At 42.8% G+C, this 72,089-nt stretch overlaps 1 protein-coding gene across 3 annotated transcripts; it reads left to right on the top strand.

The window, feature by feature from the left end:
• Positions 1–24,990: 24,990 nt before the first annotated feature.
• Positions 24,991–69,983, top strand: CA8 (carbonic anhydrase 8). Of its 3 annotated transcripts, XR_004427042.1 has the most exons (10): positions 24,991–25,169; positions 27,789–27,980; positions 31,541–31,665; positions 55,403–55,498; positions 59,953–60,015; positions 60,297–60,345; positions 60,994–61,106; positions 64,750–64,917; positions 66,851–66,881; positions 66,928–68,110. XR_004427042.1 is itself a non-coding variant. In XM_033155289.1 (9 exons), exons 1-8 carry the CDS (start codon positions 25,094–25,096, stop codon positions 64,882–64,884), a joined length of 849 nt encoding a protein of 282 aa, XP_033011180.1. In that variant the 5' UTR covers positions 24,991–25,093; the 3' UTR covers positions 64,885–64,917; positions 68,424–69,983. The 3 variants fall into 3 exon arrangements, 2 of the variants coding, with proteins under 2 accessions (XP_033011180.1, XP_033011179.1); XM_033155289.1 differs by lacking the exons at positions 66,851–66,881; positions 66,928–68,110 and adding an exon at positions 68,424–69,983; XM_033155288.1 differs by having other exon boundaries at positions 66,851–68,110.
• The last annotated feature ends 2,106 nt before the right edge of the window (positions 69,984–72,089 follow it).

Below are 72,089 nucleotides of genomic sequence, written 5' to 3'. Positions count from 1 at the left end.
ACAAAAGAAGATTGGACAGTGAAATTGATGGAATATGCAGAACTGGACAAAACGACGGGAAGAATCTGGGAACAGCGGGACCAGAAATTCATCAAAGACTGGTTAAAGTTTACGAACTAATTGACAAACAATGTGCAGTTGAATACGCTAATAGGGCTTCAAGAAGCTTTGTAGTTAATGTGTAGAAATATTATTGTAATTATGGTAGTTAGAGTGAGTAAGAGATTTATGATAATGTAAGCAATGGTAGATTAAAGATGTATAATATTAAGATATAATTCTGAATGCCATGTGGAAGGTCTGAGGGAAGTCACAGCTATGTTAGCCAAAACTGAAAAATGTGTGTGAATGTATATTTTATTTTTTGTAGTAATTTAGTATAAAACAATAAAAAATTATTTTAAAAAAAGAAAATTCAAAATATTCATTTTTTTTTACAGCTGCCTCAATAATATAACATTGGTATACTTTAGGGTTGCCAGACACCCCCGGTTTCCAGGGCCAGTCCCCAGATTTGCAAATCTTTCCCCGGACAAATTCTGTCCCCGGAATGTCCCCAGATTTGCAAAACTGTCCCCGGGAAATGTGGTAGCGGCAGCTTCAGCAGCCCAGAGTTAGTCAGGTAGCGCAGTTGGCGCTGCACAACACATCATATGGGGACTTCTGCGCTACTAGGCTGGCTCTGGGCTGCTGAGGCCACCGCCACTGCCAAAGGGGAACCGGGGATGTCCGGCGGTACAGATCTCCTGCCCCCTTCCCCCTTTGTTTTGACTGATCAGGGGAGGCTTGGGAGTCATGGGCGGGCGGCCGTTGCCCAGTTTTTAAAAAACTCTGCACATTTATGTTTCACAGGGTGTGAAAGAAGGGCTTTGCACCTTTATAGAATATGCATGTGTGCTTGGGCCCAGGGTCTTTTGCCTCACCATCCCCACTACTGACTCCCTGTTGCTAATCAGCTTAAAAAAAAAAAAAAAAAAACGTGTCCCCGGATTCATTGAAAAAAATCTGGTAACCATAGTATACTTGCCACATGACTGGATGCTTGTTGACTGGGTACAGTATTTCAGATAATTCAATCTCTCTCTCTCTCTCTCTCTCTCACACACACACACCATTACCATTTTAACCAGTGCTTCTGCCTGACAATCTATCAGTGCAATTGGTTCCCTGTTCTAGCCACCCACCCCACTTCCCAGAAGCCAGGATGGCTGAGCTTCTGGTTTCAGGTTTTAACAGCTAGTCATTTGACTTGAGACTGCCTAGGCCAGGCATGGCCAAACTTGGCCCTCCAGCTGTTTTGGGACTACAATTCCCATCACCCCTGACCACCGGTCCTGTTAGTTAGGGATGATGGGAGTTGTAGTCCCAAAACAGCTGGAGGGCCAAGTTTGGCCATGCCTGGCCTAGATATTTGATCCATCATGTCATCATGTCAGAACCTTACTTAAAAGCAGAATGATACTGCCTTGCTTTTCTGTTATCTACGATTCTTCTGTTTTCTGTGCCTGCCTTTCCTTTAACTCTTTCTTTGGACTGGTTTGTTTGTTTTTGGCTGCCCTTGTTTCCTTTTCCCTATAACTGGAATTCTTCCTCTTGCAACACTCTATCACAGGCATTTTCCTTTAAAGTGCACGTTAAAAACCTAACTTTTTTTTGTTCTCCTTCTTAAATATGTCGGTTTTATTTTTGTAATTTGAAAAAAGAGTTGTCATTGATTGAATGCCATTCTCTACAAATCACCCTTTTAAACTTTTAATATTTTAATGATTTTGTTTAAAAAGTGCAAACGTAACAAAAAGAAAGAGAGCAAACACACACAAAATGTAAACCATAAAGCGTCACATCCTGGAAGGAGAAAAGTATAAAGATATAGCACAGCTCCAAAGGGATAGCTCATACAAAGATTCCCTTTACAAATAACAAAGATATGTAAAGACAAAAGTATTCCCCACCTGTTAGTTCTTTATGTGCATTATTGCACATAAAGGTTCTAAAACATCTTAGTTGAGCCAAACATTTGCATATACTGGTGACACTGAGTGACTGTGTGCATTACAATTTGTATAAGAAATAAAACCGTGCCATATAGCATAAACAAAAACAGTCATTTGAGCTCTGTTTATTTTATCTTTTTACATATTCTTACCTCCTCCTCCTGTCCTTTGTCTGAAGAACTTGCTGGATCTGATCAAAGGCCCCTCTAATCCAGCATCCTGTTCTCACAGTGGCCAACCAGATGTTTTAGAGATGCTTAGAAGGAGAACATGAACACAATAGCACTGTCCCACATGTGATCCCCAACAACTACTACTGTATTTGGAAAATACTGCCTCTGATTCTGGAGGTAGCATATAGTCATCATGGCAAGAAGCTTTTGATATACCGTATGCTGTGAGTTTGTCTCCCCTTTTGAAACCATCTGAATTGGTGGCCATTGCCACATCTTGTGGTAGCGAATCTCATAATTCAACTATGCAGTGTTTGAAGACATCCCTTTAGTCTATCCTGAATCTTCTACTGTTCCATTTCATGGATGACACTGGATCTTTCATGTCAATACCTAGACCAGGCACCCCCAACCTTCGGCTCCAGATGTTTTGGACTACAATTCTCATCATCCCTGACCACTGGTCCTGTTAGCTAGGGATCATGGGAGTTGTAGGCAAAAACATCTGGAGGGCCACAGGTTGGGGATGCCTGACCTAGACTGTCAGTCGTCAGGCAGGAGGTGTCTTTGAAATTTTTTGATCCCCTTATCGCCTCTTATTTGGCTATATTCATGTCTGTGAGTGATCCTGTTTGCATTCCTTGAAAATCTGGAGTCAATTCTGCATATTTTTCTGTGCATGAATGATGGCTATTTATGTGAGAAGCCTAGCCTAATTGTCTGTGAGCACATTTACTCCGTATGTCATTTCAGGTCTCCAAAAATCTCATATGATGTTCTAATTAGTTGCTTTCAGAATATGCAGCCATGATCTTAACAACATTCTACATTTCACATGATAACCTGAGTTCAAAGTTTGCTGTGGGCAACAATACCCAGCATCTTTTGGAACAAATGCCTGTCAAGAGCTTATCTGAAAAGATAATAACGTGACATTTATTATATTATTGGTCTATTTTTTTCCTTATATTGCTATACAATACAAGTTAAGAAACCATTATGTTTCATTTCTAGGATTAGAAATCAATCCACTAGGTGGAGAACTTGCATCAAGTATGTATCTAACACTGAAGTATAGCCATATTAATTCAATGAAATTATATTTTTAGTAAGTGAATGATCTTAGTATGTAAGTTCCTTGGAAATATTAATTGATTAATTGCTGAATTATATGCATATAATAGAAGGCTTAACTGCTGGTGCCTAGGAAAAATTACTGAGTTGCTATTTTTCATATATCAAGCATACTATTTGGTTTACTTACTGAAGACATCGGACACCATCCAGCCAACATAAAGCATGTTGGAATCCAACAATATCTAGTTCCCCATTCCTGTTCTCTGAGCATAAACAGGACTTTGAATCCATATGTTTGTGTTTACTGCTATGTGAATTTTCATATGTAGCTAGCATTATAGCATTGAAAATCACAGCGGAACATTTGCCAAGGAAAGAAATAGTCGCAAATTAGAATATATGTGTAATGAACTTCATTACTTCACAAAGATTTTGGCTGGCACCATCATTTTGCGCAAGGATAAATAAAGCCATTGCAAGAGTAAACTCTTAATAGTGTTGTCACTGAATTCATGTGGATACGAACAGCTAAACTGCAGTGAAAACCAGCTGGAAACGAGATAATGGAAGACAAGAAAGTGTTTCCCCTGAGGAATCTTGAATGAAAAAGTCAGTTATAGTGTGGGGTTTTTTGCGGGGAGGTGGGGAGGCTTCTGGCAATTCTTAGTGTTAAGATAAAGCTCAGGTTGCACTCTTTTGGGAAAGTTTGAGAGGATAGCTATAGATTAAGGGATGTTATGTAGTATTTGCACATTTTTAACAAGTACATTTTTACTAAAGATCATCTATAACTAGGGAGTATCATCCCTGAATATTTGTCATGCTGGCTGGGGCAGATGGGCATTGTAAGGGCAGCACATTGGCTACTCCTAATCTAGAGGCATTAGGGAAAGGAAACCATATTAAGAAGGAAGGAAGCAAGCAAGCAGGGGCACACATTCTTAAAATTACTTAACACTTAACTACACAATGCATTAATTATGTGGCTTGCTGCAGCAGTATCCGGTGATCTTTAAAAAATTAATCCCTAGCAATAATTAGCAATAATTAAAAGTTTGATTAAAAATGAAATACAAGCAAGGTCATGAGATGGCACGTGGCTTATAGTGAATATTGCCCAGTGATCTTTGGATGAAGGGTGGTATACAAATTTAAATAAACTGCAAATGGCTCCCAACACCAGCCATGTCACACCCACTTTTGTGGACAGAACACAGTGAGATGTATGTAGAAAAATGCAATATTCCCGATAGTGTGGAAAGTGCAGTTGTCCTTATAGTTTATAACAGAACAGCAATTATTGGGTATTGCCACATGGGCTCTGACTTCTATCCTTATCTGTCAAAAGTAAGCATGAAAGCCCCATTATCATTGGCTTTCGAGAGCAAGGAAGGTCCATTAATTACCCTGGCACTCCAGCAGATGACATCATCATTTCTGTTTTGGAGGAAAAGGTTCCAGAGGGAGCTGTTCTCGTCCGAGTTCCCCTTCTACTATACTACTGTATGTGTAATACTGCAAGTCAAGGATCTCTTCTACCCATGCTGAAAGTGGAGATTATTTTGTAGCGAGGAGCATTGCCAGAGACATCAGTTTAGCTGAGCATGTGATGCAAAGTCTCCAGGAGAAGCTCAGGATGCTTCCTCAACATGCTCAGGGTTGGATCCCAAAGGGTAATCATTCTTCATACAGCATGACCACCAGTCTTCATCCACAGAGCTACCTTACTACAGCAATAGGATCTGGCATTTTAATACAAATTGTTTGAAGGAACTAGTGAGGAAAAGCAAATCTGAATTACCCCCCCCCCCCCACTTCTCCATGCACTTTGAAAAGTTTAATTCAAAGGAAAAAAATAAGGAAGTGTGCATTCAGTTTTCAATTTTGCATTCTACAGTGTATCCCAGTGTTGATACAGGTCTGTATCAAGCCACATTGTATGTGGAGAATATATGTGAAAAATAGGCCATGAGAAGGGCTGGAGCAGGGAAAGTAAATGAAGGCTTTATTACATATAGCTAACCTAATGTGGAGTCCACATAGTATGATGAATGTTACGGAAATTACCGGGTCGAGAAGGCTCAGCTCCCGGTCCTACGGAGGAAGCCCGTGGTTCGCTGCGGAGGCAATGGAGACCAGCCGGAGATTGGAGCAAAAGCAAAGGAGTTTATTGCGCAACAAGGTTCAGGAGGATCCGAACCCCGAACAAAGGGTGTCCTGGACTTTTAAAAGTTCCCGCGATAGCCCAGAATACATAGCGAAATACATCACAGAAACGTCAGAGATGGGAGGGGAGAGAGGAGGTTACAGTAAAATTTACATAGGGGAAAAACAAGTTTTGCATATCAGGAAGGATGGCAGGAACCGGTGAATGGATCCAGGGTGGGTGCAATACACATTGAAGGTTTCTTCTGCGTCAGGACAATAGAAAGCTCCTAGGAGGATGTCTGCTGCCATGGTAGCTGATGGATGGGTGCTTGACTGGATTATCGGGAGGGGGCATCTCCTCCTGCGGACGTGACTCGCTGCTTAGGGGATTATGAAAGCCACTGAGTGGAGAGTCCAAAAATTATGCAGTATCGAAATAATATACTTCCGATGATCGGAGGATGGCGGGGACCGAGGGGTTAGAAAGGTTATTTTACAAGGAGCAAATAGACACCCGAACCAGGCAAATCGGACACTGCGTTCAGGAGTTGTGGATTTTTACAATAATAAATATTTCGAGCTGTCAAAATGGGGCCACCCAGCGTCTAAATTGTCCATTTGATACATTGTTGCAAGTTATAATTAATAGTTTCCTCAACTGGTTACATTTTAGTTTCGATTCCATTGTTCTCCCAGCAGGGAGCCTGTCAAAACCCACTTAGTGTTCAGTCAAGCGTGAAGGTGATGATTGAATCATAGTAGCTGACCTGAACGTTCCATTTTGCAGGCTGAGCTGAATGCATGCTCCTGATTGGCCGGCTTGCCGTTCATTGAGAAAATGGACGATACGAGGAGCGCTTGACAGGAGGCTTCTCGGAGGGTTTTCGGGGCGCAGATCGGAACATTTTGGGGATGCCCTTTATCGCGAGGGCTTGTGTGGTGCTTGTGCGACTTATGTGAAGGGGTACCCGCTCATCGTCGGGGGGGGGGGGAAAGGAAGAAAAGAGGCTTCCAGGTCCCGCATTTGGCAGCGCGGGAGTCCCGCGAGGAGGCTGCGCGGTGGGGGAAGGTGGTGGCTGGAATTTTTCCCTAACAGTCCCGCATTTGGAGATAAGATTTGTATCTGGTTCGCAGAACCACAAATCCTTTTCTCCACACCTACACCTTCGAGACTTGGTACTCACCTTCCCCACGCGCCTCGGCTGGTCGTATTCAGGGAGAGCGGGCCGGTCATGGTTAGATGCCAACATCGGGTGCAGGCACGGTGGGTTGTCAAAAGCCAGCTGATCGGAGAGTATGATGAGCTGTCACACGGCTGTCAAAGTAGCAGGTAGTCACACTGGTGAACTGTCAAAGGTGGCCAACGAGGAGACAGGATGTGCTGTCAAATAGCTGTCAAACAGCTGTCAAACGGTAAGCAGGTAGACCAAGGCAAGCTGTCAAAGTGGTGAGTCCGAAAATGTGGTGATCTGTCAAAAGGCTGTCAAACGGCAAGCAGTCAGAATAGGGCAAGCTGTCAAAGTGGTAAGTCCGAAAATGTGGTGAACTGTCAAAAGGCTGTCAAACGGCAAGCAGTCAGAATAGGGCAAGCTGTCAAAGCGGTAAGTCCGAAAATGTGGAGAACTGTCAAAAGGCTGTCAAAAGCTGTCAATAGCGGCAAGTCCAAAAACACGGAGAGCTGTCAAAAAGCTGTCAAAAGCTGTCAATAGCGGCAAGTCCAAAACACGGAGAGCTGTCAAACAACTGTCAAAAGCTGTCAATAGCGGCAAGTCCAAAAACACGGAGAGCTGTCAAACAGCTGTCAAAAGCTGTCAATAGCGGCAAGTCCAAAAACACAAGCAGGAACGATGCCTGAAGACTTGGGAACGGTGACACAGGGACTGGGGCGCGGTAGACAGGATCTGGGGTACAACGAACAGGAACTGGGGTGCGACGAGCAGGAACTGGGGTGCGACGAGCAGGAACTGGGGTGCGACGAGCAGGAACTGGGGTGCGACGAGCAGGAACTGGGGTGCGACGAACAGGAACTGGGGTGCGACGAACAGGAACTGGGGTGCGACGAGCAGGAACTGGGGTGCGACGAGCAGGAACTGGGGTGCGACGAGCAGGAACCGGGGTGCGACGAGCAGGAACTGGGGTGCGACGAGCAGGAACTGGGGTACGACGACCAGGAACTGGGGTGCGATGCTGGGGTGCGGTGAACAGGAACTGGGGTGCGATGCTGGGGTGCGTTGCTGGGGTGCGTTGCTGGGGTGCGTTGCTGGGGTACGAGGAACAGGAACTGGGGTACGATGCTGGGGTGCGGTGCTGGGGTACGGTGGGCTGTACCCCCGGGTATACGAGGGGTGGGAATTGAGCGCAGTCCAAAGGGGAAGGGCTTCAAGGTCCTGTTGGGGCTCTCCTTATGTTCTCAAGTCGGAAGGAGGGGCTTGAACGAATTGCGGGTCAGTTTGAGCTGGCAGAGGGGCACGGAAAGGATTTGGGAGGGTGTGACTCTGCGGTTGGTTGGGCCACCGAGACCTGGGTGCCTTGGGGTGGCCAATTCCCTTGGGGATGAGGTGGCACCATTTGCTGGTTCTCATAACCCTGGGCCCAAGGGGGGTGCGAAGGAAAGGTGGAGTATGGTGAGTTTCCTCCGGGGAATGGGTAGGAGTTGGTTCCAACCCATGGGCTCCCCGGGTATAAATATGGGCAGTTTCGTCTTAGGTGCCCTGGTTGAAAACACAGGTGACAAAGGCCAGTGGATGGGCCCCAGGGTCGTGGCATGGATGGGCTTGCATTCAATCCTTCCCCTCTTCCTCGCCCCCTGCCTCCTCCCCTGGCCGGGAACCCTGGAGCTGGGAAGTAAGGGGTTTCCATACTGAGGGCAAGCACTGCCTCCTCCCCTGCCCTGGTGTCCATCCTTTTCTTTTCGTCCCGGTTGTTAAAGACGGACTTGGCGATGGACAGTATTTCGCTAAAAGTTTTCCCATCGTAGCCAACTAGGAGATTTAAGGCTTTCCTTATATCTGGCGTTGCTTGGTCTTTAAAAAAGCCTTTTACTATTATATCATGGTGCGGATTCTCGGGGTCTATTCCGCCCCAGGTTTTAATAGCCGCCACCAACCTAGAATAATAGTCCGACGGGTGTTCATTGGGACCCTGGATCACAGTCTGAACTTTAGTCCAGTTTATGGAGCGCTGCCCTGAAGCTTTAATGCCGTCTAAGATGGCCTTTTTAAACAGGTTCAGACACCAGACGCCATTTGGGGTATTGAAGTCCCAAGCAGGGTTGGGTTCAATACGGAGATCCCTAGGTGTCAGGGCCTCCACCCCTTGAGGTCTTCCTTCTTGGTAGTTTTCCTGGTTTAGGGCTTCTTCAGCCTTACTGAGAATGTCAGCCTTCTCAGCCTCATTGAATAGGGCATTTAAGAGTACGTGGACATCCGTCCAAGAAGGGTGATGGGAAGAGAAGATTGTAGCGATTTGCCGGTGGCACTTGTCAGGGTCATCCCTCAAAGAGGGCATCACGTTTGCCCAGTTTACTAAGTCTGCAGTCCGGAAGGGCTGGTGGGTGTAAATCATCCGCGGGGCCCCATCCGGAGTTGCAGGAGGGATGGGGAAGGCACGTAGGGGCATCTGGTAGGAGGTCGCCTGGTGATTGATTCCCCCACTCCCTTTAGCCTTTCCCTTTACCGGCTGCCGGGAAGCAGATGGCGAAAAGGCACCCTGGATGCGGATGGCAAGGTCCTTAGCAGTCTGCACCATAGAGCGGGTGGTCATGCCCTCCACGTTCTCAAGAAGATTGGAGTGGGGCGACAGAGTATAAGCAGCGTGGTCACTGACTGGCGTTAAGACCGGGTCAGGTTCCATTTGGTCGTTGGATACTGTGGCTATCTCTTCCTGGTCCATGGGCTGGACTATTAGCTGCCCGCCTTGAGCTCCTGCCTGATTGTTCGGGTCTGCATCATTTTCAGGTCCCGGGAGATTATTTTGCCCAGGGACATCATTCTGTGCAGGGGGAGCTGTGGGTGCTTGTCTGGGTCTATTATAGTATAGCGCCATGGCCTGATCCATAGAATCATCGTCCGATGGATCCTCATAAGGGGGCGGTGCAGGACCTCCCTTGGGTTTCCTAGAGGCTTTCTTAGGAGGTTTTATCATAGGCATCTGGAGAGCCGGGGAATCCTTCAGAGTAGTGAGGATTTGATATACGACCTCAAAAGCTTTTAGGTAGTCCAATTGGCGGGGTCTTTCCTCTAGTAAGTGCTTCTTTAGAGCATTCAAACGATCCTGGTTGAAGGATCCCTCCGGTGGCCAGCGGAGTTCAGATGTCATTTTATCAGTAAAAGAGGGCCAGGTGTTTCCGCAGAGTTCTTGCAACTTCTGCCTGGATAATATTTCTGAGCCCGGAATCTCTTTCCAGTGATCTAGTACAAACTCGAGGGGGGAGTCGGGTTCCGGCTGGGCTATAGAAGGCTTGCAAGAAGCCTTCCTCCCAGCGGAAGTACGACTGGGCTTCGAAGCCTTGGCGCCCATTGTTCCTTGGTTTTAAGAGGAACCTGGGGTTTTGGAAAGGAGGAATGGGAGAGGTATCTTAGTAAGTCAGGTTTTCTTGCTAAGGGAGTGGGACAGGGGGGTTTCTTAACATAAGCAAAATACAGTACACGACGTTCCAATAATCTAGCCTGGTCCCTTGCGTTCACTAGTTCGGCTAGCGGGGCGGCTGACCAGGGGGATCTACTCTAAACTACCTCTTCCTTTCCTTTTTCTGGAGCTCCCTTTTCCTCTTCCTTTCTCTTCCGTTTCTTCTCATCTATTCCTACTTCTCAACCCCCATTTCCACCCATTACAGGGTACCCCCCACCTGGCAACCTCCTGCCTATCGTTAACAGCTAAGGAAGGGAACCCTACTGGACGCCTGCCACTGCAGTGCCAGATCGGGCAGCCCTTTAAATAGAGTTAAACGGTCCGGAAAAACCTCCCTTGCGTTCGGAAGCGGGCTCACGCACGACCAGCGTGTTTTACATGGCCCGACCGGGGCGGCTGAGGTTTAGGATAGTGCAGAGAAGTCCTTTGCCCCTTGGCAGCTGGCAAAGTAGAAAAGAGCCCAGTCCCTTGCGTTCGTTAGACCAGCTAACGGGGCGGCTGACTGGGTATTGGAGAAAAAGAGATAGAGCTCAGGACTCCCCTTTCGAGTTGAGCAGCAGTCCACGGGACAGACTGAGAGACAGGCAAGAAATGATAGGCAAGAGAGCAGTAGATTGCGGTTGCCAGGCTTACCTCCCCCCTCCCCCCAATCACCAGTGCACTGGATTTATACTTACGCGTCTTCCACCGCGATCCGCTGGATCGTTGGAGACGAAGCCGGCTGAACTTTGCCTTTGCTCCCCGGTTGGCTCCCCTTGAGACCTGCAATTACCGCCCGGAGGATGGCCAGGGATCCGTCGAGTCTCCACGGGAGAAAAGGGTCCCGTTGCCGGCTGAAGGCTCGGTGGGGGTCCCCAGCCACCACGGGAGAACGCAGGTCCCGGGTTTCGGCACCAAGACTGTTACGGAAATTACCGGGTCGAGAAGGCTCAGCTCCCGGTCCTACGGAGGAAGCCCGTGGTTCGCTGCGGAGGCAATGGAGACCAGCCGGAGATTGGAGCAAAAGCAAAGGAGTTTATTGCGCAACAAGGTTCAGGAGGATCCGAACCCCGAACAAAGGGTGTCCTGGACTTTTAAAAGTTCCCGCGATAGCCCAGAATACATAGCGAAATACATCACAGAAACGTCAGAGATGGGAGGGGAGAGAGGAGGTTACAGTAAAATTTACATAGGGGAAAAACAAGTTTTGCATATCAGGAAGGATGGCAGGAACCGGTGAATGGATCCAGGGTGGGTGCAATACACATTGAAGGTTTCTTCTGCGTCAGGACAATAGAAAGCTCCTAGGAGGATGTCTGCTGCCATGGTAGCTGATGGATGGGTGCTTGACTGGATTATCGGGAGGGGGCATCTCCTCCTGCGGACGTGACTCGCTGCTTAGGGGATTATGAAAGCCACTGAGTGGAGAGTCCAAAAATTATGCAGTATCGAAATAATATACTTCCGATGATCGGAGGATGGCGGGGACCGAGGGGTTAGAAAGGTTATTTTACAAGGAGCAAATAGACACCCGAACCAGGCAAATCGGACACTGCGTTCAGGAGTTGTGGATTTTTACAATAATAAATATTTCGAGCTGTCAAAATGGGGCCACCCAGCGTCTAAATTGTCCATTTGATACATTGTTGCAAGTTATAATTAATAGTTTCCTCAACTGGTTACATTTTAGTTTCGATTCCATTGTTCTCCCAGCAGGGAGCCTGTCAAAACCCACTTAGTGTTCAGTCAAGCGTGAAGGTGATGATTGAATCATAGTAGCTGACCTGAACGTTCCATTTTGCAGGCTGAGCTGAATGCATGCTCCTGATTGGCCGGCTTGCCGTTCATTGAGAAAATGGACGATACGAGGAGCGCTTGACAGGAGGCTTCTCGGAGGGTTTTCGGGGCGCAGATCGGAACATTTTGGGGATGCCCTTTATCGCGAGGGCTTGTGTGGTGCTTGTGCGACTTATGTGAAGGGGTACCCGCTCATCGTCGGGGGGGGGGGGAAAGGAAGAAAAGAGGCTTCCAGGTCCCGCATTTGGCAGCGCGGGAGTCCCGCGAGGAGGCTGCGCGGTGGGGGAAGGTGGTGGCTGGAATTTTTCCCTAACATGAATGTGGCAATATGACGACTGATCTAGTGATGAAGAGCAATGTCTTTTTAAGAGTGTTCCTATGATGTTGATAAATATGCAGCTTCCAACCAAAGCCTATTCCTTTGATTTATTAACTAATATTAAAATGATTTAAATGAGGAAATGAGGTTAATATAAGCAATCAATCCTGCTGGATTTTCGCTTAATATTTCTGCTTCTGAGCCTGTGTTGGCTTGGAGCACTTCCTATGACAAAAGCACTTTCTCCTACTGAGCAGCCCCCTTTTGCATGCCTAACTCCTACTGGCAGGTATAAAAATGAAAAGTGGAGATGACAAGACACCCCCAGAGACTGTGTGCATTGTCAAACCTGCGGTCACTTTCTGTATGAACGAAATGCTATGCCTAACAACACCTTTGGCTATGCAGAGCATATCTATGGCTATTGTGTAATATGTATATAATGCTAAGAGTAAAAGCAGGGGCTGCCCAGAAGTGAAACAGCCTCTGTTAAGAATAACTAAAATCTTTGTTGGTCATGTGCTGGAGTAGCATCTTACACAAAAAAGGAGCGGTTCCCCCAAGACCAGTGGTCCCTCAGGTTCTCCCCATCACTCTCCCAATCTTTAAGGCCGATTTAAAATCCACAAGGGAAGGGATGGGTTTAGAATCTCATCTGCTTCTGTAACTGAAATAAAATAAATTATTTTGACATTGAAATAAGCATGTATATAATGAAGTGAAGGAGTAAGAGCTATACTCAGCTAATAAATACTATATTTTCAGATATATAGTGACCTCAAAGTAGCATTCCAGTTGGTAATATTTTGGCAGGACACAAACGTCTTCTGTTTTAAAATCCCATTCATTAGGCCTATGGTTTCAAGGAAGATTACTTGCAAAAACAAAAACAAAACCCCTTCCCTTGGGGTCCCAGCAGAGCTTCTAGGAAAGGTGGGGTGTGCTCTTATCTTTCTCACTTGCTGAATGCTTCAGTGAGCTGGTCTAATGCCATTAGGCTGCTTAGATCATGTGCATGCCAGACATGAATGCTTCCTTTGTCTTCATACAGCAGCAAAGCCTGTAAACCTGATAGAACTGCTTTTCATTGCTGAGTATGGTTGCAGTAGCGGAAAGTCACCCTCAATTGAATGTCTTCTGATCTTGCTCTTGCTGAGAAGGAATAGTTAATAGAAGCTAAATATAACAATTGTTTAAAAGCGTATTGTGCATGCCATGGTTAAATTGCTTCACACATCAGGGGAAAGCAGAGATGCACAGAAGCTGTTCTTGCAATCATTGTGTACTTTTCTTTTTTCAAAGAAGGTTGTATGTATTTGTGCAGAGGGGAGGCAATCAAACGAAAATATATAACGTGAAGAGGCAATTGTGATCATGGTCAACAACTCTGGAAATTTTGAATCAAGGGGGTATAGAAATGTATTAAATAAGTCAATAGATTAGACGGTTAGATGAGTTTGAATCTGACCCTGGAACACTTCTAGATAGCAATTTATCCTGGAAGACATTTCAACAACTTCACAACTGCTCCAGGAGCGCCAGATGGCGCTATAGCTTGAATCCTGCAGCATAAGAAGAAAGACACCAGCTGCGTGATCTCTGTCTAGTTTGCATGGCTGACATCTACAACACGGAGTGCAGAGTATCCATGCAAGGCAGGAATGGGGAACATGTGGTCATCCAGACGTTGTTGAACTACACAGAACCATAATCTCTGGCCCTGCTGGCTCTGGACTCCACCAGTGTTTGGAAGGCTGCAACTTCCCCATGCTTGCTGAAAGAAACGGCCTCTTCGGTTTCAGCAAAGGGAAATTAGGAACCTTTTGCTTCTTTTTCATGATGAAGAGGCAACAGCAGATGAAATGCTTGCAGAGAGATGTTTGCTTCAATTGGATAGATTCCTCCTATCTGCCCAGCCCTGTCCAATTTGTTGCAGAAATCAAAGGTGGCAATATAAAAGTCTGGTCATGTAAGCCCCTCAATTGTACCTAATCCGGGGTTGTGGGTGGCTTTAGTCAGGGACTGGCTGGACAAAGAGGAGTGGTGGGAGGCAGCAGCCAGGGAACCCCCAAGGGAACCCCCAGAGGAGGAAGGCTCAGAGCCAGGGGATTGGTGGTGGGATACTGAGGATAGGTCAGAGGGGTAGTGGCGGAGGAACCCTCTCCAGCACCCGGGGCAGGAAGCCAAGGGGCAGGTTGAATTGCTCGGCGACGCAAATGCGACGTCCATATGGACTGAGCATGTGCGGAATCCCGTATGGAGTGCGCACGCACGGCGACTATACGGGCTGCTGTGCAAGCGGCATCCCGTATGGACTGCGCATGTGTGGCATTCCGTATGGACTGCACGTGTGCAGCATCCCGTACAGAGTGTGCACACGCGGCAGCCCTACGGTCGCCGCGAGAGCGGCCTCCATACTGATTGCACGCGGCCTCAGCTGCTCTACAGCTGGGGGGAGGCAGGGGACATCTTGTCACCCCCCCCAGAGTGGCACCCGGGGAGGACTGCTCCCCACCCCCCACTTTGTATGCCGCTGCAGAGGGGGAAGATTGGGAGGAGGGGCTGGATGCTGAACAGGAAGAGCTGGTGACAAGGAGCAATTCAGACTCCAAGGCTGAAGCAGAAGAAGGTGGTCAAGAGGTTGCTGAAGAATCCAGGGTGTCTCCCTCTCCTGCTGTGACAAGCTCCCCTCCCCTCTGGTCTTCAAGAATGTGCAGAATAATGAGGAGAGCAGAACAGAGGCCCCAAACCTTCCTCATGCATTTCCCCCAAACTTTCAGATAACCCACCTAAGCTTCCCTGGCACCTCTGAGCTGAGCTGGGCAGGAAGCCTCAGGTGGAGGTCTAGGTGAAGTTCACCCTTGAGCTCCTTAACTGCCACTTCTGCCTAAAATGCAGGTATAGGATGTGATCTTCACTGGGCACCAGTCTTTCACTTTTGTGCCAACAATGCCAGCTATTTATTGTTCTTCCTTTCCAAGGGCTGGTGGCACCCAGGGTAGGTCTGACTTCCCCATCCCGTCTCTGCACATTCCTCAACATGATCCAGGCTATGGTGACATCAGTTCAAGGCCATGTGGTTTGTGTTCTCAATCTGTGGCTGTTTGTCTACACAGCATTTGCCATGTCTCGGCCAAATTCGTTTCAAAACCCTGCTGCAGTCTTGTTGGGTGAAAGGTGAGTGATTCTTTTATAAAACTGCTTTATCTTGTACTGTTGGTACACAAACGATTTATATATGAATACTGAGCACACACCCACACACTAATAGCGCAGAAGAAATTTTTAACTAAACAGAAGCACAAAATGCTAAACTAGTGAACTAGAAAACTTGCCTTTTTCCTGAAAAACAAGCTTGAATGTGAGTTGTTCTCTGGAGTGTGCTTATGAGGAGGAATAATCCTCCACAAATAAAAATAGAAACCTCTGGCACCACTGCACAGTAAAAAAACAACAACAACGAATTCCCAGTCAACTGCACAATTGTGCATATAGGGATTAAGAAGTGGTTGACAATCTGGTTACAAGCTGATTTAAACTTCCTTCTGCCCTCCTAGTCTCCACTGAAAACTTTGTTGGTGTGGGGCACAGGATACGTTGGAGGCTGTAGGGCAAGGATAGGAAAACTGTGGCCAACCATATGCTTCTAGACAACAACTCACATTAGCACCCTGGTCTATGTTCAGGGATGATGGGGAAGATGGGAGTTCCACTCCAGCAGTGGAGGGTCACTGCTTCTCAATTCCTGGTGTAGGGACATTAGTGATAAATTGCTTTCTGAAGGAGCCCTTCCCTTGCTTGAGTGCCTTCTTCGCCATTTTATCCCACCCACTGTGGACTCACACTAACCCTGCTTATATTTTTTTTGTTTATTTGCATGTGCCATTAAACCTTTTACTGTGGTGATTTCATTCAGCCCTGTGAAATATGTAAATTAGGAGCTCAGATCTGTGAGTTTTACAATTTCCACATCTTAAGATGCAAGCAGCGTGTTTTGACAAGGCACGCTGAACATTAGACACACTGTTTTCCTTTGCCTCAGCACACTACAAGAAAAGCAGTGTGTGAAATTAGTGCTTCAAAACAACAAGAAACGGAACAGGCAGGCTGGCAAATGTCAATTTCTCAAAGCTTTCATCACTATTTAGTACAGAATTGTAGTGTAGTTCTCATGGGCAACATGACTGTGGGTATGCTATAGGTGTGTAGAAAGCATCCAGACAGGCAGGGCCTCTGCTCAGGCTGCACCCTAAATGGCATATATCACACTCTTCCTACCAGCCTGTCCCCACCCAGATGGCTATTGTAAAAGCACAGACAAAGCAGCCCCAAGCGGTGAAACACCTGTTGGTCCTTTGCAGCTAATGTTTATTCTCCCCATTTTATAAGGTGCAGGATGGTTCAAGCAGCAGATATTTTTTCAACTTCCATTTCATTATGAGAAGAGAGTACTGGAATACAATAGTGCTGTTTGTAACATCTGTTTATTTAGAAATATACAAGCTGAGCTCGGGGGAGGAGACAAGGATTAGTGGAGCAGTGTTAAGTCTTCAAACCAGTGTCAGTTCCTGCCAAAGCAAACAATAGGAGTGTGCACCAACCAAAGTGTAGGCTTTGGACTCAACTTTTTCACTTCATGGAGCACTCCACTTTGGTCTGAGGTGTTTTGAAGTCTGCCCAGGGCCCATCTGAGCCTACTTCATTTCTCAATACCACCTCTGTCACCTTTGGCTGTTGAGAAATAAAAAATAGCTATAATGTTTTTCCTTTTGGCAGAAGCTGATAACATTTGCAGGCAGTGTCTCCCCTTCTAAATACTTGATTTTCCTTTAAGGGTAGTCAATGGAGTGTAAAAGAGAGAGAGAGAGAGAGAGAGAGAGAGATAAAAATAACTTAACCTCCCCATGTATCTTGTGAGCAATTGGTCTGTAAGGTGCCCCTGGAAAAGAAATCTGCCAAATTGCAGGCGGATAGGTCCACAAGCATTTGAGCTCAGTTTATTTGGGGTTAAGAAGAACTCAAAGAAATTCACAGTCTGGGTAAAATCATCCCGCCTTCACTACAAGCCAGGGCTATTAGTTGCAAAGGAGTTCCCCCTCCTGCCTTCTGGTTCTTGTGTTTTCCTTAAACTCCAGATGTAGGTATTAATTTTGCAAAGTTGCTTCCTCCTCCACCCCCTCCACACTCTGGTCTTTTCCTCACACAATAAGCTTATAAACTTAGAGACATTGTTTCCCTATTAGTAGACAGTTGTCTGTAGCTTTTTTGCGGGGGGGGGGGGGGATGGATTGCCTAAACTTAGCACCACCAAGTGCTTCAGGACCTTTCCTGCTTCAACTAGTGAAAAAGCATAAAGACCCTGCTTTGTCTTGGGCCAGCCCAAAATCCCTCTGCCTCAGTGCAGGATTTATTTGAATCCTCGACACATCCCTAGTAAACAACATACCCTTGGATCTCCTCAGGCTCCTCCTTGATGGATAGTTGTACAACACCCCCTGTTTCCTTCATCTTTGCTTTCAGAAGCTACAAAGCAGGTCATTCCCATACCTATTCATTCATAGAAATACGGTAACAGGTTTGTGGTTTGGTGTTCTGCACTGCTCACACAGATGCTATGCTAACAACAATTAAACTATGTTTCCATAGTAGGTTTCTTTGTTTTGTTTTACAGATAAAGAAATTTTACAGACTAACATTTCACCCATTTGTAATCTTGGCTAGCTTGGCAAAATCTATCAGCACTATGATTACCCCAACCTCCATTAAGTTTGTTTGTTTGTTTTTTAAGAAAATGAGAGAGAGAGAGAGAGAGAGAGAGAGAGAGAGAGAGAGAGAGAGAGAGAGAATGCATATGTTATTATGCAGCAGAAAGAACACAGCTTCAGTGAACATTGCCATTTGTTATATTTGTGGCACATGGCTCTTTCTGCCTTTATAGGGGTGTTTTACTGCATTGCCCTTTAGAAAGATAAGATTTCATTTCAAATTTGTCAACAAGAAGGTTTAATGTCACTTTGGAACTCTGTTCATTATGGTTTTTTATATTACTTATAAATGCTGAGTACATTAATGTTTTGGAATATAACATCTCATCATTGCACAGGCAAATGAAAAGAACCCAAATAAGACTCTCAGTACTTGCAGTTGCTCTAAATTTAAGACCAGTTAACAAGCTAGAACATGAACAATTAATTATAAATGTTAGCAATAATATCCAGCATTTTAGTATTTTAGAGTGCTCAGAGGTACCCAACTAAAATGGAATTTTAACTGCTACACCAATTTACATTGTTAAAAATCCAAGAATTGAGGATTGAAGTATGAAGAAATGGTGTGCCAGACCAGCTGCAGGATATTCTGCCTCCCTGTTCTACATCCTTCTGTTTAGCATTTTGAGCTGTGTAGAAGCAATTTGTGTTTCACTGATGAAGCAGATGGTCCTCTATAATGATGATAGGTTCAGAACTAACACTAAAACACGAATAGGAAACCTGTGGCTTTTCAGAAGTTGGTTGATTACAGCTGCCATCATCCCTGACTATTGGGAATAACAGGAATTAGAGTCTGATAACACTTGGGACAGGTGGACTTGGGTAATCTTTAGTGATATGGGGCCTTATGTGAGGCCAAAATTTGGTGCCCCCAAATAGATCTTCTTAGTTTTGTTCAGCGCCCTGTGTGGGGGAACTGCCTGCACTGCCCTAAATCTGGCATGGCACCTGAAGAACCACAGGTTCCCCAGCACTGAGCTAAACCATAGTTTAATGCTATATTTATGAGCCTGCTCCCCAATCCCATCTCCTTCAGTGTAGATGCAAAGAGGAGATGGGAAGCATCCACTTCTGTTTTAAAATAACCAGTTTGTTGTTGTGTTCAAACTAAAAGCTGTGGTTAGTTTTAATTGAGGTTTATCTGAACAAGGAAGGATCTTGGTTTGGTCTTGACTTGTTCTAGCAAACCATAGTTCAGATGAAACAACGTTTGCTGGCTTAAAATGGGAGCAGATGATTACGATCTCCTCCAGGCAGAGGAGGAAAAGAGTAGTGGGGGAAACAAATGAGATTGAGGGTCATGTACATAACATTAAACTGGTTTATCACTGCAAATTACTATATGTGCAAGGGCAACTTTTGCACATTAGCAACCAGCCTGATGAGGCAGAAAATGCTTCATTTCAGCTAGGTGGGCCTGGTCAGCTTTATACATTACTGTGAAGCACATCATATCTCTTTGCTCTCAAGTAACATCTGAGGAAGCAGGCACCACTGTGAGCTAAATGTCTCCCATTGGAGAAGTGCAAGCCACAACCGGTTCTTACTCAGAAGCATGAAAAGTTGTATCGCTTTTTTTTTTATAAGAGTTTATTGACATTTTCATAACACAACATACACCCACACCCACACCTACAAATATAAATCGAATACAAATATTGCCATGATTCTTCTTCTTAATCATATACATAAAGAAAATTTCCTCTTTCTAAATCTTGACAGTTGACTTCCCCTGCCTTTTCACCTTCGGTTTTATATCCATAATCTACTTTAATAACAACATCTCTCTAAAAGTTAAATTCATTTAAAAAAAAAATAACAATCATCTTAGTCTATAATAGCTGATAATAAAGAATCATCTTAATCTTTAATAGCTAAGCAAAGCTAATAATAACTAATAATAAACAATCATCTTATTCTGTAATAATTAATAATAAATCCTTAAATCTTGACAGATTATTCTTACAACAGATCTAAACTAATTTCTTCTGTCCCTTATACTGCTGCTAATAACATGAAATTCCAAATATCCCTTTTCTTATTAAAAAAAAAGACAAGATAGAACTTACAGTCTTCACCCTCCGATTTCAGATTACCATAACAGACCATTTAGATTTTACACTTAATAATTCAGCCCACTCCCCCTCTGTCCATTGTCCATTTCCATCTATCACCGGAACCAATCTTCCAATTTTCCTCCTTTCTTAGCCGTCCACAGATCCAGACACAGTTCCCAACAGACCTTGCATCGAGCATCAAGGTACACATCTCATCTTCTTTCGGCTTCTCCGCTTCAATGTTGCATTCTTCTTCTATTTGTAGAAATCTTGATTCTTTGTCCCTTGCTCCCGAGCTCACACCTCGGAGGCTGGATATAACAGTTCTTACCGTCCCGGGGCTGCCACCCCCATAGGACGTATATTTTTCCCGGAGTCGCCCTGTCATTTATCTCCATCCTTCATACATCCCTTTCAGCTCTTTGCAAAGGTTTTCTTCCATAGTATCAAAAACTTGGAAAGCCTGATCTGTGGGAAGTAAATTTTTTTTCATGTCCCCACTCAAGACCTTCAATTTCCGATTAAGCAGTTCCAGTTTCAAGATAGTAAGCCTTTGTTCATCCGTTAGTCCAGAGTTCAAAACAAGTTCAAACACAAAGTCCAGCATGTTGAGAGAGAGAATGGGTATCAAATTTCAGTTTCTCTTTCTATGTTCTCCCTTTTGCACCAGTAGTTTTCCACTTCAACTCAAACTTTTCGCAGCCATTTTCCCTGAAACCAGGGCGCAAAGACCAAAATTTTAAAAAAGGATATTTTCCACATACTTGCTCCCCGAAGGGAGATCTAAAGAGTCTCACTTATCAAAGTTCAAATACTTTATAACCATTTCTGTAACAGCAGCCTCTTAAACTGGTTATTTTCTTTCCCCCGAAGGGAGAGAGGCAGGCTTCCTTTCCAAGCGTCCCCCGGATCGTTAAAAGCATACAAAAAGTAGTCCAATCAAATACTCACAACCACCGGGTTTCTTTAGCTCCAAACATAGCAGGTAGAACTTTGACGCTCGTCGCGGGGGTGACCGCCGCTTTGCGTCCCGGTTGGGGCATGTCCCCTATAGCCTGGCTCCGTTGTCCCTTCACCCCCACTCCCCCTTTACAGGGGGAGCGAGGGAAGGATTCAGAGCCATAGTGGGCACAGCCGGGGAGCCCAGGGTGCGGGACGCTCTTCCCGCACCCCACTGGAGCCCCGCTTTGTGGTAGCGGGGCTCCAACCCCCGGGACGGACTGGGTCGCCTCGCAGCCGAGGCAACCCACGACCTCCCGCAATGGCGTCGCCGCCGGAAGTCAAGTTGTATCGCTTTTTGATGCTTCTGTGTTATGTCCTAATAAGCAATATTTACTTGATGGGGCACCTCACCCTTGTTCTCACTACCTGTGTTATACCCAAAGTATTTTACTCTCTTAATATGTTCAACAAGTGGGTTTCCTTCATAAAAAATGGTCAGAGACCATGACTGTTAAATAAGTATTATGTAAACAGACAAAACAGGAGACAGGCTAGGCAATAATTAATTCTAATATTTGAAATTCATTATTTCTTTAGTTTTAAAAACTGCACTTATATTATGTGACCTTTTACTCCAACCCTTGTTTTTTCACATGGATTTTTAGCTTCTCCCAGCTAACTCAGTTACTTTAGGTAATATTTAATTTCTAACCCCACTACAATAAATAAAAAGACCAACTGAAGCCAAGAGTGTCCCAAATGACCCGATTAGTCTCCCTAATTCTTTCAGGAATCCCTTCTGGCTTTCAACCTGATTAAGATTAGGCAAATGATCTTTCAGGACCTCATGACGGCAGTTTTTGTTTAGAAAATCTCATTCTATTCCTTTTCTTGAGTTTGAGTTATGGTAAAGGCCATAGCTTAGAGATAGAGCACATACTTTGATTGCAAAAAGATCTCCAGGTAGGACTGGTGACTCCTGTCTGAAATCCAGGGCAGGTGCTACCTCCAGACAGCATAGACAAGCTACGTGGACCAATGGTCTGATCTGGTACAAGGCAACTTTCTGCATCCTATGTTGCTGTGCATTTCGTGTCTTGCATCTTTCCTACAAAGACATCATGGATGAAATTCAGCATCATGCTACGACAGAAATTCCATCTGCACCAGCATTTCAGTTTTCCGGACAGAATGATCCTCGCTCTCCTCCCCCGTGTGTCGTTCTGTGGTTTCTACTGACCCCCTGAGTCAATTAAGTGGAAGCCTCTGCACAGGGCTTCCACTGATTGAGCTTGTTTGGTTAATCCTGCTCCATATTGCTATTTCATACCCCTTGTTGTGTGTCATCCCCTTCCCTTGCTTTGTGTTACAAAGTTCTTGTTTCCTCTTTTGTTTTCCTTTTTGACTAAATATTTTAGAAAGTCTTTCAACTCTCTTGCCAAATTGAATTTTGTTGTAGCTGTAGCTTCCCCCCCCTCCCATAGTGTTCTTCAGATTTAGCATTGCCTTGTTAAACATGGAACTGAATCACTGCTTGTATATATGCATATTGGTAGGTCATCACACACACGATAAAGCAATGGATGCATCCTTCATATTTAATAGCCACCAGGGTTACTAACCTGAGTCTACTAACCAGCAGTCAAATAAAGAAAGCCTAGGGGTATGTAACAGTCTTCCTTACTAACAGATGCCCCCTTTTCCCCTTTAGAAGAGGAGCTTTGAGTGACTGGGATCATGTGGGTCAACGGAGGAAGAGTCACAACCATTTGTCTATTCCAAAACTTCCCCTAGTGCCTCCCTACCCTTTATGTTCAAAATGAGTGCTTTGTGCAGACAGTAACACTTCTGAAACATCTTGGCGGAGGAAAAAAAGGACAATTTGGAGAAGGGTGTTGAGATGATTAAACACTGTTTCCCTCACATAATTCCTCCACTCCCAACCATCTCCTCTCATAGCTGTGTTTCTTAAAAACAAGTAAAAGTGATAGGTATCTACTGTACATAAGTGTACACATTGTGTAACCCATGCTGGTGGGCAGTACAAGAAAATTTCTCCTGAGCTCTGGCCCAGAGACAACCTTGAATAAGCCATGTTACCTTTTTTATTATGGAAAACCCCTATTATATAAGGTATGCATTTCTGTTTTTGTTTTTTCTGAAAAGTTAACCTTTTCCCCAAGCTTTGTTTACAAAGCCTCACTGCCCTTGTGGCCATGTAGACTTATAGTTGGGCACATCCTTGTTTAAAGCAAATGTAGAAAGAGGAATAACCTTTTGGTCCCCAAAGGGTCAAATTTGATTCAGCACATTGACTCACTTCAGAGTCTTGCCCGTTGATCAAAGAACAAACAACAAAGGTCCTGCAAAAAGAAGCTTATGTTGACATTTCTGTTTCAGGGTTTGGTGTTCTTTGTCTTCTTCCTCTTTGCACCTTCCTCTAATAAAAATGTACAAGCACAAAATGTAGTTCATAATTTGTTCTCATGTTTCTGAGCACCTTCTGCAGCTGTGTATAATGTGGCTACAATTTTCACTGCCAAGATGCACGCTAAGGGAAACTTTGGAAGTCACTCAGGACACTATGCGTCACTGTTATGAAACGGCCATGTTGAAATCCATTTTTAAATGATGTTTGTGGCATGTGCAAAGAACTACAGGCAGGGCTTTTGGGAGGGTTCAGCTGGGCTTGTTCAGTACATCGGATTGTGTATGGCGAGCAATGTTGATCTGTTACACAATAGGTTGACTAATCAGTGGCTTCAAGATAGGCCAACTACCTGCTTAGCCTGATGTCAAGAGGCCCTACAGCACTATATTTTATTTACTGTTGCTACTAGGAACTTCTCCTAAATTTCCAGTTTGGTTCCAAGGCATGCACAGCCTAAGATATGGTTGTTAAGGTGTTTTCTTATAAAATTAACCCAGGAAGCCATCCTGCTCTCCACAGTGATAATTACAGGCTGGATGTTTAGGATAATTGGTACCTAAGTAAAGTCCTGTCAAATTGGACATGCATATGAGTGTGGCAATTGAGTTATAAAACAATGAGCATTTGTCTTGTTCATTCATCCTGATATGCTTGTAGGGCATTTACACATGTCTTCCCACTAGTCATTCATTCACCCCACACTTTTTAGTGCATTTCCCCCATCACTTTCCAAATTGCAAAAAGTCACATTTAAAAAAAAATATGAATTTGTTGCAGCAGGGTTTTAATCCGTTTTTATTACACAAACATAAACTTCAGATATGCACTTGGAACACCTCCCTCAAAACAATGAGAGTCTGGAATGCTTAGTAATAGCATTGTAGGGCATGAAAAAGAAGCAGTCTTCCTTTCTTAAAATGTGAGTGAGTCTTAATCAAGACAGATTGCTAGAGGCTCTCCAGCATACAGAGTAAACTTGCAACTCTTGAGTCATGTGGTCAGTGCTTTGGTCACTGTGCCCCGGGACTCTGCAACATATCTTTCACCAGCCTTTCCACATAGCAATACTTTGTTCTCTGAACAGATGCATTCTAACATGGGACAGTTCCTGCTCAAATGTTGTCAGCTTAGCTACAAGTCTAGACACAGCTGGGTGTATCATAGACACACACATCACAGTTCTCCAGTGAGTTGGTTTCAAACAGGGAAGTTGTGGCCCTTCAGATGTTGTTGGCTACAACTCTCATCCTCCCTCTCCATTGGCCATGCAAGCAGGGGCTGATTTGAGTTGAACTTCAACAACATTTGGGTCCTCACCCCTGTTTTGGAGGCTCCCAGAGGCAAACCATTCCCTTCACCTTGTAGAGCATCTATCTTTCTTCACAGCCTAATTGTTTGCCTTAAATGCCTGGATTTGATTGCTCCACCTGCCCATCCCTGTACTGTATTATATTTCATTAACCCATATCATGCACTGACTAATAATCCCATCACATTTCAGAATTCTCTAGAAACGTATACAAAAGTGACAGGGGCCAAACAAACATCAACCAAGCTTCCTGACTCTCCTATGTGTTTGTCACATGCAGTCATAGACGAGCTGTTCTCCAGTGCAAGTCTCCAGCTCCTGCTTTGCGCGCGCACACACACACACACACACACACACACAGAGAGAGAGAGAGCTTGGCTGCCTGCGGAGAACAGACTTCCGCAAGGCAGCCTCCCAGAGACAGCCAGAGTGCTCAGAGGAACGGAGCTGCTGGAGAGCGCCTGGGAATGGCTGACAGCTACATAGAGGAATCGGATCTCTTTCCTGAGAAAGGGGAGACTCTGGAGTGGGGTTATGAAGAAGGTAAGGAGGTTGGGGCTTGAAGCTGTGAGCTGCTAGGTGGGCTGAGCAAGTGATGCATTTTCATTGTGTGGCTGAGTGTGCGTGTGAGAGAGAGAAAACTTAAATATAAAGTTCACATTTACTCTTGCCATCAATATGTTTTGGAAATACTGTTTGAAGATCAGGTGTCATTTTAGCACATCAAAAAAGGTGTGTGTGTGTGTGTGCGTGCAAACTATTGGGTTAAGAAAAGCATGTTATTTAATTTTAGGTTAAAAAAAAACACCAACCAACACAAAACACAGAAACTCTAGAACTGTTTCAGCAGTAAGCCGTTCTTTTTCCGAAGGCAAAGTTGCAGCATTTCCACAAGTAAGTTGTGCATTCCCTTGCTGTGTTTGAAACTCAAACACTGTAGCTCTGACAGCGCCACTGGCTGTACACACAAAAAACTGGATTGCTTTTGTTGCTTTTTTACTGTCCAGTGAGCACAGACTGAGGGAAATCAAAAGGGATTTCTAATCTCCTCTCACATTTGATAATCCAAGCTGAATTTAATAACATGGCTACAGAAATGTTTATGGCTAGGACTCACAAATGGCAGCAATGTGTAAACGAAGCACATAGTCACAGTTGTATATGAGTTGTGGAAATGATGGTCTTGTGACAAAAGGCTAAGGAAAACAAAAATTGCTGGTTAGATGTGTTAGCCCACTAGCGGGGGATCCTAAAAGTTAGCAGCTGGGTAATACCTCTTTATTAAAGCCAACCAAACCTTCACGAAGTAGTGGGTGAACTTTCAAGCTTATGGAGTGTGTGTGTGTGTGGCTGGGGGGGGAGCTATTACCCGCAATGTTGCTTGGATATGGTGAAAAGACCCAAGTCTACATTTTCTATGATGAAGTGAAGATATTATGAAAACTTAATGAGATTAGATTGTGTTAAGCGAAATCAAGATCTTGGGTGCAAGCATAGTATGACATTTTCTTCAATCTGAAGAAGCATTCTGGTGAACACAGATACTTGCTTATTTTCTTCATGATGTTTTATTTGAAACTGATTTTTTCTTAGCAAAGTTTTTCTTCAAAACCAGAACTTGGTTTCCATGATTTGGGCTTAACTGAATCAGATGCTGGTTGAAAACACATTGCTGTCCAGTTCAGATGAGTCCATCTGAACGCATTGCTGTCCAGTTCATGGCAAGCATTTTACATTTGCTTCTTGGAATATAGAAATGTTAATTTTTTAAATCAAATATATTTTGTCTCCTAATGAAACTTCTTTGGCATGTCTCACAGCCACCTGGACCAAATTAACTGTGCCCTTTCATTTAATGTGCATGTTTTAAAGAATATGAACTGCAGGAGCTGGGTTGGGCTGGGGGATGATAAATATCAGGACTGCAGTTGATAGGTAGGGGAGAATAACCTGATGAAAATTGCTCTTTGAAGTTTCTGTTTTCATGGCAAATGTAAATTTCCTCCTAATGCAAACAGCAGCTTTCAATGAGTGTTTTCCCCTCAGGACTGCAGCAGGGGAGGAGAGGGTTAAAACCCACCTCCCTATCTGCTGTGGATCTTATTACTTTTAGCACCCTAACAGTTTTAAAATGTAGGCACAGTAGGTGTAAAGATTCACTTAACTAGCAGTGGCTAGGGTGGTGTTGCAGAACCACCCTCCTAACACTGTCATTACTGCCATTTATTTGGATGATGCGGGGAGGCAGGGGACAAGGTTTCACTGGTCATATCAGGGCTGTGTTGGCACTGATGGAGTCAATCCTGCACTCCTGCAAATGTGCCCACACAGCTCCAAATGCCACCACTGCCCTACCCCACCCATGACACTAGGGTCAGGAAGCCAACAGCACTCCCCACTATGAGGACCGATTCTGCATTTATATATGTAGGTAAAGTTAAAGGACCCCTGACAGTTAAGTCCAGTCGCAAACGACTTTGGAGTTGCGGTGCTCATCTTGCTTTACTGGCCGAGGGAGCCAGAGTTTGTCCGCAGACAGTTTTTACGGGTCATGTTTCCAGCATGACTAAGCTGCTTCTGGCACAACGGAGCACCAAAACCAGAGCAGAGCACGGAAACGGCGTTTACCTTCCCGCTGAAGCAGTACCTATTTATCTACTTGCACTTTTTGGCGTGCTTTCAAACTGCCAGGTTGGCAGGAGCTGGGACCGAGCAACGGGCGCTCACCCTGTCAGAGGGATTCAAACCACCGACCTTCCAATTGGCAAGCCCTAGTCTCAGTGGTTTAGACCACAGCGCCACCCGCGTGGTCATATATAGTGTGGCCCTATTTTGTACTTTGGACATCTAGAACAGGCACCCCAACCTGCAGCCCTCCAGATGTTTTGGCCTACAACTCCCATGATCCCTAGCTAACAGGACCAGTGGTCAGGGATGATGGGAATTGTATTCCAAAATATTTGGAGGGCCAAATGTTGGGGGCGCCTGATCTAGAAGGAACAGGATGATTTGGGTGAATCCTTTTAAGAGTTTTGAGAAACTTGCATCAGCATAAGGAAGTAGACAGAATATATTTTAGGGCTCTTGCAGCTCATGATTCAAACAGCATACAGAAATACTTAAATATTTAATTTCAAACAAGTATATTTTCTTTTGTCCTAGGAGTTGAGTGGGGATTAGTCTTTCCTGATGCTAATGGAGAATACCAGTCTCCTATTAACCTGAATTCAAGAGAAGCAAAATTTGACCCCTTGCTGTTGGAAGTATGCTTATCACCAAACTATGTTGTGTGCCGTGACTGTGAGGTCATCAATGATGGACACTCGGTTCAGATCCTCTTAAAGTCCAAATCAGGTATGCTTTCCTATTCTTTATTGTTTGCCTTGGGATATGTCCAAACCATCATTGCTGTCACATTTTTAAATTACCTTATCATTATCAACAACAAAAAGCAGACAAAACAAAATAAAATAAAAAATTCCTTCCAGTAGCACCTTAGAGACCAACTAAGTTTGTTCTTGTTCTCTAAGTTGGTCTCTAAGGTGCTACTGGAAGGAATTTTTTATTTTATTTTGTTTTGACTATGGCAGACCAACACAGCTACCTACCTGTAAAAAGCAGACAGTTTCACACACATTAGCTCAATATTCTCACAAGCACCCTGTAAGGTCAGTGTTATTATCCCCATATTACAGGTGTGAAGACTGAGGCTGAGAATGGCTTGCCTAAGGCCACCTAGCAAGTCTATGACTGAGGTGAGCATTGAACAAGGGACTGACTGACATGCTTCACACTCTTAGCTACTTCAGACTCCCGTTTCATTTCATTCCCCCCCCCTTCATTGTGCAAATCATAAACCCCAGACATACCCTTCTTTTTTCTTTATTGAAAAACTCTCAGAGAAAACTCTGTGGATGCTTGTTTGTAACATAAAAATGGTCAGATAAAAGTCATAAGACTGCAAAGTAGGTCCCAGAAGCGTTCAAGCAAGGAGTGCAATGCTTCAAGCATATGTGTTTTCAGCCACTTTCTGGATGCCTTCCTCTGGTTCAGACACATAAAATAGGGAGAAATAATGCTAGAATTGGCTTCTAACCAACAGAATAATCTGTAACAGTGATAGAAACTGGCTTGACAAAAATGGGCAACACTTAAGATGCCCTCTCCATATTGTGTTTGAGTGCAGGCGTCCCATCCCCAAATTTAAAACTGTCTTTATGGTTTTTTTGACTTCTGTTACAAAGAGAATTCTCCAACTTGCCCCTGTATGCTGACATACGACACCAGCATCAAGAGTTAGCAATAGGAAGAAAGCCTTTTATTTATCATATTTTTGGCAGTCTCTAAATGCTACGAAGCAGCTGGGAGACCACAAGGAAAGTTCTCACTATGTCTCTAGCTGGCTGGTCAGCAGGAAATACTTGTCTATGGACCCCATACCGGATGCTTGCAACTCTTAGGTTGGGAAGAACACAGGAAGGTGGCTCAGTCCTTTGCTCTATCTAGCTCAGTATTGTCTACACTTACCAGAAGCAGTTATCCAGATTTTCAGGCAGGGGGGGCATTCAAGGATTGAACCCAATACCTTCTGCAGGCAAAACAGATGCTCTACCTACTGCTGAGCTATGGCCCTTGCCCACTTGCAGTCCCTACCTGCAGGCTCACAATTGAATAGACATGATACCAAGGGGGAAAGGAATGGGAGGGAAGAGGAAAACCTTTGGTGCAGCTGCTCCTTCAGTGGCCAATGGATAAAGCCAGTTCAGTCTCTCTTCCCTTTGCCAATTTTCTTCCTGAGAGGCAGAGGGTGCTGATGTTACAAGAGCCCTTTATCCAGCAGTTGAAAGCCTTTTTCTTCCTGCTATTGCTGGTGGGGGTATTTGAGGGAGGCTCCCTTTCTGGTGCTCTTCTTGCAGGCCATGTCCAAACTGGAGAGAAGCATCTATCTTGTATGGGAAAATATATTCAAATTCAGGGCAGAATGCACATCTTCAGGGATGCACATATATTCCCCACCTCCCAGCAATATTATCTGGAAGCATAGCGGATCCTCCTTCTCTTACCTTATGTGGAAAATGTCTAAAGTGGTCCATGGTATTTCAATATCAGGAAGAGGGCTTTTAAAATCACTTAACTTTTTCACTGCTGCTAGTATCTCATGGGGAAAAACCTAACATTTCAGACATATTCCCCACTGAAAATGTCCTTACTGCACCTCTAGAACTGATCATTCATGTATATATCTACTTTTTCAGCAGAGAGCAAACCATGAATAGATAACATGGGTAGAGTTAACTTTTAATAGCAAAAGAGATGTGTTATATGGTTAAAGGTGGAAATGTGCGTATTCTGCCTAGATATTCTATGCATGTTCTGGAGGAGTAGCCTTATTACAGTGAAGCACATGAAGAGTCTTATAGCACCTAAAAGACTATCTGATTTGCTGCAACATAAGTATTTGACAATGAAAGCCAGTATTCAGCAGTTCCTGCTGCAACAAACGGGTTAGTCTTTGAGGTGCTATAGAACTTCCTTTACCAGTTTGGAATTTTGCATTCAGTTTTCAAAGGGAGAAAGAACTATGAAGAGGAAGCTGACTGTCAGCCTTAAAGGGAGCACTTTTATATACAGGATCCAAGACAGTCTTGTGTTTTGCCGCAGACTCTGCCGGTTTCTGTAACCAGGGGAACACAGGATCACTAATTGCTCATGTAATGGCTTTTCTATAGACCATCCTCTGAGTCCCAGCCTTGAATCTACCGGAAGCCGTCCTGGAAGAAGTGCTTCTAACATGGGACTCATAAAATACCCATTAGAACTGAGAGAAGTTCTTCATAGCCCTATCCTTACTGAGTCTACAGGCATGTGACAAAATAATGTCTTTTGAAAAGTCAGCCTTGGGAGATCTTCCTTACTTTCTCTGCTCTGAAAGTACTGAATCAACTCTCTGCAGACCATTGTGATTACTTTTACGTTATCATCCATTCGTATCCCTTCCTTCTGCATATCTCATTACAATCTGTGTCAGTCAAACCTGGGTCACTTTGGTGCTTTTATGTAGACATATTAAAAAAAAACACCCATGGTGTCCTTGGCAATATTCCAAATATATAATGCTGTGACTTGTAGATCCAGGCCATATCACTGTAGATCATTCACTCAGTGTTCTAGTTCTTGTAGAAATTATATGCAGATATATATTATGATTTTCTTCTTCTGGGCTCTGACAGTTGGATATCCTGGGTTTGTGAAAGATTAGAAAGTTTATACTTTTTTTATAAGCTAGGCCATAGAATAATAGACAGTTTATTTCATGCATAAGATGATATTGCTGAGGATTCAAGCTTATATTATCTATGTCTGTCAGTTACGACAAGCTGTTAGCTTGTTAGCCATTATGGGCCCAATTCAGGTGAGCATGGATGCAACACCCATGTTCAGGGGGACACTGCCAGGCTCAATAGACACGTTTTCTCCAGACATGCTGGATGGGGAAAACAGGGCTCCATTAATCTCTTTAATGCATACAGGTGCTGTGCCTGCACTTGACTAGACTGGGCCCGTATATGACTAAAATGGTTGAGAATTTGTTTTTTTTTAACCCTCACAACAAACATAAGTTACATTGTATGCACAGAACTCCACCAGCTTGTAAAGATGCAGGCCTGATGCGTGTACACATTCACGCCTAGAAGGGATAAATACAGACCAGCAAATTTATCTTCATGAAAACTGCTCTGCCTCATCAAATTAAGAACGCAACAAGAAGTGTGCAGCCGTGGAGCACAGTTTGTCACATATGACCTCTCTCTCATTCTCACTAAATGGAAGAACTATTGTTCTGTTGGCTGAGAAAGTCTTCAGAAAATGGTAGGCTATGAATGTCACCTGCTATTATTTGTGTTCTTTTGCAGTGTTAGCAGGAGGACCCTTGCCTCGGGGGCATGAATTTGAACTGCACGATGTCCGGTTTCATTGGGGGAGAGAAAATCAGCGTGGCTCTGAACACACTGTAAATTTCAAAGCTTTTCCCATGGAGGTAAGAGTGGTCTTGCCCTTATCTAGCCTTACACTTTTCCTGTGAATTTGAAACCAATGTCTAAAAACCTGTTGGTTTGATTTTAACCCGGCAGCTTATTGATTTATAGTCACATTTAAAGGCTGTCATCTTAAGTATGCATTGGGAACTTATAATTAACATGTATAGCATTGTGCCTCTGGTGCAAATTCTACTGCATGATTAATTGGTCATAAAGTTAACCTTCAGAACTATTAACTTCTGCATTAATAACATTCTAACAACCTCTGCTAAACTTAGCATTTCCTTGACTACTAGCTGGAACATGGGCAGAGGCACACCTGGCTTCCTTTTTATTATTATTGACAAATAAATGTAAACCAAGCCAAAATCATCAATGGATTTGTTCATAACCAGCAAGTTCTTGAATGGTACTGATCCACAGTGGGTTTCCAGTTTTTAGTGAAATGCAACTTTTAAAAACAGGTATAGGGTTACTGCAGTCCACAGTATGAGCCATGTGCGGTAGTCCAACTTCATGTGTGCATTTACAGTGCTAGTTGGCGATATTAAAGTGTTTCCTCATGCTATGCAGTTAATCTTTTTATATTATAAAAGCTCTTTCAGTGCATATTTGTTTGGCTTTAAATATTTTCATGCTATTTATCTTAATCCCCTTAGAAGCTTGAAAACAAATTTCCTTGCCATTTTAATTCTTTGTGGGATTTGTTACGAAGCACTGAGCTGCTGCGATAAAGGCTTGTTTTTAAGTACTATGCCAAAAGGATTTTGGGCCCACTTCAGACATTAGCTCTGCTCTGTCACTAAAAGGGAAACATTAAAACAGCTGAGAATCTGCACAAAACCTCAAGCAGTTAATTGAGAAAATTAAAAGTGGGAAGGGCCAGTTCTGTTCCTTTAGAATGTCAGGAATTTCATCGTCATTTGTTCTGAAAATGAGCATAAATCACAGTGCAGAGGTCTACTCAGGTGTAAATCCCATTGAGGTCTAGGTAAGTGTGCCTATTCAGAAGTAAGTCTTATTAAATTCAGCAATGCTTACTTCCAGGTATGTGGAGTTAAGATCACATCCTTGATGTACGAACTCCCTGGGAATGCCCTTCCACCAGATGTCCGCCCTGTGGAATGCCCTCAGGGCCGTCTTAAAGGGATTGGCCGCCGTGGCGCGACGATCCCTTGGCGCCCCCGCCGTGCCGCCTCTCCGCCCGCCTCCCTCCCGTGCTGGCTGCCCCTCGGGAGGGGGGTGGGTGAGCGGGGGATGAGGGGCGTGGCGCTGGAGCGGCGTGGGGCTTTGCGTGCCCTTCCCAGTGCTCCAGCTGGGGCACCGGAGGGCGGCCGGCTTGCAGCTCGCCCGCCGGCACGCGAGTGCCCGCCCGCCCGTGGGGGTGGGGGCGGGTTGGGGAGGGAGCGCCTAGTATGCCGGTGGGCTCGCGGGGGTGCCCCTGGGGGCCCCGGCGCCCTGGCGCACAGCACCACCCAGCCCCTATGACAAGACGGCCCTGAATGCCCTTCCACCAGATGTCAAAGAGAACAACAACTACCAAACTTTTAGAAGACATCTGAAGGCAGCCCTGTTTAGGGAAGCTTTTAATGTTTAATATATTATTGCATTTTAATATTTTGTTGGAAGCCAACCAGAGTGGCTGGGGAAACCCAACCAGATGGGTGGGGTATGTATAAATAAATAAATAAATAAATAAAATTATTAGAGCAGGAAAAAGTCAGTAGGGATGAATAATCACCCCTGCCTCCTCCTTCTCCCCTGAAAATCATTCCTTTCCATACAAAATAGCTCCCATGGTTTAAAAGCAAGCATTTGAATGTAACCACTAGTTTGGCTCTATGTGTATGTTGGGTTGCTGCTCCCAACCAGATCCTATGCATCTGGTTATTAATATGGAAACAATTCTCATGGAACATCTCCCTCATAAAACCTGGGACCAATTTACCTAAGGAACCACCTTGCCTCATCAATCCCTGCCCAGTAACTCCAGTCCTCAGATGGGGCATTGCTGAAAGTGTCACATGTCCCAATGGTATGCTTAGTATATACTAGAAACTGGGCATTTAATGTTGCAGCTGCAGCCCTCTGCAATCAATTCATATCTGAAAATAGCCTCAATGCCAACTTCCTCCAACTATTATTCCCAGTTTAGTCGCAGTCTGAGGAGGGCCTGTTGAAGTTTGCTGGTTTTCATAAAGATCACACAAATGAAATAAGCCTGCCTCTCACCCCCACTTTTGAAAATCAAAAGCCCTGTCCTGATTTTTAAAAAGTAGGATGAAATTCCAGTGGGATCAGTGGGAGAGGATGCTATTTCTTTTGGCCCAAACATTATGAATCTTGCGGAGCACATGAGATCTTGCCTCAAATTGGCGGTGATGCTGATGCTGCTTCTCAACTGGTGGTGGAGGTGGCAGGGCTGGCAGTGCAGGCCGCAGTGGCAAGATGGCATTTCCCGTTTCGGCTCAAGTGGTGAAACAGGATGCCCTGCTGATCTCAATGGGCACCAGCCCCCATTGCCTAATAATATGAAAGAAGAAACATGCCCTTTAAAAACTGCATGCATAAGGTGGAGTAACACGATTGGCTTTGGAGCTCTGCAACCTATATACACAGATGAAACTGCATGTTATCATCACCCACCCCTGGGTGTATACAGTAAATATACTCATAATATACATGTAGGTGTGTACTCAGTAATTTCATAACTTGTGAACCTCAGGTCTTCATGTATCTCTGTCTCCTCTACTTGTACAAAAAATAAAAAGAACATTAACTTAATTTACAGAATTATAGGCCCTAAAATTCCTAGCTAATATAGCATAATGTTAAAATACATTTCTAAAATACCCCCCCCCCCGCGCTTCGAAACCTGGAATATATTTTAAAGATTGACAATGAATAATCTGGATAAAGTTTTAAGGAGAAAGCTAATCATGTGGTACAAAAAGAGATTTAGCTAAATCTGTGAACAGCTTTAAGACGGGAATCACAAGCTTTAGCTACTGAATGATGCTGAATATCTAAATCTACTGACTCCAATGGAGCAAATGACAAAAGATTCTAGCTTTGCACATTCACTTGCTTTTTCATTTTAGTTTCTGCCAGAAAGCTTCAGAATACCAAAAATATATCCGTATAGAAACATTGAGAAGAATGTTATCATTATTTTTTTCCAAAACTTGGAGGAGCTCAATACTGCCAAGTTCCATGTTATTTTTTTAAATGAGAATAAAATAACATCCTGTATCTTTAAGTGAAACAATGTAATTTCATTCCTCCTGCATATCTGGGAAACTGGTACTCAAAGTTAGGACATTTTGGTTCATGGTTTAACAGATTACCGGTAGCTAACAAGAGGTTTCTAGTATGACCTCTGGAAACTGACGTGCTCAAAATTAATTATTGCATTGTCTATTGACCAAATCTCCTTATGCAATTCAGAAGTTGTTCTTGGATGTCTTTGTTAACGTTCAGTAAAATATTCACGAAAATGCTCTGGACAGCTGCAGCCAGGCATGGTAGACCAGGGGTGTTCGTTGTTCAGTCATTCAGTCGTGTCCGACTCTTCGTGACCCCATGGACCAGAGCACGCCAGGCACGCCTATCCTTCACTGCCTCTCGCAGTTTGGCCAAACTCATGTTAGTAGCTTTGAGAACACTGTCCAACCATCTCATCCTCTGTCGTCCCCTTCTCCTTGTGCCCTCCATCTTTCCCAACATCAGGGTCTTTTCCAGGGAGTCTTCTCTTCTCATGAGGTGGCCAAAGTACTGGAGCCTCAACTTCAGGATCTGTCCTTCTAGTGAGCACTCAGGGCTGATTTCTTTGAGAATGGATAGGTTTGATCTTCTTGCAGTCCATGGGACTCTCAAGAGTCTCCTCCAGCACCATAATTCAAAAGCATCAATTCTTCGGCGATCAGCCTTCTTGATGGTCCAGCTCTCACTTCCGTACATTACTACTGGGAAAACCATAGCTTTAACTATACGGACCTTTGTTGGCAAGGTGATGTCTTTGCTTTTTAAGATGCTGTCTAGGTTTGTCATTGCTTTTCTCCCAAGAAGCAGGCGTCTTCTAATTTCGTGACTGCTGTCACCATCTGCAGTGATCATGGAACCCAAGAAAGTGAAATCTCTCACTGCCTCCATTTCTTCCCCTTCTATTTGCCAGGAGGTGATGGGACCAGTGGCCATGATCTTAGTTTTTTTGATGTTGAGCTTCAGACCATATTTTGCGCTCTCCTCTTTCACCCTCATTAAAAGGTTCTTTAATTCCTCCTCACTTTCTGCCATCAAGGTAGTGTCATCAGCATATCTGAGGTTTTTGATATTTTTTCCGGCAATCTTAATTCCGGAAAAGACCAGGGGTAGGCTGAAGGTAGATTGAAATTTCCTGGTAGACCTCTGGATGACTTGCAGTAGATAGCCAAGGGTATCTGCTTCCCAGTTGCGTACTCATAGCCACAACTAAAAGAGCTCAGCCCTCCCCCACAAAAAAATAGCATGCTGAGAAAGAATGCTTTACTCCTTTGCCCCACCATGGTCCCAATCAAAACTAGGACCCCCGGTGCCTGCTAGTTGCTCCAGGAGGAAAGCTTCCATTCAATGAAAGCTTCCTGCCTGGAAAAACAGCAAAAGCTTGGTGTCCAAATTCAGATTAGAACTGGGTGGGGGGCAAAGGGTTAAAGCTCCTCTCATCCCCAGGCCATTGTCCCTTTCCCATCCCACCCTCCACCCGATGTTGAATAAAGTCGCTAATGTAAGGTCTCATGACACACTTAATACCCCACCTTGTTTGACCCATAGAGTCACTAGTAGCAGAGTGCAAGAGCAGATGTTTCACAGTCTTATGTTCACAGTTGTTAAATGCATTCAATGTTTTCCTAGTAGCAGAGTGTAGAGAATGGTAGACTTTGTATGCTTTATAAAATTGAAGTCTTATCCTTAACCTTCTGTCACAGAATGAAAAGTGTGTGTGTGTGTGTGTGTGGGAAGCAGTTGATACCACCTTTCAATACAAAGAAGAGGCATGAGAGCATAGCAGTTATTTTATTATCTCTTGATAAGGTCTTCAGAATATTGGGTTTGTTTGATCAGGTTTTATTTGATGCAAGTGGTACATTCACAGGGCCTGAGATGGACTTTGGTTTCAGGTAATTGAGTAATGAGGGTACTGAATACTGCAGCTGCTAATTAACTAAGACATATTAACGACACATATTACTTGCAGATAGAACACTTAACAGCTTGGCACTGCACTGCTGTCAGGGGCTGACCTGGGACATGTTAAAAAACTGGTCTCCTTTCCTGGGAAATGTTGCAGGAAAAGCTAGGGTGGCCTCAAAAGCTAGCTAAGTCATTGTCCAAAGAAGAGGACAAGGAGTACACAGATATGTACAACATGCGTATATGCTAATTTATTTGCATTGATGCTAATTTAAAACACTTCAAATAATATTTTAAATAGCATAGTGAAAAAGGCCATGAATTAGGGACCCACCTGCACTATATATTTAAAGCAGTATCATACCACTCAAACCCTATGGAAGTAAGCAGATCACAGAAGAGCTGAAAGTGAAAAGACGTATCATTTTAAGGCTCCAGGTTCTCCATATCTTCCAGAGCTATTTCCTTCCATAGATATAGACAGATGCTGCAAACCTACAGAGGCACACAGAACAAACAACAGATCCTTCTGACTGCTCCTACTGGCCTACGGCTACTTTTGAAACAATAACATTAGAATTTTGATCGGAAGTGGTGTGTTTTTCTTTCAATCTGTTCTGCACATAAATTTAAGACGAGAGAGTGAGAGTCATGGAATTTCAATTTAGCACAACAATATTGCCACAGCCAGCCTGCTGAAATAGTACAGGCAGGGAACTGCAGAACAGAGATTTATGGCGGTACCCTCACTGCCCCTCTTTCCCCTCTTCTCAACTTTTTGTGGCACTTCGGATTTCTAAGCAAAACCAGAATAAAAGGGTTTGTGTGTAGGGATTAAAAGGGGTTTGTGGGTGAATGAGTCATCTATCCTTCCTTCCTCCAAGTCAAGGCAGCAGGGCAACAGGGATATGTGAATGCAGCTGAAGTGTGCAGACTGGCATGAAAGCACAACCTCACTGTGCTGCACATTCAAAGAGGAAGCCTTCGGTGGTTGGCTGCCCTTCCAGAGGGACTGATTGTTACGAGTAGGCTTCATATCCTATCGCCATGCTCAGTGTTATTCCTCTTACATTAGCCGAGGCAGCAATGGGTCTGAAGATAAAGAAAGCAGATGTGTGTAGCTTCTCATAAGAAGCCACACGGTTTCTGATTGCCTTCCAGAAGTGGATAAGGTGACATGAGACGTTTCATGCTTTGCTGAAAATTAACAGTGTGCTACAAAAGTAGCCGGAACAGATCTACCCCAGGGTGCTTTATTCATTAGACCATGCTGCCTAAGTCAAAAGCACGGTCTCTAATCTCATATTCATGAAAAATAAAATTCCCTCCTGCCACATAGTATGCTAGGCTGAAAATGCCTTTCCAGCATTACATGGAAGTCCCATTAGGTGTGTGCTGTACAAATTAAGCTAATCCACCCTCAGGAAGTGGGAGCCGAGGAAAGGAAACAGATCTTAGGTAGTGCCAAAGACCCAAGACTCTGGAAACCTGTTCCCTGACAGGGTGTCTAGCCTGGACTAGCCTGGACTAGCATAAAACAGTTTACCATATTAAATCTCTGCCCTTGTGGGAAGTTCTTCTGATAAAGAACTTTTCCTGAAATGTTAAGAAGAGCAAATGGATCAGGTCAGTTTATTTCTTGAAATCTTTTGAATTTCAGGCAAGCATTCTGTCTGACCATTTGCTACAAATTCACAACAAATCTTCACTTCATTGCCTGTAAAACTGTTGCAGCTGCTCTGTGGATAGGAATGGTGTAAAATCTGTGTTCTGTGTGGTGCTTAATGCCCCATTCAATTAAGCACGAAATAATTCCAGTGGTCTCTGAGATTTCCATATCATTAACTATTCATCGTTTCCCCAAAACCAATGTTCTGAACAAACACTGATTTGGCACTATCCCATCAACAAATCCATTCTCTCAAACTGGCTATTTCTCCTGTTCAGAGCTTTCCTGCTTTTGCCCACTTTATCATTCCAGACATATAATCAGCTTCATCTCACCGAGTTGCTGCTATGTTTACTGCAATAACATTTTGCTGTTAGTTTGAGGCTTGTCTATTGTATTTGCTTGCTATCTCTCATTTCAAGTTGTAAGCTCACTCATGCCTGGCATTTCTGGGTGTGCGCTGCTATCTTTCATAATTCGGCATGTCATGGGCTTAGATCATTATACACGGCTGGGCTTACTTGTCAAGGGGATTTACTCCCAGGTAAGTGGGTATATAGAATTGCAGCCTAAACAGAGTGATCTTTAGCAGGATTTCTTTGTAAGTCCTTTGAAAATTGATAGCTTTTATATTCAATGGGGATCCTTTTCCTGCAAAGCTTTCAGTGAGTCGGGAGGCTGAGAACTTGTGGTTGGGCTCAGCCTTCCTGCTTCTTTAAGGCAATTATTGGAAAGGGTTTTTGTGGGAGGGGATGGCAGGAACCTAGGGGCCACCCCCCTCCCCTTACTGCATAGCTGGCACTGAAGAGGAACTGGCTGTGAAGCAAGCTGCTCAGTCAGTCCCAAACTTGTGAGACACTGTATATGCATCTGGTTTATTGTAATGTTTAACTTTTTGTGAGCTGTCCTGGGAGGCAAAGTATAAATAAACTGAAGTAAGCACATAAATAATAAAATGTATAGCTCTGAGCATGAGCCCCAAAGTGCTGCAGGCTGGCAGGACTGACTGCACGGTAAGCTAGCCATCTACCTGAGTGTAGAGTCTTATCAGAGTTACTTGATCCATCTCTAAGGATGGGGGGAGAAAGTGAAGCACACTGTCTTTCTTCGCCATCAATACTTTTAACTGTTTCTAATATTCTGTTCTTATGGGAAGGCTTTGTTCATGTGCATTCCTCATGACAGTTTGGGAGAAGGTTTGTATATCCTTTAAATATATATATATGAACAATTTTTTGTTCATACCTAGCAACTTTTCAAAGGGCTCCTCCATGCTGGTGGTTTAATTTTTTGCGGGGTGTGTGTGAGAGTGAATTTGGCAACATGTCATTGATGTGCTAATGGTGCATTAATGGTGGGATTATACTGGACCGTCCACACATCATTCCGTTAAATTGTTCTGCAATGCTTCCCCAATGAGACAGCATTATTGCCATCTGGAGGGGGAGCACCATTGTGCTACAGCACAACAAAAGTGGGACAAAAGCACATCCCGAAAATATTTGTGGTATGAAAAGTCGCAGAGTTTCAGCAGGAAGGTATGGGGGCATGCAATGATTGGGAACAAAGCAGCATGTCTACCCTGAAACTTTTGCGAGCCAGAAAAGTATTGAAAATAGGATTGCCTAGTATTCACAGGGATGCTCACCACTTTGGAGAGAAGTGATGGTGCAACAGGAGGAGGTCACTAGTTCCTGACTGGCAAGGCAAGGCTTTGGAGATGGAGTCAAGGTGTTGGTTCAGGACTACCGACTGTGCCTCTGAAGCTGGCGTCAAACATTCCAGTTGTTTTAGTGAGGTCTTGGAGTAACTGGCTGAATTTATTAGCAGGGATACACAGTCATTGACTGGAGGCCTCACCGCTTGACATTTAAAGGGCCATAACCTTCTTCTTTTGTCATTCCTTTGAGGTGGGGAGCTGTGGGGTTCCCACCTCAGGGCTCTCTGGAGCCCCTAAGGAGTCTGTGGACCAGCCCATCACAGTCTGGTGGCACCAATGTCTCCTCATGGCTCAGAGGAAGGGAGGCAGGCTCCGGTGCCTGCACACCCACATTGTACAAACCAGGGGGTGGATCCATTTCCTCCTCAGAGCTGCAGCTGTTGAAGGACAGTGCCTCGAAGGAGTCCTGGTCAATGGCCATGACAATGAGCACCTGTACTCATTCAGAATTTGAGCAGAAGCTTGAAATAAATGGAAACCATGGTGCCATAATCTCTTTTGAAAAATTGCCCATAGACTCAATAAATGGCAATTATTTGGAATCAAAGCAACACTTTGCCAGGAATCCAGCTGTAAGGTGGGTTGGAGTCAGTCAGCCTACTACCCAGAACACTGAAATGTTCAGATTGAAGATTTGGATTGCATAGGATTTTGTTTTCATGAAGTGCATTGAGGTTCAGAGTGGAACAAATTGTCCAGAGTTTAAATAAGGTGATTTAGTTCCACTTAATTCCTTAGGATGACAGGGGCTGGAATCTCCATTGTCCAATCAAGCAAAAACAATTCAAATCCTGCTACTTTGAGATGACTAAATAAGAATACTTAGATTTAATCAGGTGTTGAACCATGATTCCTTTAATTTCTTTTCCAGTTATAACCACTAACACTAAGATCCATATCATATGTAAGCAATTTCCATTGTTTTTACAGACTGGCAGTGTGATGTTATGCTGCCAGTTCATCTGCAACACTTCAGGAGGAACTTTTCCCAGTTGCAAGTTACATACAGCAGGTCAAACCCTACAGTTTTTTTCCACTTGCTTGTTGAAAATGCTTTGCTGCAGTGCCTTTTCACTGGCACGGTGCAGGCAAGTTCTGGGGAAGTTGCCATGTGATTATCTATTGCAGCTAACAGAACAAAGATTCCTGTGGCCAGCTGGGAAAACTAACTAATTTATTGCAGCGTGAGCTTTTGTGGAGTCTACAATCAGAGGCATCATGCATGGAGGCAGGGATGCTCCAGTGGCTTTTGGAAAACTGTAAGGAACTGTTGTTGGCACTGCAGCTTCCTTCCTGGTCCCATTTCCATGCTCATCTGTGCCATGTAGTTACTTAGATGGACTGCTGCTATAATAATACTCGTGGCTACAGCTACACCAGTCTTCTTCTTTGGCGATCACTCATAGCCGAGTAAGATTGTCTTCCATAAACACGGTTTTAACAGTGAGTCCGTAAGTGACTGTGGAGGCCAATTCTGGATCCACACGTCCTTACATAGTGGAGACATAGGCTTCCAGGTGGGAAGTTGATCATGGTGAGGGTTTGCCAAGCATGCCTTCTCCCTTTCATCCTGAGTTCGAGCATCTTCAAAGGCCATGACACCTTTGGTAAAGGCTGTTCTCCAATTGGAACGCTCGCAGGCCAGTGTTTCCCAGTTGTCGGTGTTTATACTACATTTTAAAAGATTTGCCTTGAAAGAGTCGTTGAACCTCTTATGTTGACCACCAGCATTACGCTTACCAATTTTAAGTTCGGAGTATAGTAGTTGCTTTGGAAGACGATAGTCAAGCAGCCGCACAACATGGCCAGTCCAACATAGTTGATGTTGAAGAATCATTGCTTCAACACTGGTGATCTTTGCTTCTTCCAGTACACTGGTATTAGTTTGCCTGTCTTCCCAGGTGATGTGCAAATTTTTTCAGAGACTTGAAAATTCCATCAGAGACGTTGATGGAATCTTTCAAGGAGTTGGAGATGGTATTTATAAGTGGTCCATGTTTCACAAGCATACAGTAAGGTTGGTAGTACAATAGCTTTGAAAACAAGCATTTTGGTTTCCCTGTGAATGTCCCGGTCCTCAAACACTCTGCACATTCCTATTCCCAACATATACACACTCCTGTCTCAGCGACATCTACAGGTACACTGGCTTAGCTATGTCCACAGAATGGAAGATGGCAGGATCCCCAAGGATGTGCTTCACAGTGTGCTGGGCCCGGGGGTAATCCAGGAAGCGAGGTCCAGGTTGGGTCCGGAGTTCGAAGAGTCAGCGTGGAGTTAGTCCAAAAGAGTCAAGGCAGGAAATGGGGCAGGAAACCAGGCAAGTTCAGGTACAGGAACACAGGCAGGATCTGGCAAACAGCAATATTGCTCCCACAACCTGAGGCGGGATCTGGCAGCCTTTTACCTCTGTTGAGGTAATGGCTGGTCCCGATCCCCCGATGACTCACCACCCAGTCTTGCCCGAAGGCAAACACTCCTCCTGCGAGTACTCAGGTCTCTCCTTCTCTCAGCTCTGCAGCTCGGGAGACGCTGGTGGGTTACTAGACCCAGGGGCCGCTTCAGCCTCTCCTGACACAGCCGGTAGTGGAACAGCTGTCAGTGATGGCCCAGCTGACAGCAACGATGTATTCTCTGCATCTGGAGCCAGGCTCAGGCCCCTGCCTCAGCCCAGCTGGTGCTTGTTGCAGGGGAACCTGTGCAGACTGGGGCTCTTCAGGATCAGGCCCCGGACTTGGTTCAGATGATGTCTGAGGCAGAGGATCTGGTGCAGACTGAGACTCCTCTGGTTCCGAGTCTGAGCCCGAGTCCCAGGCCATCACACACGGGGAGCTGGCTTCAAGCACCAGGCTCGCTGGCAGACCAACTCTGTTCTACAAAGATGTCTGCAAACAAAACATGAAGGGTGACAACATCAACCCTATCATGTGGGAATCCCTTGCAGGCAACTACAGTGCTTGGAGACAGACATTCAGATTGTGTATTCACAGCAGTGACCAGAGGAGAAATGACCACTGGGAGGAGTGCAGAGAGAACAAGCATCTGCCCCAGCTTCAACAAAACACGTCTCTTCTGTATTGGTCTCTACAGCCAAAGTGGGCATTGGAACTCTCCAACGATTTGACTTCATCCCCAAAGGTGCACTCCTCCATTTTCTCCCGAGACAGACAGATGCCAGGTATAAGGCCTACTGTTATCTACCTAGTGTCCCAGAGAGAACTTTCCCAATTATGCTACATTTCAACTGGAGAGATAATGGACTGAGCTTATGAATACAAAGCACATGGTCTACAATTAACCTATGAGTCCATCACAGCTTAGGAGCTTTGCTGATAATATTGGATTCTGTACTTCACCAAAACAAAGGGTCAGGTTACCCAATGGTTATTCTTTCCCCACTTCATAGGCCATGTGGGCTTCAGTCACAGCCTCCTCTAATGCAACAGAATCAGTGTTGCTCCCACAGCCTGTAAAATATCTGCTGCCATGAAGAAAGAACAGAAAAGAAAGTCTACATTCCCCCCACATTTGCATTTGTTCAGTTTTATTTCTCTTCGGCTAAATTTCACTTTTAAAACATGCATCTTTAGTTCTGCTGAACTCTTGCCCCTTGCCATTCTCCATTTGCTCTTTGATGCAAAATGCTTTTTTGTTTTGTTTTGGGCAATGCCAAAATACCACTACGCTGTTTTCTTAAGCAGCCCACATACTGATTCTATGAATTTTAATTCTGTTCCTTTCCTCCTCCAGGCGGTTAATGGATAACATATATTGTTTTAAATCACCTTTATTGAAATTGAATGCTCTAGTATCACCAAGTCAGAATGAATTCCCGTGAAGATATGGAGCTCAGTTATCATATTAGGATTCTTAGTGCCTTTCTCAATTGATCTAGATAAGTTTTCAACTTGGTACTGATGCAGATTCTTGTAAATTACTAGATGTTATTTTTATTTATAGAAGCTGGTTTTCCAACTTTACATTTTGCTAAAATGTGAAGTAGCTCATAATAGCTATTGATCAGCAGATATAGCTTCCCTCCATTGCTTCTATTGGACTAAATAGCAAAGGGTTTTAAAATCACTGTAGCACTTGTAGGTTCAAGAGGTCATCTAGGTATTACAACTCCTATACTGAAGTCAGCTCCTAGATTTGGCTCAATAAGCCCCAAAGGTCTCCAAGAGACTTACTTACAATTAAAAACATACCATAGGAAAAATAATAGAAAACACTAACCGTTCATACAACATATAAAAAACAAAACAACGACCCCCTCCACAAAAGCAACGAGAAGGTCGGACAACACACTAACAATAAAACAAAAACAACAGTCTTTCAAAGTCCTGGGGAAAAGGTAAAGTTTTATTTGGCACCCAAAAGCTGTTAGTGGCCTGCAAACCTCACTGGGGAGAGCATTCCACAGACAGGGAGCTACAGCACTAACTTAGTTGGTCTCTAAGGTGCTACTGGAAGGAATTTTTTATTTTATTTTGTTTTGACTATGGCAGACCAACACGGCTACCTACCTGTAACTGACAATCTAAGGGTTTAGGTAGGTTCATATTAGCACACCATTGAAGTCACTTGTTTGCAATGTATTCCCAATTCAACACCTCAACTTACAAAAAAACCCAGCCTTGTTAGCTCAAATAATAATGCCTATAGTATTAGCATTTATGCATCTATTTAAAATTTATCTGTTCACCTAAGCTTTCCCTGAGGAGTGATCTAGTTATGTTGATGTATTAATCTGATCTAGTGTTTACATGTGTTTTGTATTTGTTTTATGAATGCAATTAATTTTATGCTGTTCACTGCCCCACATTTTTTAAAAAAATGTTGGCAGCACAGGATTTTAAATAAATAAGTTGGAAAACAGAGTGTAAGGCAAGAATGGTGAACCTGTGGCCCTCCAGCTGTTGTTGGACTCCGACTCTAATAAACAAAGCTTGCTGGGGCTGATGGGACAACATCTGGAGAGCCACAGTGTCTCTATCCCTGGTGCAATGATACACACCACAGAATAATTTTACAAACATATCTGTCCAGGTGTGTTTCAGATCCTCCCTATACATTAAAACACATCCAAGAATTCTGGGGACTGTAGTTCTTTAAGTTTGTTAGGGGTGCTGGCAAATGTATTTCTGTAAGGACAAAACTACAGTTCCCAGGGTTCTTTGAGGAATGTCATGTGTTTTAAAAGTGCATTGGATGTTCTTTAATTTTTTGTTGTGGATCTACCCATCATTTAAACGCATGATGCAAAAGGCAGAAAAATGTTTTGGAGCCTCCAGAATCTACTTCACATTGGTGTATTTCTCAATAGCTGTTTCTTCCTACACCTATAGCACCAAGGCTATAGGTGTAAGTAGGCATAGGCAAACTCGGCCCCTCCAGATGTTTTGGGACTACAACTCCCATCATCCCTAGCTATCAGGACCAGTGGTCAGGGATGATGGGAATTGTAGTCTCAAAACATCTGTTGGGCCGAGTTTGCCAATGCCTGGTTTAAGTGTATACATCATACGTTTAAAGTACATCACTCCCCCCAAAGAACCCTGGGAACCATAACACCCTTAACATACTACTGTTTCCAGGACTCTTGGGGGTGGGGGAGGAAGAGTCATGTGCTCTAAAATGAATGCTGAAGGAAATGTGCTTCTAGGAAGAGGAATGACCTACGATCTGAATCCCTCTACTAGTCTTGGTTTCGTGCAATGGGTGCTGAGACCTCTTTCCTCCATTCACTTCAAATTCCAGGAAAGGAAAAGGAGGAAGGAAACTAATGAGAAGCAAATGTCTACCCAGGTCTCTCTCTCTCTCTCTCTGTCTTTCTCTCTCTCTCTCTTTGCCCTGGGGCTCCTTGGTGATGGTGGTGGTGGTGGGCTGTTTGTCTTCTACCTGTGGTTTTTCTTTCCTTTTGTGTTTTTGCCAGCAGCAAATTCTGTTCAGCTGTCTCCATTCCAATTGCATCAATGGAAAAAAAAACAAATTGGCACCCCTTAAAACCATTGTCAGGGACAAATGCCCACACCTAGTGAAAGGGACCATGAGCCTTTGTCCCCCACGGTGTGATTTTCTTTGTGGTAGACCCTTTCTGTGCACTACTCTGAGCAATTCAGTGTCAAAGCTTTTGAAAGAGAGACCTTTCTCCTCGGCTGTACTACCGTAACTTGTCAAAAGCTCCCATGATCTCTGGCTGCCTGCAGATTACCGGTACTCTGCCCCAGGCCCGTGCAGAGCTTGTCTGAAGCCCCAGGCAGGAGCCTTGTTTGAATGCAGTTATAAACTCAAACAGAAAAGCAGCTGGCTTAGCCCTCTGAGGCCCAGGGCAAGTGTACCTGGCTGTCCCCGCCCCGAAAAAAGCGAAGGAAAGCGGAAAAAGAAGCAGAGCGGCGCTTAAACGCGCCTGCTCTGCTTCCTTTCCAGGCTCCCCCCCCCCGCGGTTTTTTCGGCGGGGGGTGGTGACCAGCGAGGAGGGGGTGACAAGCGTGACAACCCCCCTCGCTGGTCGCCCCCCCCGCCGAAAAAAGCGGCAGAAGCACCCCATCCGTGTGCTGCTGCTCCCGGGGTGACGGAGGGAGCGGCGGCGCGTGGGAGTGGCGGGAGGGGCCGCCGCTTGTCACCCCCACCCGCCGCTGCTCACCCTGTCACTGGGGGCGTACCGCCCCCACCGCCCCTCCCCAGCGACGCCCCTGGGCAGATCAAATTCAGATTGGCCTGGAAAGGAAGCAAGCCTTTTCCTGCTTTCAGGGGAGAAATGCTTCCACTTGCTTCCAGTCCAATGCAGTGTGAGCCACAAGTGGCTCATCTTTCCCTGGGTACAATCCCTATGAAATATACTCGGAGTCAAGTGTGGATTTCGTGCTCTTTATTCAGCTCATTGTAGCAAGGAATGCAGTTTCCCCGAAACGTCTGCTTTATATACACTATTTACACAATGGGCCCCACGTGATTGGCTAATTCCGGGATACTCCTGTATGCCAATCGGGTTGCGGATTCACTTCCACCTGGAGCTGGATTGGGTGGCTCCTGCGGACCAATCAGACTGCTGCATTCTGGAGCCTATTGTTCTGGGACCAATCAGACAGCTGCATTTTGGATCCTATTCAACTCAGTACACAACACCCTAATTGCAGAGCTAAGTACTGTATCAATGTTCTTGCCTTAGTGTGCCAATTGCAATATGCTTACATTTGCTTTCCTTTCCTTTTTGGGGTGCTGTAGTAAGAGGAAATGAGCTGTGACTTTTTCACAGGGGCATTGCTACATAGAAGCTTGTCACAAATGATGTACTTTTCAAGAATGACGGAAGGAAATGAGAGAGGCGGAGTTCATATTGACCTCATTGCTCTTTGGAGGATATGGTCAGCTAGGAACAGTTTGGAGTAACAACAGAGCTACATTTCAATCTTCAGTTTGTATTCCTGGATGTCTGAGTTCAGGCACCTGAGATAGCATTTCCTGGCTGGGTTTCTTTGTGTGCATTCTGGTAACAGGGTTAAAGTGTATGCTCTTAGATCTTAATATAATATTTTTGTTCTTTGAACTCACAACCTTTGCAAGCCCTGAATTAAAACAGCAACTTTCCCCAGTAAAAATTAAACTTATTTTTCAAAAGCCAATACTGTCTAAATAAGTTTTTTTTTTAATTGACAAAAACGTCTCCTGAAACGTCATCAGCAGTACTGAGAGTCCATTTAAAGAACTGCTTTTCCCCAGGCCATTTTCTTTTGCTATTGAATATAATTGTTCTGTATTCCAGAATACAGAGCACTTCTAAATGGCTCATTGGATATTGCAAGCAGGTAATTGGGAGCAGCATTTTTAAACTTGCCATCTTTTCCATGCAGAGGGTAAACCCAGATTAAATGGGGGGGGGGTAATGCAGGTGGCGTTTTGATGCCAATGCACCCATAGGAATTCTGCCCCAAAACACAGAAAAAACCTTTCATGCATGAGCAGCGCTGATCCTACAATAAATACTTGTGTGGGAAGCACCCATAAAAGTCTTAAGTCATAGAACTGTAGAGTTGAAAGATACCCCCCAAGGATCATCTAGTCCAACCCTTTGCAATGCAGGAATCTCAACTAAAGCATCCATGACAAATGGCCGTCCAACCTCTGATTAAAAACCTTCAAGGAAGGAGAGTCCATAATCTCCCCAGGGAACTATGCTATTTGCATATAATTTTTCTAAAGAAGAAACGTTTCCCCCCTTCCTACATTTCCAATTTCGAATTGGAAATTTTCCAATTTCGTACCAGCCATAACTGGGATATTTAGTTGCTCGAAATTTCTTATTTTCCCGTCTTTTAAACACAAACAACCGTATGGCATAGAAGGCCCTCTCTCAAATATTGTAACTACTTTCTGTAAATGTTGTTTGCTGATTCAGCCAATTTTTTTTTTAGAACTTAATCCATTTCTACTTGAAATAATTCAGTAGCACAATAGCTGTGTGGCTTTTTGTGTATGTTTTTGTTCCCTAGTAACTTTGGAGCCACTGTAAATCAAAGTCTGAGATTGAGCAACTTGTACATAACCTTCGCTTGTTTTCCTGGTATCTCTGGCTTGTTTGTACTGTGAATGATGGATGACCCAGTGCAACATAATGACAAATTCCTGAAATTTGAATCTGCTATTTGAAAAGATGCATGTTCATATTCACATCAGTTATTGATGTTTACTAGCCACATAGTCAAATCAGTGCAATGTGTATATGTGTGTATTATATCTGCATAATATATGTGTATTATATCTCCATGCATCCATGTTGCTCCCTCCCCATCTATTCAAAGATTAATTAGATGATTTCATGAACAGCTGCAACAGGTTAAATATTGCTGTGGATTTCAGAAAGGTTGTACAGCTTAATTATCTAACAGACCCACTATCTAAAAAGAGGTGTTAGGCTAAGCCGTAGTGTCTGATACGTGTTGGAAATGTAAAGAAAAGGGGATATTTTTTCATAGGTGGTGGACATGTAAAAAGGTAAAAGAATATTGGGAAATTATTTATAATGTGTTGGAAACAATGTTTACAATTACCTTCCCTAAAAGAACAGAGTCCTTTTTATTAGGAATAACCAAGACAGAAATTCCTAGGTGTCAGAAAAGCTTATTTATGTATGCAACAACAGTGGTCTGTGTTTTGTTAGCCCCCAAATGGAAAATAAGAGAGGTCCCAGACAAAGAGGATTGGCAACTTCAGATGTTAGAATATGCAGAAATTTCAGGTTTAACACACAGAATAAGAGAACAAGAAGAGCTTATATTTAAAGAAGAGTGGAAAACACTTATTGAATGTATGGAAAATAATTGTACACAATTGAAAACCTTGGTAGCATTAAGATAAATTCAACAGTGTAATTAATGTTGGAATGGTGTAAAAATGGAAAACTGACTTGAATGGTTATAGTAAAATATGCAGGAATGGAAGATATATAAAATGAACTATACATGTGTGTGTGTGTCCCCAACCATGGTTTAGAAGTGGTCACTGCTGTCACAATGTCTAGTATGGGATAATGGGATAATGTTGCAATAACCACCTATTACTCAGAAGTAAGCCCCATTAAATTCCATGGGGATAGCTCCCAGATAGGACTGGAGCCTGAACTGGTTAGCCTTAAAGCTGCCACACAGAACTATTAAATTTTTATTCCTCCTGCCGTCAACTTACTCACTTCTGCACCTTCTTTCCAGAATATGGAGTGATAGTAAATGGATTAGAGTGCAGGAGGACAGGGTTAAAATCACCACACATTTATGAAATCTCCCTGGGTGACCTTGGGCTATTTCCTGTCAGCCTAGGTCTCAGGGTTGCAAGCGTAAAATGTGGAAGAGGAGAGTCATGAATGCCAACGTAAGTTCCTTGTAGGACAGAAATGAAATGGCTTAATTGGAGAACATATGCCCTCAAAAAATATTACCTTATCGGCAAAATGAGGAATTAGGAAGGGGCTAAGTGCTCTGCTGCAGTTAGCAGAAGACCTCTCAAGGCCACGGATGACAACAAAGACGCAGCAGAATTAATATCAGTAGGAAGAGGACCAAATGTTCCAAGTATCATTGTGTATGCATACACACATCTAACAGAACTTTATGTGCATGAAAGGAAACCAGGCTTGCTTGTTTTTAGTTGGTTCAATGTGGAATAGCTGGCCATGGGAGGGTAGCAACATGGACAAGCCAGTTACATTGGGTCTGTTCATTTTATTAACGACATTTATATCACTTCCCAAAACAGGAATTCTCTGGGTGTGCCCCAAAGCAAAGCAAAACAGTTAAAACTGTAAATTAGACAACCAGTGCCCATCTCAGTACACATTACCTGCTTAAAGCAATGCCAAGAAACAACAGGATTGATATGGTGACTAGCGCTTCCCAAACCAGCAGTAGGAGTGCCCCGGATGCAGATATAACAGGACAGTGTATACAGAGCCTTACTCTCAAGTTTTTTGGGGGAGTAGGCCTATTATAAGTAAGTTTTGTGTTTCAGGTTAAAAGATAAAATGTGGTTCACCAGCCCAAAGTAGTTAGGCTCATGAGGTGGCCAAAGTACTGGAGCCTCAACTTCAGGATCTGTCCTTCCAGTGAGCACTCAAGGCTGATTTCTTTAAGGATAGATAAAAAGATCAAACTTATCCATCCTTAAATAAATCATCCCTGAGTGCTCACTGGAAGGACAGATCCTGAAGTTGAGGCTCCAGTACTTTGGCCACCTCATGAGAAGAGAAGACTCCCTGGAAAAGACCCTGATGTTGGGAAAGATGGAGGGCACAAGGAGAAGGGGACGACAGAGGATGAGATGGTTGACAGTGTTCTCGAAGCGACTAGCATGAGTTTGGCCAAACTGCGGGAGGCAGTGGAGGATAGGGGTGCCTGGCGTGCTCTCGTCCATGGGGTCACGAAGAGTCAGACACGACTGAACGACTGAACAACAACAACGTACAAAATCTTCTCTCATTTATGAAGCACACACACAAAAATACCTTTCTTTTAAGAATCCTAAAATAACTCCCAGATATACACTAGTTTTGGGGACTTCTGTGCAGGGGTGGGGAGGGAGTCTGCTTCAGATCACTACCTCTCCAATGTGACCCTTCATGAAAGTCATGGTAGCTCCATCCAAGCGGTCGCAATGAGACTCAGGAAAGTGGTCACTCTAAACTTGGTTATTGTACCTTGGAGCATTGTTGCAGCCGCTGGTGGCAAGGTATATGTTGACCTTAACAAGATAACAATAGGAGTGGAACTGAGCATTGTTTTCCCAATAGGGTCAGTAGCTAAAACATTAACTCTTTAATTCAACGAGTTTCTTTCCATACATGGAGTTTCTTTTTTGCACTGTATATATTACCATATGCTCATCAGGCGGCATGAGTGCCCTCTTGTGGCGATCAAGAGCAAAAGCAATCGATAAAAGGCACAATCCCAGACAATCCATTCATTGAGCATTAATCTTGATTTCTTTGCACAAAGTTTTCCAGGAGATTAGCTCATAGCTGTGAACTTTCCCTTTTTTGCGGGAAATTCCTTTATTCCAGCGCCGTTTCCCATTGCAAAAAATGGGAAAGTTGACAGCTATGGATTAGATGCAGGTTGCTTCCAGATGGACCTGCTTATTAAGCGTAACTCCTGATTTCTTTTTGACTATTTAATAAGCATTCATTCTGAATCATTTGCAGAGAGGTCAGATGACGGTCATGCCCACCTCTTAGGCCATATGCACGCCATACATTTAAATCACTATGATACCACTTTAAACATTCATGGCTTCCCCCAAATTATACTGGGAATTACAAATCCCAGAATTCTCTGTGAAGAGAGTTAAACTGCTCTGCACATTGCTCTGGGATGGGAATAGGGTAGAGCCTAGGGCTTGCTAATCAGAAGGTCGGCGGTTTGAATCCCCGTGACAGGGTGAGCTCCCGTTGCTCGGTCCCAGCTCCTGCCAACCTAGCACTTTGAAAGCACGTCAAAGTGCAAGTAGATAGGGTAGTAGGGTGTGGGGTGTTGGAAGGTGGTGGGTAGAGTGTGATGGAGATGAAGATAAGGAAAGTATGATGGAGTGTTTGGTTTTTAAGATGTTGAAAAATGTATGTAGGTTGTGTATGTTTTGTCGGAAATATGTGTATGTATTATAATTTGAAACATTAAAATAAAGCATTTTTATTCAAAAAAAACAAACAAAAAAACAAAAACAAAGTGCAAGTAGATAAATAGGTACTGCTCCGACGGGAAGGTAAACGGCTCCGAGAATTCTTTAGGGGAAGCTGTTTAAAGTGGTATCATAGTGATTTAAATGTATGGTGTGCATGTGGCCTCATATAAATTTAATAGTCATGGGGAATTAATTCTAGAAACTGTAGTTTGTTCAAGGTGCTGGGAATTGTAGCTTTGTGTGATCACCACCTTTAAACTGCAGTTTCTAGGATTTCCTATGACACTGAAAGCAGTTTAATAGTGCTTTAAATGTGTAGTGCAGATGTGACTGACATTGTATATCCTACACTTTCCAGTTCATTTCCCCATTACTTTCCTTGTCTGATTTGGGAGCAGAGGAGAAACTGGGTTTGTTCTGAAAGAGCACCAAATCAACCGTAATTGTGCAACCTAAATTTGCCATTTTGTCTTGGGGCACCAATTACACACAGACTTCAATAGCCTGTCTGAATAATGTGGTTTCATTTCTATTGCTTTTCCTGTAGAAGAGACTGGGGCTGAAATGTCAACATAGGATTTGGTATTTAAATGGATCCATTAACATTAGTCAAAGGTAGAATTACCCATGCTTGTAAAATTGACAAACAACTGAAAAGAGCGAAGTATAACAGCATCATTTGCTTCTTCATATTCATTCAACATGCCACACTTTCTGAATACCAAGCTGAGTAATACGTAACTGATGTTTAATTGTATCTTGTTTAATCTGAAGAAACACGCACACACACGCACACACAAAGGAAAGCATACTATGATTACAGGTGAAGATTTTTCAATGTCTAGCACTTAACTAGCTAGTGTTGAGTAAGGCCAGCGCAAGACATTTTGGTGCCTGAGGTGAACCACAAAATGGCATCCCTCTTTCTGCCAGGGAAGAAGGGGCGAGTGAAGAAATACATCAGGAACAGGGGAGGGGGTATAATGATCTATATTGGGATCTGTGGCCCCTGTGGACCCTGTTGCCTGAGGTGGTTGCCTGAGGCAATTGCCTCACCTTGTCTTATGGGTGGGTTGGCTCTGGTGGTGAGTACTTTAGAATAATCCAGTATAATATATGCAACACGTTGGCTGCGCACAATAATCTCCAAGTCAATTATACATTCTTTATCATATAATAGTCATCAAAGTTCTGAGAAGAATATATAAAGTCTTATACAAAAGCCACAAGGACTTATAACCTGACAAATCTGAAAACAGGCTGTTGATATCTAATTACAATGTGTGTGTTTTTTCAAATCAAAATAAAAAATAATAAAAAATTCCTTCCAGTAGCACCTTAGAGACCAACTAAGTTTGTTCTTGGTATGAGCTTTCGTGTGCATGCACACTTCTTCAGATACACATTTTTTTCCAAATGTTTGATACCATCTAAATATATAATTCTAGTATGTCTTCCAGATGTTAGACTAAGTCTTTAGATTTCCTTTAAATAAATTCCTGAAGATATCAACAAAGGTAGGTTCACTGTGATTTCCAAAAGTGTGAGGTGTTGATGATATCACAAACTGCCGTTAATAAAGATGTACATAAAGATGAAGAGATAGGGTACCGGCGTTTTTCACCTGTTTCGCCCAGGCAATCTTGTAGTTTAGGACAGTGTTTTTCAACCTTTTTTGGGCAAAGGCACACTTGTTTCATGAAAAAAATCACGAGGCACACCACCATTAGAAAATGTTAAAAAAAAATAACTCTGTGCCTATATTGACTATATATAAAGTAATTCTCTTGAATTTTTCAATTTTTCCCACGGCACACCAGGCAACACCTCGCGGCACACTAGTGTGCCGCGGAACAGTGGTTGAAAAACACTGGTTTAGGAGGCCGTTATTTGCCCCCAATGGGGCCCTTTGATTGGGGCTTGCAGATGGCACACTCCCACAAAAATTACGGGCTTCTTCAGTAGTTCTCAAGACTTGGATACATATACAAATTCATGAAGAAAACTTTTTCTTGGCTTAAACTGAGGAACTAGGTTTGCTTAGCCAATTTTGGAAGCTTGGGTTTCACTATTCATTTTTCATCTTGATTAAGACACTTACACACCTTTATCACATGTTAACAAGACTTGCAAAAGATTATTGCAAATTCTGAGAGTGGATGCAATGATATACCTCTGGTTGGGCAGCAGCAGGGCCTAATGGCACAAGGGAGCCATTGCTGCATATGGACGCTTGCCTCTCACCCTGGGCAAGGCTCAAGGGGGAGGAATGGGGCAGATAAAATCTGCACGTTAGCTGCCAGTTACTATCAGGGGGAATACAACTGAGAAAGCCCTAAACAGTCCAGGGCCGGATCTATACTCACTCTTTAAATGTTCTTAGAACGGTATTTTTTGATATCGCTCTAAAACATAAGGGCATTGGGTTTCGCTTCCTTTTCTACAGGGTCTTATTTGACAGGGCAAGCTCTGCAGCGTCCTCTGGTGTCACATTTTGATAACACGTCATTAACATTTTAAAGAACGTTATATGGCTATATCATAACCCCTTGAAACTCAGTTTTAGCATTTAAAAACCACGAGTGTAGAGGAGTCCCAGGGCTAGGGTATCTGAAGGATGTCCTTTTCCTATATAAACTTGCCCAAATCTACTTATATTATTAGAAGTCCTGCTGCTATAGCTACCCTTCCCTTTTGTGCTTAGGTGGGTGGCTGCTAGACAAGGACTTCTCTGATGTAGTGTCCCAAATTTCAAAAGAGCATTCTGGTGCAATCTCCTTCTTTTCAGGTGCAGGGGAAAAATAATATTATCCCGTAAGCAGTGTGCTGATTTATTACGTCTTTTATTGCTACTGGCTTTTACAGTGGTTGCTTGTTTTTTTAACTAATGTTTGATGATGCTATATTACTGTTCCTGTGTAAAAGTTTTAAATTTTGTGAACCATTTTGGAAATTCCTGTGCTAAGGTAGGACAAAAATATTGTAACTCCCTCTCTGTTCCTCTCTCTAGCTCCATCTAGTTCACTGGAACTCCACAATGTACCACAATATTGATGAAGCAGTGGGGAAGAAGAACGGCATAGCTATTATTGCTTTATTTGTGCAGGTAACTTTCTACTGTCTTTGTCATAATCATAATCACAATCATCATTAAATCCATTAGTCGCTTTTTTTTTTGCCACAGGCAACTCATGACCATTTATCACAACCATTTCCTGTAATCGGTGCGTTCAAAAAGAGTCATAATGTGTGCAGTGGAATATTTTGAAATACTAGGTTTAAGAGAAGAAAGAGAAAGGCATTCTGAACATAATCAAACTTACTGGGTAGGTTATAAATTGTCCCTGGAAATGAAAATGATTGTGTGGGAGTTATTAGTGGGCTGGTGAGAAAATATCATTATTTTTTATTTTGTAGTGGGCATTACAACAAGTCTACACTTTAGAAAGATCAAAATGGATCAGATTTAATGACTTGGTTAAATAAACTCAGGATTTGCAGTGATAATATTTCAAATAAGGACAGCTGCAAATGGACTTACTTTTTATGATATGGCAGATCTTATCTCTTTGTAGAAGAGCATGAATATGGTTTTCAAAGTTCAGCTTTGGGGCTTATTTGAGTTTGTAGATGACATGTAGCAATGAGAACAGGAATAATGCAATGAATGAATGAATGAATGAATGAAGGCAGCAATTCCCATTCTTATCTGTTTTCATCTCCATCAGCACTGTTTCCATTCCACTGCACTTTGGTTTCTGCCAAATACTGTGTTATTCATCTTGCTGTCTGCTATTTAATGTAAGTTGCATGACTTGTGTAACTATTTGTGTAACTTCCTTTAATTTCCATGTACAGGAAATGCCAAAATGTTTTTAAGCCATTAATTACATATTCTTTGCTTACTAATTTGACGATGTGAATTACTACCAATCATATTCGCTGAAGAGACTTCAGTTCCTGACCACAGACAAACATGCAAACTGATGCCAATTTCCCTTCCTCTCTCCGTTTTCTACAGAATTCTCTGACATTCCTATTTGAGAATGGTGTTTTATATTAAGATACAAATTGCTTATCTAAATTCAACTTTACACAAAATATGTTGCTTATCTATTTAAGTGCTTGGAATATATACAGAGAAAGAGTGGTTTGACTATGTCAAAGTGAAAGGGATACAGGTGTAGTGGTTGTCTGGGGCTTCTGTGAAGAACAACTTTACTCCAGAAGAATTCGCTAGTGAGTGCATTGTTTATTGCTTTAAGTACTAGGCAAATGCTCCTTTAAGAACCATATTTGTGCACCATGACCCTAACTATGTTTATATGGAAGTAAGCCCTATTGAATTCAATTTACTTCCAAGTAAGTATGCCTACTTCCCTAGGGCTTGCCGATCAGAAAGTCAGCGGTTTGAATCCCCGCGATGGGGTGAGCTCCCGTTGCTTGGTCCCAGCTAATGCCCAAATAACAGTTTGAAAGCACGTCAAAGTGCAAGTAGATAAATAGGTACCACTCCGGTGGGAAGGTAAACAGCATTTCCGTATGCTGCTTTGGTTCGCCAGAAGCAGCTTAGTCATGCTGGCCACATGACCTGGAAGCTGTCTGCAGACAAACGCCGGCTCCCTCAGCCTGTAAAGCGAGAATAGCGCCACAACCCCAGAGTTGTCCACGACAGGACCTAGTGGTCAGGGGTAGCTTTACCTTTACCTTTACCTTTAAGTATGCTTAGGATTGCAGTTTTAGCCAGAACAAATTAACTTGTACACTATGGAAGCAGAGTTGCCAAAGAAGACGACACAACTCGTGTTCTAAGACTTCTATGCAGCCCAAACAGGTGCTTGAGCTAACCCTCTGCCCTTCACATATTTTGGGCTTCAATTCTCATCAGCCCAAGCCAGCAAGAACATGTTGATGCAGGTTGATAGGAGTTGTAGTCTCAAATATCCAGGGGGCACCAGGTTGGTGAAGGCTGCCTTTTCATAACTAGTTGTGCCGTTTCAATATTGTATGGATGGAGTGGGGAAAGTTGTCCTTCATGTATGAAATTGATTCTGGGTTGGGTTTTTTTTTGCTTCTATTAATTTGTCATGTTTTATAATATGATTATAAATGCCTCCAAGACTGTTGGAGTGTAAAAGTGTATTGATTATGGTCCTGATGCAGAAGTAGGACCGTTAAAAATAATGGAAGTAGCTCTCAGTTCACTCGGTTTTGTATCCTAGAGGACTCTTCCATAATTGCTTCTGAAGCAGCCTTCCAATTTCAGCAGAACTAACCTTGGAGTTACTCAGAAAGTTATGTAAAATTGTTAAATAAAACTCTTTAGCTTAATAATATTTCTCCACTTTTTCAATTCAATTTAATCAAGGGACTCCCTCCCCCCTTTTTCCTTTTTGCATTGCTCAGTATTTTTATTTTAATTGAAAAGGTTTCTGCACTGCATCCTTAAACTTGATAGAGAGTTGGGTGCCCTTTGATTAATGGCCTACTAGAAGAAAACCAACTTCACTCAGTGGATTTCATCCAGCTGTAGTTGTCCTGTTTCAATCCCCAGCATCTCCAGGCAGGGCTATGAGACATCTCTGTCTGAAATCCTGGGGAGCTGCTGCTGCCAGTCAGTGTAGACAGAACTGTGCAAGATGGAGCAGTGGTGTTACTCAGTATCAGACAGTTTCCTACGTTACATTGAAATATTCAAAGAATAGCTTTCTTATCAAGCAATTGAAAGATGAGGAATATTGGTCAACACTGCACAAAATTAGAATTTCTCCTGGCCAATGAAAACAAAGGCATTCCTTGCACCATGGCTACTTTTGCCTTGACAGCCGCAAAACAATGACAGATCTATTACAATTCTCATATACAGTGGTACCTTGGTGCTCAAACAACTTGGAAACCAAAACTGCAAACCCAGAAGTAAGTGTTCCAGTTGGCAAAGTTTTCCAGAAGCCGAATGTGCTCCATTTTGAGTGTTATGCTTCCGATTTGAGTGCCACACTTCCGATTTGAGTATTATGCTGAGGTCTGTCTATTTAATTTGCGCTTTTGTGGCTCTCTTTTTTTGTTTTTGTGACTGTGTGGAACCCAGTTCAGCTACTGATTGATTGATTGATTGATTGTGTGAATGCAGTACAATGTTCATTGATTTCATTTTATGGATCAGTGGTCTCGTTAGATAGTAAAATTCATGTTAAATTGCTATTTTAGGGGTTGTTTTTAAAAGTCTGGAACAGATTAATCCATTTTGCATTACTTTCTATGGGAAAGCACGCCTTGGGTTTGGAACCCTTTGGTTTTGGAATGGACTTCCAGAATGGATTAAGTTTGAGAACCAAGGTACCTCTGTTATGAATAGTAATCAAGAAGCAAGCTCTTAAAGAACTTTCTATGTCTGTTTCAAAGTTGCAGTTTGTGCCTCTGTTTCCAGATCACTGAGTGGTTACTTTGGTCTGACATTTTTCTTTTATGGCCAATGGCTTAAAGCAAATAAGATCCAATTGATGCTAAACTGAACAGATTGCATTGGCACATCTGCGTTGGCAAAACATGTATAAGGTTGCTTAACCATACAGATCCCTCTTGCTGGGTTGGGGTGAATGTTTTGATATTTAAAATGCTTCTAAACATGTTGTTTGCATTTGGCATCTGAAACAAACTTATCTAAAGTACCGTAACAGAAATCTTCTCTTGGCCTGACAAGAGTCCCATGTACCCTGCAACATTGAGATGAGAGTGTCCCCCATTTACTTTACTATGTGAATGCATCCCTTCATTTGAGTTTTCTTAAAGGTAAAGGTAAAGGGACCCTTGACAGTTAAGTCCAGTTGCAAACAACTCTAAGGTTGCGGCGCTCATCTCGCTTTACTAGCTGAGGGAGCCAACCGTTTGTCTGCAGACAGCTTCCGGGTCATGTGGCCAGCATGACTAAGCCACTTCTGGTGAACCAGAGCAGCACACGGAAACGCCGTTTACCTTCCCACCGGAGCGGTACCTATTTATCTACTTGCACTTCGTGCTTTCAAACTGCTAGGTTGGCAGGAGCAGGGACCGAGCAACGGGAGCTCACCCCATCGCGGGGATTTGAACCACTGACCTTCTGATCAGCAAGCTGTAGGCTCAGTGGTTAAGACCACAGTGCCACCTGCGTCCCTTAGTTTTCTTAGTTTTGAATTTTTATCAATCTTAAATTCAGTTCTCCACATTTGTCTAGCAAGTTGTGAATTTTTCTTTTTTTAAAAATCCTGAAGGATTTCTCCTAATAACCACAGTTCTGGATGCAGTTTGGACCAACATACACATTTTTGCAAGCAATTTCCCCTAACATAATGCATTTCTGTAAGTTATTTTCACCAATGCGTTCATTTTTATTTACATTTCCCCCTGATTTACACATGTTCATAAGTGTTGAACTTATTTGCTTGAACTTCATGCAAAAGGTCACCCAGTTTGGTAGAAACAAGTACAGAACTGACTTCACTTGTTGATAACTTTGAAACCTGTGTTTCATCAGAGGAGGTAATACTGTGTGTTTATCTTTATTTATTGTGCATTATGTTTCAGATAGGAAAAGAGCATTCAGGCCTGAAGGCTGTTACTGAAATTCTGCAAGACATCCAATATAAGGCAAGGATGTTAATTCTGCTTTCTAATTTTTTTTTTGAAATGAACTAAGTATGATAGCTGCAGGCTACATTTGAATTCCTTGATTTATTAAGTAGCTTAGCTATATCCAACATAGGTGGCATCATTTTGTAAAAATAGAAACACCTTTTTATATAAAAAAGAGAGCGTTTGATAAATAATTTATCTTATAATTTGGTATTTTTATTAGATAGTCAATTGTTTCAAAATCTGCTCTCTCTTAAAAACTAGAGAGACAAGACTCATTTCTGTTAAATTTTCAGGGGAAGTCCAAGACAATACCGTGTTTTAATCCCAACACATTATTGCCAGGTAAGTGCTAATTTGTATGCCACAAAACCATGCATGCGCAAAAGACTATAGAGACCAAGAGTGGTGCTGTCAGTGCCTGCAGCCAGACCCTGAAAGCTTTGATAGAGGCAAACCCATGGCTGTACCATGGTTTCCTCTTTGGAAGGTAAGGTTACCTGGCCATGGAATGCACCTTGCACAATGATGGCAGCAGTTGAGAAGCACAGGCTGACCTTCATATTTGACATGCTCAGACTGCCTGGATCTGGGGAAATCCGGGCTTTACTGAGGAAAGCCCTTGTTATGGTTTTGCACAGAGGACACATAAACTGAGAAGGGACATGCTAGTGAAATCCCTTGCTGGTAGACCATGACGAGAGGAGAGTATCCCATGCCAGTGGGGATTGCAGCCCTTTTTAGACCCTTCTTGGGAAAAGCATTCAGATGCTGTTTTCTGCAGTCTGATGTTCCATTCATCATCTCCTTGCAGGAATGTAGTTTGGGGATGAAGTGCCTGCAGCAAAGGCTTGTTTTCCAACCAGGTATGCTCCCCGCCAGCTGCACCTGGCAAAGCTCTAGACTGAAGATAGGATCGTGCCCTTGATTTTAAAAAAGAAAGATGGAGCATAACGGCAGGTTTTCAAACCAATCTCATCCATTTAATTTCAGACCCCCTGCTACGAGATTACTGGGTGTACGAAGGCTCTCTCACGGTTCCCCCCTGCAGCGAAGGTGTTACATGGATCTTATTTAGATATCCTTTAACTGTATCCCAACTTCAGGTAATGGCTGTGCTTATAATGACCTTAGAATGTAATTCTGAGCGAAAGGTTATAGCGTGCAAAATATATTGCAGGGCAGGATACCTGCTTCATCTTGAAGATCTCATTAGATCAGTTGGAGCATGGCTTTTAAAATAAAGGTTAAATCTTTTGTGTCACTAAAAGCAACAGAAAGGTCAGAAATGGAAAAAAAGAACTCTGTTGACTTTTATTCTACGCGATATATATATATATGAAAGACAAAAAAAATCACAGAGTAAAAAAGAAATGTAGCCCCTTGTCATTGTCTGCCTTTAAATAATTACTGCTGGTTGTTTGAACAGAGGCACACAACAGCTCTGTTTGTGCAGTGAAGGTTCCTGTGGGTACTGAACATGCTTGCCTGCTTACGTCTGAACCCCTCCCCCAGACACAGGGCTCCTGTTCTATTGGGGATGTATTATGCTACATATTATTGACAAAATAACAGTGCATTGGCGGTAGATTTATTCAGCTTTACTTTGTTCTGCAACACTTCTGCAATGCTACCACGTTAATGGTGTCCAGGTAGCGCAACAAAACGAAAATTAAACCAGGATATTTATGCTATAAAAAGCGATGGGATTTCAGCAGGGTGCTACAGGAGATGCGCTAATGTGAAACAAAACAGTGTGACCACCCCAAAATGTTTGCTGGCATTGCGTGTGTGTGAGAGAGTGCTTCATCATTAAGCATTTAACTTCCGATGGTATCCTGCAACCTGCTGCACTTTGGGTGTGTGCAGCAGAGGCCCCCCATGGGGATGGACAGTGGCGGACAGTGCGGTCATTGGACTAAGGGGACTAGGCTAGTCCCCTAAATGTTCCCCTGGTGCCTCCTTCCCAAAGCCCGGGAAGCTTCTGCCCAGCTTAGGGAGAGAGGCGCAAGTCTCTGATGGGTCAAAGAGCTGTCCTGTCATCTTCCCACAGCCCATCTAGCTTTTGGATGGAAGTAGGAGGGTTCAGTCATCCTGTCAGAGCCCTGGCACCTCCTTTGCAAAGCCCGGGAAGCTTCTGCTTGGCTTAGGGAGGGAGGTGTGATGCTCATGTGCACGTCAGGAATTCACAACATCCCACACATGACACCGACCCCCCATAGCACCTCTGGCTGTAACTGTTCCCCTATGAAAAAATTCACCGCATGCCACTGTTGGTGGAGTCCCCTCATCAGAAGAACCCAGTGAAGGGCCACCTCTGCCAGATCCTCCCCCTGCTAACCACCTTAGGATTTTTCTGCCCATTTATGTTCTGTTATGGTTGTCCAGACTAAATAGTTGTTAAGTGTATCTGGTATTCACTTCTCCTACTGAAGTAAGGACTGAGAAGTGCTTCCCACTGAATGACGTTGAGTCTTCCCCTTATCGAAAACATCATTAAAATAAAGCTTTTGTTACAAGTGTGAGGCACTCTATTCATTCATTTATTTGAAGGTCTCCTAGTACTACTCAGAAATACTGCAACTGTGATAGAGCTTTTTTCTCACCTCATTTTTGTTTGCTTTATCTCTCCAAGACTCCAAAGATTGAAACATTTGAAGTGTGTTGGAGAAATCACTTTTTCCTAAACTGCAATGACATCAAACTATCTTAGTGAAGTTTCAGTTCAGGTTTCTTTTGAAGCATGTTACCTCTCTGTAAGATACTCAAGATCTTACTGTTCTTCTGTAAGATACTTATGTTTTCAGGGAAACTTATTTTTTTTTCTTAATCCACTTAAATAGACATAAAATCAATGAACATCTTCACAATCTGAAGTTTTCCTTTTAAGTATCTCCCAAGAACCTCCATCATCTTCCTTCCTTTCATCTCTTCTATGAAAGCTGCTCCATTCTGCCTTTCAAAGCTAAAAAGAAACAATATGGATTTCAAAAGCACTACTCTGAGGAACAATAATCTTAGCAACCCAAGCTGTTCATCAAATAAACAAGTGTATTGAAAGAAGTCAGTTTTGAAGTAGATGGCAACCACAATGATAGTTATCTTCTGAAATGTCATTGTCCTTGCACTGTACCGATGTGAAGATAAATATTGAGTTGAATCTGATCCTACACTGACTTGCACATAGAGAAGCATCCTTTCCCCATTCTGAAACCTTGGCAATATTTTCTATGAGGAATAAAATTTGTCATCTGGGTGAAGGCAAGAACAGATTGTTGTTGTTTTTAGAGCATGGGATTGTGAATGTGCCTGCCATGGAATATGTGATACACCTAATGGAAATGCTATCTATTTTAGGGGTTCATTTTTCCTTAATTTTGGGTTAATAAAATAGGGCTTGTCTTATACGTGGGGAATTCTTATACATGGAAAAATACGGTATAGTCCTACCTTGGTTGTCGAACGGAACCCATTCCGGAAATCCATTCGACTTCTGAAAACGTTTGACAACCAAGGCACAGCTTCCGATCAGCTGCAGGAGCTGCCTGCACTCAATCGGAAGCCGCGGATGCCACGTCGGACATTCGGGTTCCAAAGAACGTTTGCAAACCGGAACACTGGGTTCCGGGTTTGCGGCATTTAGAAGCCAAAACGTTCAAATTCCAAGGCATTCAAGATCCAAGGTAAACAAATTTATAACCCACATTTTCATAAAAATATATCAAGAAGGTATAAGAATAAAATCATAAAAACTGCATTAAAATATAATAGAAAACGTTAATAAGACCAATTGTTTAAAAAGAGAAAATTCATATTGCAGAGGCTTGTCTAAGCAATATATATTTAACATCTCAGCTATTGTGTGGATCCCAAAGCAAATGGCTCATTATGTAGTGGGAACTTTGAGAGAAAGAAGCTTAAGAAAGACCTTAGTAGCAAATCGCATGCTTTGTATGCCGAAAGTGCTAGGTTCATTTTCTGGCCTTTCCAAGCAGTGTGGAAGGGAAACACATCTGAAGCCCTGGCAAGCTGCTGCTCATCAATGTAAACAGGTTGTTGTTGTTGTTGTTGTTGTTGTTGTTGTTGTTGTTTCTATACAACCTGGCCTCCCATGGGAACCCAGGGCAGTGAACACCATAAAAATAATCCATGAAAACATGTTACAATATCACAAAAACAGAAAAACCCATATGCTAAAAGAATACCACCAGCTGAAATTGCAGTCAACACTCATGTCTCAAAGGCCCAGGAGAACAGATATGTGTTTCTTTTGTGTTTAAAAGCCTGTATGGGGACAGACGTACCTTCCCAGGGAGGGAGTTCTACAAACTGGGCATTATCACAGAGAATGCCCTGTCAAGATGTGGCAAGGCAACTTGTGGGATCTACTTGGTTTTTTTTTTAGAACCCTGAGATCTGCCAACCACAGTCTGGTGCAAAAGACACAAGGCACTTAAAGAATTCTGGGCCTAGGAATTTGTACTGGCACTGAACTGATGCCACAGTCCTTCCATATGAAAACTCACTTGTAAACAAAACCCTGTTTTCTACAGGATTTGGAGTAGGAATGTGTAGGGATTATAATAAAATTCCTGATTTTATAAGGTTTTCTAAAAAAAGAAAAAAAGAAACCATACCACAAATAGTAGAATGGTGGGATATAGCTTAGAGAGAAAAAGAAACAGTATTAACATTTCCTTACAAAGGAGCTGATGTATAAAACAACAACTGTTTTCTTGTTTTTATTAGATAGAAGAGTTTCGAAGACTGAGGACACATGTTAAAGGGGCAGAACTGCTAGAAGGCAGCGATGGAACACTAGGAGATAACTTTAGACCCACACAGCCACTAAGTGACAGAGTCATAAGGGCTGCCTTCCAGTAGCAAAGACAAATAATGGAAATAATCATAATGTAGGTAAGTAAAAACAGAACAGAAAGGGACATGTAGGAGTGGAGACCAAATGCAAAGGGGGCAGAACTCTTTAAGGTTTGTGTCCAACTTAGATTTTGGGCAGGTGTAGTTCGCCTCCATCCTTACCGGACAAGCTGCACCTGTCAAAATTCACTCTTCCACACAACTGTTGAAAGCCTACAGATAGAGGAGTGCTGTCTCCCTTATCATGAGCAGAGAAGAAAAGAAAAGAGATAGTCATGCATGGCATAGAAATAGAAGTGTTTCTTGCAATGCGGGTCCCACATCTGAAAACTTTGCAGGTGACTGCATAAGCCAAGGAACCGCTGCCCTCTTTTTCTGAATTTTTGCTTGCTCTCCCGTTATGTGCCTGCCCTTCACCATATTGGAATTTCAATTACCGGTATATAGTACTCTTCTGCAGTTCCACAATATAATTACCGGTACTTTGTCTTTGGAAGGCGTGATTTCAAATGTATCTGGATTCCTGCATAGAGATTACTTGAGGGGGAAGTCACAGACATACTCATGTAAATTTTATTTGTGAGAGAATGAATAATGTCCTAAGGCCACTGCCGGTAATTCAAGTATCAGTAGCAACAAAGTTATTTGACAAGATGACTTTGAATTTTAAGCATGCAAGAGTTACTTCTAAAAAATATTGATCTGAAATGGCAAAGCTCTTTCAATACACTTAACATCTAAAAATAACTCCTGGGAACAGCTTTGTCAACCTGCACATAACTTACAAGTTAATACTTAGATCCAAAACAATATAAGTGGGTATTCACTGGAAAGTTGGGCCAATTATCGGTAAATAATTTAGGAATTTAGAATCAAAAGAATGTGTTTTGCCACACATTATTTTATTCCACGCAGCAATTTAGTATCCTTCAGATCCTGTTAATCTTCAGTTCCCTTCATCCCTGACTGACCACAATAAGCACCACATTGACAGGTGCATTGTGGTCAGCTTCCCAAACCAGGTAGAGATTAAATAATACAGGACACATGTGGGTGAAAACAGGCCACAATATTTATTGACCAAAGTGAGGTAAATGGGGGTTGGCATGGCATTGGGTCAGGATTCATTAACCCCTAAGATCTGAAGCTGGGGAATGCTGCGCGAGTTCACTAGCATACAGGGGCCCAATGTGGTGTGCATCATGTGACTGGAATTCTGCTGGTAACCTGAGATGAATGGCGCTGGCTTTGGCCTACACAGAGCTCAGGTAGGGAGCTGGTGTGCCCAACTCATGACCACTTAAGAGGGCCTTGAGATCCTACTCAATGCCATTTAAGCCCAAGTTATGTTCAACAGCTATGCAGATTATGCCTAATAGTCACCTGCTATCCACTGAAAGAAACCTCTCAATTGAAGGCTAATTGTGGTTAAAGAGTAAGATTACTTTTCAGGTCTGTAAAGTAGCAGCCACTCAATGCCTCAATGGAAGACTTTAAAACTGAGGACCAGTGTGTGTGTGTGTGTGTGTGTGTGTGTGTAGAGAGAGAGAGAGAGAGGTGAGAGAGGTCTAGAATGGCCCCCAAATCTTGCTGGGCCATGCAAGAGGAGGAAGCCCCACAAGATCCCAGGGAGTATTGGCCTTCCCCTGGCCATGGCTATGTCACAATGCTGGGCCAACATTAATGCTGAGAAACTGGTAAAAAGTGTGCACCAATAGTAATCAATACAATATTAAAGTATTCATGTTGTGTCATGACTGAGTTCTTCATCTTGAGTTAGGGAATCCTGCCTTGGGGATTCTGTATCCCCTAGACTTACCTAAACAGATCAGTGGGTAGTACACCCCAAAGGCAGCACTTTCGAGGAGGGCATGCTGCTGCACTCTGTTCTCAAGAGCAGTCAACTAGATCTTTCCAGCAGGGATTCTGAATCAACACACGAACTCACCTGTTACTGTTTGTTTCCCTGTAGGCTCTCCTGTAAAGATGACTGGATGTGGAACATTAGGCCATTCATCAATGTCACAGAGCTAGGATTCAATCTGGAACACACTGTTCCTTTCAACCTCAGTTTAGACAGCCTTCAGATTGCACTGAACTCTGATGAATTTTAGCCTTTATCGGAGTAACTTCTGTTACTTGTGAAGCTGTTCTAAGTTTGGCAGACCTTTGGTACCCTTCTACACTACTTGCTCAGTTCCAATTACAATTTCCCACCAGCTGCTGGTAACCTCAAGCACCTGAGTCAGTCGTCCATGGCCTAGCCCAGGATCTAGAAGTTGCCCACTGCATCTGGAATAGGACATCTTGTGCCTGGTTGAATACATGATTATTACTTTTGCTAGAGGAGAGCTGAAGGAAAATGTATCTTGGAATCTGTTCCCATTTAGGAAAAGTCCAAGTAGTTATTGTATCCTTCTCAAGTGTTATTTCATTTATGCTACTCTCCATTTTACTTCTGCAATCAAAGAATGGAAGCATAGACCTGAAGGTAATTTGAGGCATCTATAGGTATGCAGAAAGCGAGGAGTCACCACACCCCAGAAAAACATTTGCCATTTTTTTTTGTCACACATAGCTAACCCATTCTAGGGCCCATCTGCATTATACATTTAAAGCAGTACTATACCACTTTATGGCTTTCCCCAAAGAATCCTCAAAACTCTAAGGTTGCTAAGGGTTCTAAGAGTTGCTAGGAAACCCCCATTCCCCTCAGAGAGCAACAATCCCCAGAAGTCCATGGGGAAGAGGGGTTGATTGTTACTGTATTTTTCCATGTATAACACGACCCCATGTATTTTTGGGAGCCTAAAAATTTAAAAAATAAAAATTTAGAAAATTGTTGAATATAAGATGAACCCCAATATATTACTAAAAAAGGTTGTCTTATACATGGAAAAATACAGTAAACCACTTTGAAATTTTAGCTCTGTGAGGGGAACAGGAATCTCCAACAACTCTCACCACCCGTAATAAACTACAGTCATGATTGTTTAGGTGGTATAATACATCTTTTAAAGTATTTTGCAGATGGGACCCTAACATCCTCTTGAAAATAAGAGTTGAAAAGTGCATAGTAAAACCTGTGTAATGCTGGTAAATATATGACTCCCTTTGTATCCTACACATTTTGAAGTGATTGACGATTCATATGCTTTGATAAACAATTATATATGATACAGTATATCCCTGTGAAATAAGATTGAATTAAATAAGTTGATTTCTGCTGGCATGATGTTTTCTAAGAGTCCTTGATGTTTTGAGTCAATATGTATTTATTCTATCCTGATTACTAGAGGCCTTTGTGGATTTCTGAGCCACACTAAGGAGTGGCCTGAGGGAGAGAAATATAACATTTTAGAATTCTGTCCTTTCCCAATATGTTAACTCAGTAGCTGGAATGATTTTCCATAAGTCATTCTTCTCTCTTTCTTGTTTTTTATTTAATAATGTAAACATAAGCCTATTTGAAAATATGAATATTAATTTATAGTAAGTAATGAAGAAATAACCATGAGGGAAAGTCAGTATTTCTTTATTTTCGGAATCTAGAGATCAGACGGTCTCTACCAAAGGGATCAGATGTACTCCTGCCAATATGAAGAGGCCTGACAGCAAAGATAAGAGACAGAGAATTAAGAATTTTCCAACACGAAGAAGAGAAAAATAGGACTTAGGAAGTAACAAATCTCACTCTCAGAATATTGAAAAAACATGAGCCCCTTTGAACATGATTCAATGTAATCTGTCCACAATATATATTAGTACTAATTATTTGAAATATTGTTTACTGATCAGCATGCACTATAGCAAGAAGAGTATGCATCTGTATGTCAACCAAATCATAATTACATTTAAACAATATTGCAAATGATGAGGACTGTCTTTCCCTCGATTAAACTTATTCATAACAAATGATACATTCATTGGTTTTCCAGAAAATTCCTGGGTTTTCAGCCAATAGTTTCACAATTACATTTTTGGAAGCTATAGAATAACCTCCAGTTAAAAGTAAAACAGACAGTATATGTAATGTATTGATGGAACCCTGAGCTTCCAGTATTCTGTAAGCTTTCTCTGACAGGGTTATGCTAATGTTTAATTCAAATGTATGTCATCCAAGTCAGGACATCACACAGGCCTTTAATATTTATTTATTGTATTTATATGTTACTCTTTCTCTAAAGGTGCATACATGCACAGTTTTCTTCCCCTTCTGTTATATTCTCACAACAAACTTTTGACATAGTTACCAAGAAAGAACAGAGCAGGCCTAATATTACCCAGTGAACTTCATGGGTGAGTGGGAATTTGAACTTGGTTCTTCTCTGTCCTAGTCCAACACTCTAATCATTGCACTACACTGGTTCTCATCAAATATAACATGTGCTATAATATAGGTGGAACATAAATAAACAAACCAACAAAAATAAATAAATAACATGAATATATGAAAAAGGGATATAAATCCATATCCAAAATCAACACCTAATGTCAGGATGTGTTTATTTGATAATTTTCAATAAAACTTTTTCCTAAAGCATTTCTAATTTTCATATTAAGATTTGTTTTTATATTAAGACTTTTACTTTTAAGGAAAACTATAGGTCACACATTTCTTTTCAATGAACCTAATTTATAATTAACACGAAAAGCTGATTGCGTTGCCTCCTGTTCAACACAGCTATAGTAAATGCAATAAAACACACTTTTACATGGTTCCTTATAGTTATGTTTCATTTCTTTAATACAGTGGGTGTATTTCACATGCTGGTACAGCTTAATTTCATTTCTGAACGAATATTCTGCTTGAACAAGTGAAAAGGGTATAATGTGTAAATTCAATTAAAGCGTAATTAGCTACTCAATCACTCTTACATCACACTTGGGACTGGCTAAGAAAGAAAAAAGCCACTGTTCACAAGTATATGGGAGAGCAGTGTGTTAATTAGTTTAGTGCTAATTGAAGCTGAGAAAGTATGTGACTGCCATAAGATAGATTTTAGCAAAAGCTGTCATAACAACAGTGCTTCAGTTTATTTCTGCATGGAACATGGAACTTTTACAGTAAGCCACAGCCCAAATTAAACTATGTGTTTTCATCTTCTCTGAGGAGTGCTTGCTTGGTGTGTGTGTAAACTGTGCTCTCTTAAATCAGTACTGTACTAATTTTCTCATTTAGTCAATAGCCAAACAATGAACCAGATTCCTGTAATTGTATCATTCTATTATTTACAAGAGATGAGCCTGATTCACTGAAGGTGACTTGTGATTTATGCAACTGAGATCCAGCACAGCTCAGAATTTTAACTTCTATTAATGCAACCCTTAATACAATTCATTCTTATTATTCATTAGACTTATTAGCTGCCTGTTATCTAAAAGGTTTCAAAGCAACTTGTAATATATCATGGTGAGGGGGAATAATATATAATATCAACATTTTCATGCGGCACTGACAGTTCATTCACAAAACCCCACATGCAATATCTACCCCCTACAACAGTCACACGAAGCTTTGGAAACTAACAGCAGAACAAAACCAGCTTAGTCCCTCAAAGGCTTGGGAAGTGGTTAAATGGTTCTTTATCTCATTGTTTGACTGTTAATTCTTTGAGGACCCGAAGTGTGATTCTGCTTGACTTAGTCAAGTGCCTAGCAATGGCCTGTGATGCAATCACCTATTTGGCTACATGGGTAGAGGAAAAAATTGCCCACAACGAAAGGTGGCTTGCACTTTCAAAGCAAACTTTGCCAATCATCTGTTGGGTGGCTACATGGGTGCAGTTGAACCCAGTTGCACCTTGTCAAAATATTATAGTATAGACTTGTTTTGGACATTGTTATGGAAAACTGATACATGAGTCACTTAGCTGGGGAAACCCAGCCAGATGGGCAGAGTATAAGTAATAAAATTATTATTTTTATTATAGCTGAAGTACTGTTAGTAAAGTCTGAAGCCAGTATGTAAACTATGCCAAAACTGATATATCATCAATATTCTAGCTCAGGGCCTGGCAAAAGTACCAACAGCTGATTATTCAGAGCATGGAGAATACTGCAATAGTAATATGGAAAGTACAATATAAGTTTGATATGGAAGAATAATTTATAAATCTAAGAGCTTGATCCAGTCCATGTCCTGCAGGTGTAGGGAGGAAGAAATCAACAGTAGGGGAATATCACATGTGGAAAAGCTACAAACATGAGTGGGAAGCAATTGGTTAGTGATGGATCGTTTTGTAGGCTTGGATATTACACAGGACACGGGAGATTATAATTAGAGGCTAGCAGAAAAAAAGCAAAACCAGACTTCTGATCATGGAAGCAATCAGGAACTTCTAGAATGTGAACTACTGAAGAGATCCTGTAAGGTATAGAGAGGAACTGGGGACAGCTCACACTCCAAAGGTGGGGCAACAACCATCAGACATACTCAAATTAATACTTGTGAGATGCTCAGGAATAAGAGTTTAGGCAATCAGTGAGCTCATAGGTGACCTTGAAGGCGGTGCAAGCAAGTGTGAAACATCTATTCAGTAAAAGCAAGAGCTGCAGTAAAAGTCAGTGAACAACAAACATCTTCACATTCCTGATGATAAAAAAATAGCAATTAGCAAAAACTCTGTGCAAGACTGAAAATAAAAGAAATCAGTTGACAAGACATCTGTGAAAATCTGACTACATGTGCAAAATGCAAGGCTGCTTTCTCCATAATGCTAATTAACCATTCCATAATCATTAGAGTTTGGTGCAGCTTTCCAATTATAAGCTAGGGTGGTTTTGTGTGTGTGTGTGTGCAGCACCTAAGAACATCTGCAACAATAGCTTCAGCTTCCAAATAATTCAAAAGTAAAGTTAACACGTCAAATCAAAGCCTTATACCAGTTTGACTATGTGTGCCATGAAAGGCTGACTTTTCCCAGCTATTCAGTCCACCCCGCCTCTACCCCACCACTGTTTTGAAGGTTCTGCTGGAGGAGATTCAAGAAGCATGGAGCCCTGCAAAGGAGAGGAGAAGAAGAGGAAGTTCTGCTGTGCAAATGGAAGTCCGCTGCATGTGTGGAACAGCAGTGTTGGATGCAGCGAAGTCCCACTTCATTTTGGGACTTACTCCCAAGAGTAACTTCTTGTGAAAGGAGAGCATGCTGCTTAAGATAATCTCTGTGCATTTGCTCTTACATGCTTATAGTATTCTTGGCACAGAATTA

This window comes from Lacerta agilis, chromosome 7 (assembly GCF_009819535.1).
Source record: "Lacerta agilis isolate rLacAgi1 chromosome 7, rLacAgi1.pri, whole genome shotgun sequence".
NCBI classification, from domain to species: Eukaryota; Metazoa; Chordata; class Lepidosauria; order Squamata; family Lacertidae; genus Lacerta; species Lacerta agilis.
The sequence above is the reverse complement of the archived record's forward strand: the minus strand, read 5'-3'. Positions and strand labels throughout refer to the sequence as shown.

What these genes read in the sequence shown, in the direction of transcription:
- CA8 (XM_033155289.1), top strand. Translation starts at nt 25,094, where the DNA reads ATGGCTGACAGCTACATAGAGGAATCGGATCTCTTTCCTGAGAAAGGG. An exon ending in TCAAAGCTTTTCCCATGGAG is followed by an intron (nt 31,666 to 55,402) that starts GTAAGAGTGGTC and finishes TCCTCTCTCTAG; the next exon opens with CTCCATCTAGTTCACTGGAA. An exon ending in TCCCAACACATTATTGCCAG is followed by an intron (nt 60,346 to 60,993) that starts GTAAGTGCTAAT and finishes ATTTAATTTCAG; the next exon opens with ACCCCCTGCTACGAGATTAC.